Source organism: Limanda limanda, chromosome 12 (assembly GCF_963576545.1).
Source record: "Limanda limanda chromosome 12, fLimLim1.1, whole genome shotgun sequence".
NCBI classification, from domain to species: Eukaryota; Metazoa; Chordata; class Actinopteri; order Pleuronectiformes; family Pleuronectidae; genus Limanda; species Limanda limanda.
In genome coordinates, this window is record NC_083647.1 from 24115620 (window position 1) to 24187708 (window position 72089).

Consider the following 72089-nt stretch of genomic DNA (forward strand, 5'->3'; position numbering starts at 1 on the left):
GAAGCCGAGCTCCTCCTCAGACGCCGGGTGGGGGGGTCATGTTTTGCTCAAGGGTGGCGAAATGTCAATAAACTCTCTGCACTCACTTTGCTGAGCAACACCGGTTCAACTGTGTGATTTCAAAAGGGCCGATGCAGCTGCTTTACTGCCGAGGTTCGAGTGAGACTCATCCTGTGAACACAGTTTCATCTTGTCTTACTGTAGGTGGCGCTGATGAGAGCTTCCCATGATGCTTAAGTCGTTATGCGGCCTGTTCGGCAGTAACCACTGGAAAAAGGGCATCAGGGTTTCGGGTTTTTCTCGTCCGTCTGTCATATTCTCCGGAAAATCGTGAGGGAATTTGTACATCTGGACTTGGAATCAAACATTAATTGATTTGATTTTCGTAGTTTAAGGTCAAAGGTCAATATCTTACGATGAGCTTGAGGGTGTTTCTTCACATTCGGTAAATATGAATCAGAATCAGAATCAGAAAGGATTTATTGCCAAGTAGGTTTACACCTACCTGGAATTTTCTTTGGCAAATAGGTGCATACATTGAACATAAAGCATAAAAACACAATAAGTACTTCACATAAGAAAGACACTGTAAGACACAAAATAACTGTATATAAAACAAAACAAAAATATAGACAAGATATAAAAAGTTAAATAAAAAGTAAGATGCAAAACAGGAGAGAAATGTGGATGTGCAATATGCAATATACTGTTATCTGTGTTAATGTAACACAGAATTGAGGCGTGGGTGCAGGATAAGAGTTGGGTCAGGTGGGGGTCCCGGGCCTTGTTGATAAAAGCATTCACTTGGACTCAAAGATGAACTGGTTAGATTTTGGAGGTCAAATTGACAGTGGCCAATGAAGAGGAGGCAGACTGGGTCTAGTAGAAGATGATGGGGATATAAGGACCTGTGTGTTTGGAGCTTGACATCTCGGCCTCTGAACCCTCGACTACATGACAGAGCAGTTTGTGATTATATCACACAGACTGTAAATAAAGATGGACGACATGTTTCCACTTCCTCCCACTACCCAGTAATGGAGCCAAAATATCCCGAATACGAACGTTGCCATTTTGCACCAAAGAAGTCGTTTCAATCGCAAATCGGAACAATTGAAACTTGAACATCAGTGTGATAAGAACTATCTCTTCAGTCGCCATTTTGAGGTTATTAGTTTTGTTGGATTTATCACCTTTTGTTTGTCAGAGGTATAAAAACTGTTCAACTCACAAACAAAATGAATCAATTTAGTCCTTTAAGTCCTTTTGGTGCAGAATAGAACACAAAACACATTTTGGATGCTTGGAAAAATCATCTGCTCCTTGAAGGAAAAACATACTGTTAAGACGGAAGGAAGTGAGGAGACGTTGACGTGTCATTTACTTCCTGCCCTCGTGCACCAAGTCAAATACAGCTTCATACTAAGTCTGTGTGAAGTAAAGCTGCTCCACGGACTCCGTGACCGATCCATTTGAGAGGCGGTAAATATATACATCCCCCCCCCTGTGGCGAGCGGTGAGAGGCTGCGCTGACGAGTGCTCGACAGCAGTGATGCTCGTTTGGCTTGTGTGCACGAGCCTGTGTGTGTTCCTGTGTGAGCCTGTGTGTATTCCTGTGTGTTGTTCATGCAATGTGTGTGCACTGCTCTAAAGCCTCATTCATAGAGTAATGTCCTGTGGGCCAGGCAGGAGTCCAGGGAGCTGCCTGAGTGGAAACTGCCAGGCTGTGGTAATAAGTGTCTTCCTTGTCGGAATAATGCTCCCGACTAAAAGTGAGTGGAATGGTTCTGACTTGCCAGCATGGTGGGCTGGGCCCCCCCGCCCGCCACAGTGTGAGAGGCTGCAGCAGCACAGTGAGAGAGGTTTGTCTGTGTGTGTGTGTGTGTGTGTGAAAGAAGCCTCACACACACAGAGAGCCGGCACAATCCTGCTCGTAGAGTTACCCCCGGAGAAATTAGCACATAATGCTCTCGAATTATAATTCATAATGTTCTTGACAACAAAGACTTGTTAACACTGGGGTTGGTTGTTCTAAGAAAGGAATATCCCCAGGGAGAGAGTCGACTGGTATTAAAGAGTTTACAAGCAGGCTAATAGCTCGGAAACAGTGGGATTGATTAGGATAAAAAGTATAAGTACACATTCTACTGTCTGGGTGCTGAGCACAGAAAGGGGGAGGGGCTCTGAATACGTGGATGTAACTCACCTGTTTGTAGTTTCCTTTGTAAGAAAACAATCAAATAAAAATCACACACTTCAGAGACACAGGAGCGAGAAGTATTCAGGAGAGAATTCTTCTTCTCACTTTCATAATCAAACCATAAAGTATTTTTAGAGCACTTTCATGTTTCTGTTCTAACTTCACACACCTGAGAACCTGTTGCTTTTCAGTGACAATCACTGTTTTGAATCAACAATTGGTCACTTGTGTAATTTGTTGGATATTGGGGTTGAAGTGGATGAATCCGAACATGACTCCCCTTTGTTCTCAAAAAAGACGAATGCAGGATGTAAAGATTATTGATTTAAAAGCTCACCTGGTGGAGCCGCCTCTTAACGAGATTCTGCTCCAACCCTAACCCCCCCCTTTCACCTGTAACTCTCTGTCCTGTCGAGTAAAGTCCAAAAGTGCCTTGCTTGGGGAAGGGGACACAATTCATGACCATCTGTTTCAGAAATGTGTAATCTTGAAGAAAATTGTGCTTTCCCAGTTTTATGGATTTCCCTCCGATGTCCAATCAGAAGACACAAGAAGACCGGCCTGTGAAAGCACTCGAGAGTTCAGGACGTTTATCCTCTGTCTCATCAGTCCTGTCCTCCCCTCTTGTCCTCTTTGTTTCCCCTCCCCACAAAAAAAATAAAAATCAATCAAAAAAATGACGTCAACTTCACAAACAATCGTTCTCGTTCACAGACACAAACAATTCTGTCGCCTCACATTCACCTCCCACCCCCCCGAGGGTGAAAAGTGTGTAACCGGGTTTGAATCTATGTATCAAGGTAATAATCATAAATCAGGACAGTGGGGGGGGCAGTGGTCCTGCCTCAGCACTCTGCCCCTCTGGATCTCCGGGTTACCATTACTCAGGGATGTGGTCAGACTTTAAGAAAAAAGGGGAAGATATAAAAATAAATATAAAACCCAGGCCTGATCCAAAATGATATTCAATCTCTCAGCTTTGTGATGTGTTTTTTCAGTTCTGTCCCTGCAGACAGGATAATACTCTGTTTTCACATTCAATTATGCAGCAGCCGAAACTGTTGTCGGGAGCAGGAGGAGGAACGACGCCGCTGTGCATCAGGCTCAAGAGGACAGCACTGTTATCTCTGCTGGTAATGACAACACCAGGCCCCGATGATACCGTTTCTTTCAGCATTTATTTTACTCCACCGTGTCCCTGCCGTGGCCTGTTGCATCACATATATTTGAATTATGGTGTTTTCCTGCTGCCAAAGCCTGACGCTCTTCCCTCAAATCCAATTAAATTTGTTATTTACTGTTTTCTGGAGGAGTGGGGATCCTTGAAGGCACGGAGCTTCGCCTCTGCATCCTGTGCACGGAGGAGGCTGGCGCTTAAGAGGCAACACTTACCTGTGGTTTGGATCAATTTATTAATGAGGGTCACGTTGTTTCGCAACCTGATAACGCACAGGAGTCCAATAATTCATGAATAATAAATAGAAAATGCAGTAATCCTTAAATTTTGGTCCTTGTTAATTCTGTTAAATCAGTGTGGAGCCAGAAATATCATTAAACATTCCGGGTAGTTAAAGCTTAAGAGGGAGATTCATTGTCTGACCTTAAACACATTAAATAATACATCATACTGTTCCAAAAGTGTGTCCTCCTACTGTCCACCTGTTTGATATTTACCATTTGAATTTGAGGAGGTTAAGATTCAGTCTGTGACACTGAGATCATGTCCGGACAGCGTTCACACCACAGGATCATTTGGCCCAAGATCAGCTTCAAACCACCCAGATTATCCTTCAGTGCACAGCAGGCACTAGATACTGTTTCAATTCCCATGGAGCAAATTTCATCAGTGTAACTGAGCCAATAAACATGCGGCATGCTTGTACCAAGATCTAATAATGCAGCCAGGATTATTAGATTTTAGAAACCAAACACGCTGTCAGAGACTTGTCCCACAGCCGTTCTGTAGAAAGCTGCTCATGTTCAGGCTGGAGCAGGTTTCTCTGGAAGGAACAATCTGCCTTCAATGTCCCTTCCCTGCCACTCAGGAACAGCCCAGTTACACCACCATGCTTTACTGTAGGGATGTTATCAGCCAGAAGATGAGAGATCCCCGTTGTTTACCAGTCTGGTGTTTGGAGTTCTGCTCCACTGGTTAAATGTTTGTCTCATGAGACCAGAGAATGTTTTTCCTCTTACTATCAGTTCGTTTTTTGTGGTTTTCATTGAGCGATCTCTCCCGTAAAGACCTGACTGATGACGGGCTGCTGAGGTGTTTGTGTTTCCATCAGGTTCTCCCTTCTCTGCTGAGGGTTCCTGAAGTTTTGTTGGAGTGATCTTTGGCTTCTTGTTTAGCCTCCTGACCAGGAACCATCTCTACACTCAACACTCAAAGCTTTAGAAATGCTTTTATTCCCTCTCCCTGATCCATTCCTCATCACAATCTTACCCATCTTACAATCTCGTTCTTCACAGCTCTGGAGTGTGAAATGTGGGACCTTCTCCACAGAGCTTTGTCTTTTCTAAGCTCCATGTCCATTCAAATCAGATTTGATAAGGTCGTCTCTTTCTTTGCAGATGAATTACAAAGATCCTTGAAGCAAAGAGGATGCACCTTACCGCACTTTAAAAAGCAAGAGATTCCAGTTTTTTTATTTTTGAAGATTTCTAAGAATCATTATTCACTCATCATTGGTAAACATGGCAACTTTATCCTTTTAAAATTGAGCCTGCTATACAGAAAGTAAAGTGTGGGTATGTGAATCCCATTCAGAGCTCCTGAACAGTGGCAAGGACTCGCTTCACATCACCTGAATCATCTGGATGGAACAAACACTAATAGCTAACCTGTCAGTTTGACGTCGGTCCTGTTGGCTGCTTTGGGAAAACATTTCCCTTTTTTTTTTTGGCTGGTGTCACCAAAAAAAACCTATTATATGGTTCAATGTGTAATACTTCTGCAATGGTCAAAGGCAAGGGTTTAATTAACTTGTCAAAATCTGGATCCCTGAAGCCGCTGCATGAAGAGGTGAAGATGTTGAATATATTATGTACTTTTTGTGAAATCCATCAGGGGTTTTCTGCCGGCGTCGCTAAACCGAAACATTTTCCCATCTTTCCCGGTTGCACCAGCCGCCACAAATCACAGCGGGTGAATTATATATCTTTTCCTTTGTTCGATCTGTTTTTGTCTTTGTTCAGGTCCGATTCTGTTCAGTTACATTTGGTTAAAGTTTAAAAACTTAAGTTCTGTTCAGTCGACCCCTTATGGACCACAACTCTGTATTTTGTTCACTTTTTTTTTTATGCTCACAAAGAAAACTTAAAACAGTTTCACTGTAAAGGAACAAAAACTAAATCTACTGTAAGTCACGAGCAGCAGGAGACTCACCGTTTGTGCCATGTCTTCAGCTCTTCGTCTATTAGCTTCTGTCACATCCTGTGTGTGAACACTGGAATACTACAGATCTGAACGTCCCCCAACTTCACAATCATTACCCAGAAGTTAGACAGAAAGGCCTCACTCAGAGCAGCGTCCCGGCGTCCTTTAGCTCTACAAGAGGTTTGGAGAAATTCCCCCCCACTACGATCAATGCAGCTGTACTTTGTATGAAAGCAGCTGTAATACAGGACGTCCTGCTCCCAGGCCAAGAGACACTTGAACCATCACAGCTACAAGTGTAACCCTCATCTCATCACTGACATCAGACCCACTTTCAAAAAAACATTGTGAATCTGCAAAAACACCTTTATTTCCAAATCTAACATTCCTTTATTTTCTTGCAAAGTTCAGATACGCGTTTCAAAAGCAACGTTACACAACCTGGTGAAATAGAAAACACATCCATCGTTGGGAAGATAGTTTTCATTAATTCTACTTCGGTTATTATATTAAACATATAATGAAGAATTGATTATAATGCAACAAATTAGTGAAATGAAAAATGGAAACATGTGATAAATGTCTTTGCTAAATATATTTTTAAAATGAAAAAAATCATTTACACTGAAGAAATTTATCTTAAATTCTTTTATTGCCAATAAATTGTGTGATCAAATGATTATTTGATCCGTTTAAAAAGTGAAAAATTACATGAAAGATAAAGAAACATCCCTAACATTACATCACATCACATTTCAATTAGCTGACGATTTTATCCAAAGTCACAATAAGTGCATCAAACATGAGAGAACAAACCCAGAGCAACAAGAATCAAGTACAATTTGCTTCAAGAAAGTCAAACTACAAAATGCTATATGTAAGTGCTTTATGTAAGTATTATATAAGTGCTACTAGATATATAGAGGTGCAACTAAACAGATATAGAAGTATATATTTTGTATCTTTTATCCAAGGTGAAGTCTAAAGAGATGTGTCTTCAGTCTAATCATCCAGATGATTTAATGTCTTATTGTCTTATCTGATTCAAGTCAAGTCTTTTAACTGTGTTGAACAAGAAACTTTTACTCTCCAGATTGCACAAGTGAAATCGTTTATTTAAAAGTTTAAATTATAATCACTGTCAGCTACATGTCAACATTCATTGTTGCCAGTGTTTGTTCTTGTTTTCTTCTTGTTGTCTTCCTCTTCCTCTTAACTGCTGGAACGACTACTAGACAGAGCTTTACATAAAGCATATCCCCCACCTACAACTGCGCCTGCGGCTCCTGCAGCGACAACAGGGGCTCCAGCGATTGCGGCGCCTGCGCCGACTGCGACGCCTGCAGTGCTTGCGACGCCTGTAGCGACCACAGCTGCTTTAACCTGCGAGAGACAAGATGAGACAAACCGTTATTTTTTAAACAATCAACAAACTGAAGACAAAACATTTTGATAATTTTTCATTCAAATAGAATCTTGACGAGTGGAATGTCACTCAGTAAAGCTCTGCCACAGTCCCCTTATTAAACCACACTTAAAGGTTCAATGTGTAGAATCTATAGACATCTAGTGGTGAAGTGTCATGTTGCAGCTGAACACCCCTCACCTCAACCCCCCTTCCAAACATGAGAGAGAAGAAGATAAGATAACCTGTGGCAGCTTCAGTCGTCATAGAAACTCAAAAGCTACTTGTCAAGTTTGGGCAACTGTAAAAAGCATGGCTGCCTCCATAGAGAGGACCTGCTCCTGATGTAAATATAAAGTGTTTTAATATAAAGTATGTAAATATAAAGTATGTAAATATAAACAACACATTCTAGGGTAAAGAAAACAACAATTCGTACAATTTAGATGAAACACAGTAGTGGAAACATCACTAGGATTATTGTATATTAAATTTCTGCCAGTAGATCCTTTCACCTAAATCTTACACACTGGACCTTTAATGGCTGTGAGATGGTTGGTTTAACATTCTGGATTATTATGTATACGACACAGTGAAGGTGACAGATGAACCCAGTGATTAAAGAGTTTGTTCATCGTCCTGCAGTGTTTGAAATATCACAATGGACTCACATCTGCATGTATTCAGCTGCAGTAGATTGTGTTAAATAAATAAATAGATAGATAAATAGGTAAAGGGCTCAATAAAATGAGTTTTAACTACTTCTGTTATGCTGTGAATAGAGTTGAAATGTTTCAGAAGCTTGTTGACTCTATTATAAATCATGTACTTCCTCATTGTGTTCACATGGCATCTGAGTTTATTATAAACACGATTGTTCATAATGTAAAGATGTGGTTTCCCTGTGGGCTGCAATAACTGAACTAAACAAACTAAACTTTACCTGAATAAACCTCTTTATAAAACAGATTTACCAAACAATAACATTCAATTACTATTAATACTATTTAAAGATATATTTTCAACATTATTAATCAGTATTTCCTCTGCAATAGACTTTCAGAATATTTATATTCCTACTGCGGGTCATTTTAACCGTTTCCACAGATTTCACGCTATATATATGCGCTTTATTTTGCTTTATTTATACTCATATTATTTAAATTAGAGTTTACAATAAAACAGTATAATATCAAGCCTCATTTACATTTTATGTGATAAGGGTTTGATAAAGACACCATAGGAATATATGTCAACTGATGTGTTAGTATCAGAAATGTTTCATATCCCCAATATCAGTATCTCCACTACATGCACTTCAAATAACTATTAGGAATCCTGTCTCTTTGATTCTTTTGAGTCATATCAGAGTTGTAGAGAGAGCTTCTCAGTTAGCGGAGCGTTCAAGACCATGACTCACTTTGTGGAGAAAACAGAAAGGAAGACTCGTCTACTGTCAATCGCCTTTTAAAAAACACAACATCTACCCACTAACTTTGCTGTGGACGAGTTAACGAGCTTAACGAACCCAACAGTTAGATACACACCTGCCCAGACGCTGCCACTCCGTATCGCATCTGGGTAGCAAAGTGCTCACAGTTGTTAGTGACAACGTTGTACTGCTTGGGGCCCACCATCGCACAGGCCTTGTCCACTATGATGAAAGGATCATGAGCCGTGCGCCTGTCATCCAGCAGATTGTTGACCTCGTAACGGTCATTGCCGACCACTTCGGTGAGCTTCTCACGTTTCACTTTTCCATGGCTGCCGCTGCTGCTGCTCCTCAGACTCTTGAACCAGCCAGACGACTGAACAGCTGTGTGTTTTATAGAAAAGACAAACAGGAAGAACAGGGAGGCAAAGAAAGAGGAAATGAGGAAGATGCCATCATGAAATACACATCATGTCCAAGTTATTTTCTAACATGAATATAGTTATCACTTCACTCACCCTCGTTAACTAAATGAACCACTTCATTCTCTCCGATGTAGACGGCCCAGTGCTGATAGGTTCTATTATCCTTACGGAAGATCTCGATCAGGTCTCCTGGTTTTCCATTAAACTAAAAAGAAACATGAAAATCTAAATAATAAATTGTACATGTAGTCAATGTGAATGTGCAGTGATCAAAGTGCTCTTCATCGTGGCTTCCAGGTGCTGTATTCACCAAGTGGTTTGAATAAAGTGCATGTGAAAAAAGGTTGTTTTTCGTTTGATGGGAGAAAAGTAATGAACCTTTTGATTTCATTAGTTTTGTTGGAACTCTGTCATCATTTAGATTTTACTCTCACAAAATCAACATCCTTGTTGTTGAAGCATTAAATCAGCAGAGGTGAAGACAACAAGGAGTTCTGTTGAAGTTGTGAAGAAGTTGAGGCAGCATTAAATCAGAAAGTCCAAACTCTGCAAACGAACCAAACCACGGTTCAGTTTGACCCTGAACGCCTCTTTTGGTCGGAGGAACCTTTCAAACGTGATATTAAAATTCGGGCAAAACTGAAAAGTCAAAGGGTCGTGAACAAACAAGGAAGTTGTGAAAGCTTCTTTAGAAACTAACCTGTTGTGGTTATTGCTTAGATAATTTCAAACATGTCTGTAAATGGATATTTTTACCTACAGTATTTTGATTTATTTCCATTACAAAGACCGATCTTCATGTTAATGTATTTTACTTGTTGCATCACTTTGTGCCACACAAGGACTTTAACTGTCAATAACTCACTTTAGTTAATAGTTAACATTTATGTATTTATTATGTCTACCTTTTGACCTTATTTTTATTACATTTCTCTCTCTCTCTTTCTTTCACTTTCTCTCTTCATCTCTCTCTCTCTCTCTCTCTCTCTGCTCCTTTTGTTTCTGAAATGCTCTGATCAGTCATTATATATTTTCCCCTTTGTTGGATCTGTTTTTTGTCTTTGTTCAGGTTCGATTCTGTTCACTTACATTTGGTCAAAGTTTATAAAACTTAGTTCTGTTCAGTCGACCCTTATGGACCAGAACTCTGTATCTTGTTCACTTTTAGTTAAATAAAACCTTTTATTGTTAAAAACCATTCGGAATATTTAGATTCCTCTAGAGGTTAATTTCAATCTTTTCCACACATTTCACTCTCTATATATTTACAAGAATTTTATCTATTTATCATCATATTAATTTAAAGGCGAGTTTACAATTAAACAGTATAATATCAAGCCTCATTTACATTAAATGTAATAAGTGTTTGAAAACAACACCATAGGAATATATATCAGCTGATGTATTAGTATCAGAAATGTTTTATATCCCCAATATCAGTATCTCCACTACATGCACTTCAGATAACTATTAGGAATCCCGTCTCTTTGATTCTTTTGAGTCATATCAGAGTTGTAGAGAGAGCTTCTCAGTTAGCGGAGCGTTCAAGACCATGACTCACTTTGTGGAGAAAACAGAAAGGAAGACTCGTCTACTGTCAATCGCCTTTTAACAAACACAACATCTACACACTAATTCGGCTGTGGAAGAGTTAACGAGGTTAACAAACACAACAGTTAGATACACACCTGACGAGACTCTGCCTTCCCGTATCGCATCTCGATGGCAAAGTGCTCACAGTTGTAAGTTTTATTGTCGTACTCTAGCTCGCGGCCCACCATCGCACAGGCCTCCTTCTCTATGACGGAAGGATCACGAGCTTTGAACGTTTTATCCAGCAGATTGTTGACCTGGTAACGGTCATTGCCGACCACATTCTTGAACGTCTCACGCTTCACCTTTCCGGGGCTGCTGCTCAGACTCGCCGACGAGCCAGATGACTGAACACCTGTGTGTTTTTCTAGAAAAGACAAACAGGAAGAACAGGGAGGCAAAGAAAGAGGAAAGGAGAACGGTGCCATCATGAAATACACGTCATGTCCATGTGATATTCTGACATGAATATAATTATCACTTCACTCACCCTCTGTAGTGAAATAAACCACTTCATTCTCTCCGATGTAGACGGCCCACTGATTATAGGGCCCACGGTTGATCTCGATCAAGTCTCCTGGTTTTCCATTAAACTAAAAAGAAACATGAAAATACAAATATAAATAAAAAAGTGGACATGTAGTCAATGTAAATGTGCAGTGATCAAAGTGCTCTTCATCGTGGCTTCCTGTTGTATTTGTTTGTGTGCACGAGCACGAGGGTCATACGACGACACAGCCCTGCCACAGGTTGATGTACGAAAGAAACTCGACTAATGTATCAGGACTTGGAGGAAAGTTTACTTGAATCGTTTTCACACCTAAAAGTCTGAAACCAACATTGTTTCCATTTGATCTGTTTAGATTTGGTGTCACATTGTAATTCATGGAGAGCACTAAACATTTGTCAGAGATACGTACGTCCTGTGGTCATCAGCTTCGTGGACTGAGACCAACCTTCACTTGACATTGATTAGATTGTAGACAACATGTGTGTCTGACATCCACGTGTTCAGGTGCTGTATTCACCAAGTGGTTTGAATAAAGTGCATGTGAAAAAAGGTTGTGTTTCGTTTGATGGAAGAAAACTAATGAACCCATTGATTTCATTAGTTTGTTGGAAATCTATCATCATTTTGATTTTACTCTCACAAAATGAACGTCTTTGTCGTTCAAGTATTAAATCATCAGAGGTGAAGACAACAAGAAGTTCTGTTGAAGTTGTGAAGAAGTTGAGGCAGCATTAAATCAGAAAGTCCAAACTCTGCAGTTCTAGTTTTCACTCTGCAAACGAACCAAGCCACGGTTAAGTTTGACCCTGAACGCCTCTTTTGGTCGAAGGAACCTTTCACACCTGATATTTAAATTCAGACAAAACTGAAAAGTCAAAGGGTCGTGAACAAACAAGAAATGTGTGAAAGTGTCTTTAGAAACTAACCTGTTGTGGTTATTGCTCAGATAATTTCAAACATGTCTGTAAATGGATATTTTTACCTCCGGTATTTTGATTTATTTCCATTACAAAGACCGATCTTCATGTTTATGTATTTTACTTGTTGCATCACTTTGTGTCACACAAAGACTTTAACTGTCAATAACTCACTTTAGTTAATAGTTAACATTTATGTATTTATTATGTTGACCTTTTTACCTCATTTATATTACATTTCTCTCTCTTTCACTTTCTCTCTCTCTGTCTCTTTGCTCCTTTTATTCCTTAAATGCTCTGATCAGTCATTATATATTTTCCCCTTTGTTAGATCTGTATGTTTTTGTTCAGGTCCGATTCTGTTCAGTTACATTTGGTCAAAGTTTATAAAACTTAAGTTCTGTTCAGTCAACCCCTTATGAAACAGAACTCTGTATTTTTTTCACCTTTATCTAAATAAATCTGTTTATTGTTGAAACGCTGCTGTGATCACACACTCATCCCATTTATTCTGGTTTCTGTTATAAACTCTTCAATAGAATTATATTTTAAAGTTGCATTCAAACGATAATGTTGTATTTCTCCAGTCTAAAACACTTTTCACTGTAAAGGAACAAAAACTAAATCTACTGTAACTAATGAGCAGCAGGACACTCACCGTTTGTGCCATGTCTTCACCTCTTCGTCTATCAGCTTCTGTCACAGTTTGTGTATATGCAGTGGAATACTTCATATAAAGAACCTTTATAACCTTTATAAACTTTTTAACCTGCCTGCACGGCCCTAATTTCACAATCATTTACTAGCAGAAGGCTGAGTGTCGTTTCTCATGAATTGTACAGCAAGTGCGTTCAGGTTTCAACATTTATGAAGCTGTGAGAAAACATTTGTACAAAGTAAGTGTGGCAATTTTGTCAACCTCTACACTGTCAAGAACTCTATATCCTTCAACTAAGATGACTATCTACATGGTGATTTTGGTTATAGTTATTAATTTAATTGTTAATCAGAGTTCCAAATTTGTAGTTACTACTTTTATATGACTTAATCAATAAATTGGCTATCTTTCACTTGCTTTGAGGGTTCTTTTGAAGTTGTGAAGAAGTTGAGGCAGCATTAAATCAGAAAGTCCAAACTCTGCAGTTCTAGTTTTCACTTTGCAAACAAACCAAACCACGGTTCAGTTTGACCCTGAACGCCTCTTTTGGTCGGAGGAACCTTTCACACCTGATATTTAAATTCGGACAAAACTGAAAAGTCAAAGGGTCGTGAACAAACAAGGAAGGTGTGAAAGTGTCTTTAGAATCTAACCTGATGTGGTTATTGCTCAGATAATTTCAAACATGTCTGTAAATGGATATTTTTACCTCCAGTATTTTGATTTATTTCCATTACAAAGACCGATCTTCATGTTTATGTATTTTACTTGTTGCTTCACTTTGTGTCACACAAGGACTTTAACTGTCAATAACTCACTTTAGTTAATAGTTAACATTTATGTATTTATTATGTCTACCTTTTTACCTCATTTATATTACATTTCTCTCTCTTTCACTTTCTCTCTCTCTGTCTCTTTGTCTTTGTCTGCTCCTTTTATTTCTGAAATGCTCTGATCAGTCATTATATATTTTCCCCTTTGTTAGATCTGTTTTTGTCTTTGTTCAGGTTCGATTCTGTTCAGTTACATTTGGTTAAAGTTTATAAAACTTTCTGTTCAGTCGACCCCTTATGGACCAGAACTCTGTATTTTTTTCACCTTTATCTAAATAAATCAGTTTATTGTTGAAACGCTGCTGTGATCACACACTTCATCCCGTTTATTCTGGTTTCTGTTATAAACTCTTCAATAGAATTATACTTTAAAACTGCATTCAAATGATAATGTTGTATTTCTCCCGACTAAAACACTTTTCACTGTAAAGGAACAAAAACTAAATCTACTGTAACTAATGAGCAGCAGGAGACTCACCGTTTGTGCCATGTCTTCACCTCTTCTTCTATCAGCTTCTGTCACAGTTTGTGTATATGCAGTGGAATACTGCATATAAAGAACCTTTATAACCTTTATAAACTTTTGAACCTGACTGCACGGCCCTAATTTCACAATCATTTACTAGCAGAAGGCTGAGTGTCGTTTCTCATGAATTGTACAGCAAGTGCGTTCAGGTTTCAACATTTATGAAGCTGTGAGAAAACATCTGTACAAAGTAAGTGTGGCAGATCTATTTCGACCTCCCTCAGACCGTCACCACGGTCTTAACACGAATGATGTCCTCATCTCCCTATCCTCGAGACCAAATATCAACAATGTCACATGAGTGACCTTAAGGGGGCTGGGCTCACCGCCCATAAAGCTCCCCGGTGAGCGCGGCCGCCTCCTCTTTTCTTCACTCGCCTCATCCGAGACCGACAGGTAAGTAAGATATTTTGGGACACCACTTTTATCAATCCGACACTTTTGTGCAGGCGCCTTGTGTCCCTGAGGATTGTTTGTGGTTTTCCCCTTCTCTAAAAGTGAGGCAGAGGGCTACACTGCATGTGTTAAGCTCTGCTCTTTGTTTCAGGCAGCTTAATTAGCTGCACCTGGCACTAACTACTCATGTTCACAGCTTTGGGTAAGTGTTGTTTATCTCGTGCTGTTTGTGTCCATACAGAGTTTGTTCTCTTACAGGAGTGAGTAGAAAAGTTGTGAAGCTTAATCAATAAATAATCTATCCCTTAAAACTGATTTGGATCGGGGGTGCCCCCCCCCCTCCTCACCCGGTAACTCGCTGTCCGCAGGGAGTGGGGTTTTCTCCAACTCCCCCTCGTGCGTTCGCGCACAGTGAGTGGAGGTGAGTTAAAGCCAACCTTTTCACGTTTATTTGCCTTTCGAAAATGAATAAATAAACCGTGTTTGAGGCCAGGTAGTTTCCCCTTTTCACCTCTGTGCGCAGCAGGTGGGATTGTTTGCCTGTGTTCCCTGTATAAAATACAGTTGGTTATTGGTTATCACCCTTTGTAGGTGCTATTTTGTTTCCCTTAAAGCCCTGTTCGCAGTGGCTGGGATGTTGTTCTCTCTCCACCCCCCCACCCCCCTTGTTTTCTGCCATTGCAGGCATACAGTGGGCATTTTCAGGTGAATTAGTTATTTCACCCCTTCCTTCGTTTTATGTGATATTGGCCAGCTGTGATTAGCCTGTTTATAAGATCCCCTTTACCAGCTATCCGTAGCTGCTGGGCGCTATTGTTTATATATTTATTCTTAAATCACAAAAGTAACACAGAAATGTCCTCACATTTGTGCCATTATTGCCGGGGTATCATGGATCCCCGAGATGGCCACCGTGAATGCCCGACTTGTTTGGGCATGGCACATTTGATGGATGATATTGAGAACCCCTGTGTGGCAGCAGTGGAACTGCCTGTGGAGGAGCGTGTTAAAAGAGCCAGATGGGTGGAGCAGTCTGTTCGTGCTGGGGCCGTGCAGCCTCTACCAGCCAAACTAAATGAAAGGGGACACACCTCAAGGAAAGCCCCCCGAAAACGTGGGCATGAGCACACCCCTGTTCGCAGGCGGGACTCAAGCGAGACACAGGCTCCAAAACCTTCACAGAACCCAGCTGGTCAGTATGATGACACTCAGCTGCAAATCCTAGCGGCCATACGTAGTCTGTCAGACAGGTTGGGTAGAGTTGAGGCCCAGTACCCGGCCACAACAGCTAGGGCATCGAGGCATGGGCACTCCTCCCCGGACAGGTTACCCTCCTATCAGGAGGAGAATGTGGTTCACCCTGACATTCTCTCTCTCTATGCTCAAAATTCCCTTTTTGAAAGTGATGGGCAGTCTGAGGGTGCTGCTGGGCTAAAACAGCCTAAATCCACACAATGTGAGGGGGCGTCCAACCTCAGCAACATGGGTGAAAGTGAGCCTTCACCCATGGACGTCATCTCAAGGGTTTCAAGTGCGGCAAAAATTGTGGGGCTCAATGTTCCAACTGAGGCTCCTGCTCCAATGGATGGGATTTGGGCCGGCATCACTCAGACCCAGCAATCAGTTACTGTACCTGTGGCTGGTGACTATTTGCACATGCTCAGGAAAGCATGGAACATCCCAAGTGGGGCACCTCAGTTCAATGCAGGTTGCCGGAGACTGACTAAGAATCAGTATGCTCCTGAAACAGGTATGGGGGATATGCCTCCAGTTGAGCGGGAGATGGCAGCCTTAACATCTCTGGGTCCAGAGCGGGTAACCACCAATCCACGCTGTCCCCTGAAAGAGTGTGATAAGTCAGACCGACTGGTGTCTCGGACTTATAATGCAGCCACACGAGCAGCCCGCTCGGGCAATGCACTCGCCATTTTATTGGCAGCTCTTAGGAGAACAGCCAACCCAGAGGACCAGGACACCATGAGCCTGATAGACTCTGCCCTGGTCACTCATTCCCAGTTAACAAGGGACATTGGTGCAGCTATGTCATCTGCCATGGTAGCTCGGAGGCAGATCTGGTTGGCACAGACAACTCTTCCCGAGAATATCAGGAAAGAACTGACCAATATGCCAGTCGTGCCGGCACATGTTTTTCATCCTGACTCCCAGGGTGTGTTAGATAAGGCTGAACAGTCTCGGCGTACCAGAGAGTCAGTACAGCGCACTTTCAGAGGGGCTGCGTCTACCAGGTATAAACCCAGGGGCTCCCAGCCTCCCCACCGATCATCATCCTGGGCCCGTAAGGAGCCATGGGTGAATGACAGGCGACAGGCTACAGGATTCACAGCCTCTGGTGACTCCAAACAGCCTTCACAAAGTCGACGTGGGTTCTATCCCCGTTTTTCGACTAGAGGTGCTCCCCAGAGGAGGCGCCCCCCCAGAGGTCAAGGACCTCGGGGCGGTACAGCCTAGGGGTGGGGGGACACCCGCCGAACTTCATTCTCGGCTATGCCTGGACAGCTGGGAAGAAACTGTGTCAGACCCATGGGTGCTTGCTACAGTATCAAAGGGGTACAGAATTCAGTTTCGGCGGCGGCCCCCCCCTTACTCCAGGATCCGCATGACGATTGTCACGGACCCAGTCCAGGCTCAAATCCTGGCACAGGAAATTTTAACCCTTCTGCAGAAGGATGCAATTATGAAAGTAGATCCAGACGAACAGCTCACTGGCTTCTACTCCACGTATTTCCTCGTGCCGAAAAAAGATGGCGGAATACGTCCCATCTTGGACCTAAGGCGATTAAACGCCTTCATAAAGGTACTTCCTTTCAAGATGCTGACCACGGGTCAGATCTTAGAATCTATCGAAAGAGGAGAGTGGTTCACCTCGATAGACCTGGAAGACGCGTACTTCCATGTGCCCATCTGTCCAAACCACAGACCTTTTCTTCAGTTTGCATTCCAGGGGCAAGCCTATCAGTTCAAGGTCCTGCCATTTGGCCTTTCCCTCTCACCAAGGGTGTTCACCAGAGTGGTTGGGGCGGCCTTGTCTCCTCTCCAGTTGTCAGGAGTAAAAATCCTTCCCTACCTGGACGACTGGCTGATTTGTGCTCCATCTCTTGGCCAAGTTGTAGAGGATACCCAGAGGGTGTTGTCGCATGTATGGTCCTTGGGTTTCAAGGTAAATGTGACGAAAAGCAACCTCGAGCCAAGGCAGCAGGTGATTTTTCTGGGACTTTGCTTGAATTCCCTTACAATGTCTGCATCCCTCACATCTCAGAGGGTGGGGAAGATTCTAGTCTTCCGGAAACGATTCCGTCTCGGCAGGCAGCTACAATTTATCAGCTTTCAGAGGATGCTGGGGATGATTTCAGCCGCAGCAGCTGTTGTTCCTCTGGGCCTCCTCAGGGCCAGGCCAATTCAGAGGTGGCTGAATGCCTTCAAGCTCAACCCGAAGCTGGACAGACACGTGAAACTTCGTGTGACACGCACATGTCTCCAAGCCTTACGCCCATGGGCAGACCGGGTGCTCTTGCTCCAAGGAGTCCCCCTTGGGAACATTCCCTCGAGGAGGACAGTGGTGACGACAGATGCTTCCCTCACAGGTTGGGGAGCAGTCTGGGAAGGCAGAATGGTGCGTGGCCCGTGGATACCCCCTTGGGGTGGCGAACACATCAATGTTCTGGAGTTGAGAGCGGTTCACCTTGCTCTGAAGGCTCTCCTTTCCTCCATCCAGGGCAGGCATGTCTTGATAAGGACAGACAGCACTTCAACTGTGTATCATATAAATCACCAGGGAGGCACAAGGTCCCTGCGTTGCCTCCAGGTGGCACAGAAACTTCTGTTTTGGGCTTTTCAGCATCTGGCTTCACTCAAAGCAATCTTTATCCCAGGGATTGTAAATCGAGCAGCAGACCTCTTGTCCAGGACTGGTCCTCTCCCAGGAGAATGGAGACTTCATCCAGAGGTTGTATCCCTCCTATGGAGTCGGTTTGGCACGGCTCAGGCCGATCTATTCGCATCAGCAGAGACAACCCACTGCAGGATGTGGTTCTCTCTGGAAAACCAGGGAGGTCCCCTAGGCCTAGATGCACTATCTCAAGAATGGCCGGAAGGGTTGTTGTACGCTTTTCCTCCATTCCCTCTGATTCCCCAGGTACTCAACCGGGTTGCCTCGGGCCACTACGAGGTGCTGTTAATAGCCCCCAGGTGGCCAGGGAGGCATTGGTTCCCAACGCTCCTTCGCCTGGTTCACGGTCAACCATGGGCCCTGCCAGTCAGGGCAGACCTCCTCTCACAGGCAGAAGCTCAGATATGGCACCCCAGATCAGACATCCTGCAGCTTTGGGCTTGGCCCCTTCTCAGTACCTCTCTCAAAGGTTAGATGAGGCTGTCCTGAGGACCATAGACAATGCCCGGGCTCCCTCCACTCGGGCTAACTATGGCCATAAATGGAGCGTGTTTTCTACATGGTGTCGCAACAGACAGGAAAATCCAGCCACTTGTCCTATTGAGCTGATTCTCCGTTTCCTTCAGTCACTTTTGGACTCTAACAGGGCACCTAGCACCATTAAGGTATACACTGCCGCAATCTCTTTCTTCCATGAGACAGTGGGAGATGTTACAGTTGGTAGACACCCTCTAGTGTCTCAGTTCATTAAAGGAGCACACCGCCTGCGACCAAGCAGGGCTCCCAGGGCTCCATCGTGGCAACTCCCCTTGGTATTACGGTCCCTGATGCAGTCTCCCTTTGAACCCATAGGGCAATCCAGCCTTAAGTCTCTATCTTACAAAACAGTTTTCCTCCTGGCTATATGCTCTGCCAAAAGGGTGAGTGAATTGCATGCTCTGTCAATAAGTGACGATTGTCTAAGATGGAGGGCAGGTGACTCAGGTGTGTCTCTGTGGCCAAACCCCTCGTTTTTGCCTAAGGTCATAAACCATCAGACGGTAAATCAGGCGATCGAGATCAGCACTTTTCAACCTGATCCGGCTCTACTACAGGAGGAAGCCGGCCTGCCTATGTTGTGCCCAGTAAGGGCACTGAAGGCTTATATTGCACGCACAAAGTCTCTGAGGGGCTCATACTCTCAGTTATTTGTCTGTTTTGGGGGTAAGAAAGTCGGCCACCCTGTGTCTAAACAGTGTTTGTCCCATTGGATCGTTAATACTATCGCTGAGGCCTATTCTGGACAGAACATACCAGTCCCAGATTCCTTGGTAGCTCATTCCACCAGGGGTATGGCCACTTCCTGGGCTGCTTTAAAGGGGGTCCCTCTTTCAGAAATATGTGCAGCAGCAACATGGAGTGCTCCCTGCACATTCTCTAGATTCTACAGGGTCAATGTGGCTTCCCCCACACCAATGGCTTCCGCAGTGCTGCTCTCAGCTGCTGGGCGAGGATGTGAGGCGGTAGAGTCTTCCGTTCTTCGCGACCCTGATGATACTAGTCATCCGTGTTAAGACCGTGGTGACGGTCTGAGGGAGGTCGAAATAGATCGTAAGTTATGACCATAACTATGGATCTATGAGACCGACCGATGACCGTCACCCTCTTTTGTCACTCAGAACGGGCTGAGGCGTTCAGACAAGGAGGAGGCGGCCGCGCTCACCGGGGAGCTTTATGGGCGGTGAGCCCAGCCCCCTTAAGGTCACTCACGTGACATTGTTGATATTTGGTCTCGAGGATAGGGAGATGAGGACATCATTCGTGTTAAGACCGTGGTGACGGTCATCGGTCGGTCTCATAGATCCATAGTTATGGTCATAACTTACGTTTTGTCAACCTCTACACTGTCAAGAACTCTATATCCTTCAACTAAGATGACTATCTACATGGTGATTTTGGTTATAGTTATTAATTTAATTGTTAATCAGAGTTCCAAATTTGTAGTTACTACTTTTATATGACTTAATCAATAAATTGGCTATCTTTCACTTGCTTTGAGGGTTCTGTTGAAGTTATGAAGAAGTTGAGGCAGCATTAAATCAGAAAGTCCAAACTCTGCAGTTCTAGTTTTCACTTTGCAAACAAACCAAACCACGGTTCAGTTTGACCCTGAACGCCTCTTTTGGTTGGAGGAACCTTTCACACTTGATATTTAAATTCGGACAAAACTGAAAAGTCAAAGGGTCGTGAACAAACAAGGAAGGTGTGAAAGCGTCTTTAGAAACTAACCTGTTGTGGTTATTGCTCAGATAATTTCAAACATGTCTGAAAATTGATATTTTTACCTCCAGTATTTTGATTTATTTCCATTACAAAGACCGATCTTCATGTTTATGTATTTTACTTGTTGCATCACTTTGTGTCACACAAAGACTTTAACTGTCAATAACTCACTTTAGTTAATAGTTAACATTTATGTATTTATTACGTTTACCTTTTTACCTCATTTATATTACATTTCTCTCTTTCACTTTCTCTCTCTCTGTCTCTTTGTCTTTGTTTGCTCCTTTTATTCCTTAAGTACTCTGATCAGTCATTATATATTTTCTCCTTTGTTAGATCTGTTTTTGTCTTTGTTCAGGTTTGATTCTGTTCAGTTACATTTGGTTAAAGTTTATAAAACTTTCTGTTCAGTCGACCCCTTATGGACCAGAACTCTGTATTTTTTTCACCTTTATCTAAATAAATCTGTTTATTGTTGAAACGCTGCTGTGATCACACACTTCATCCCATTTATTCTGGTTTCTGTTATAAACTCTTCAATAGAATTATATTTTAAAGTTGCATTCAAACGATAATGTTGTATTTCTCCAGTCTAAAACACTTTTCAGTGTAAAGGAACAAAAACTAAATCTACAGTAACTAATGAGCAGCAGGAGACTCACCGTTTGTGCCATGTCTTCACCTCTAAGTCTATCAGCTTCTGTCACAGTTTGTGTATATGCAGTGGAATACTGCATATAAAGAACCTTTATAACCTTTATAAACTTTTTAACCTGACTGCACGGCCCTAATTTCACAATCATTTACTAGCAGAAGGCTGAGTGTCGTTTCTCATGAATTGTACAGCAAGTGCGTTCAGGTTTCAACATTTATGAAGCTGTGAGAAAACATCTGTACGAAGTAAGTGTGGCAGTTTTGTCAACCTCTACACTGTCAAGAACTCTATATCCTTCAACTAAGATGACTATCTACATGGTGATTTTGGTTATAGTTATTAATGTAATTGTTAATCCGAGTTCCAAATTTGTAGTTACTACTTTTATATGACTTAATCAATAAATTGGCTATCTTTCACTTGCTTTGAGGGTTCTGATGAAGTTATGAAGAAGTTGAGGCAGCATTAAATCAGAAAGTCCAAACTCTGCAGTTCTAGTTTTCACTCTGCAAACGAACCAAACCACGGTTCAGTTTGACCCTGAACGCCTCTTTTGGTCGGAGGAACCTTTCACATCTGATATTTAAATTCAGACAAAACTGAAAAGTCAAAGGGTCGTGAACAAACAAGGAAGGTGTGAAAGCGTCTTTAGAAACTAACCTGTTGTGGTTATTGCTCAGATCATTTCAAACATGTCTGAAAATTGATATTTTTACCTCCAGTATTTTGATTTATTTCCATTACAAAGATCGATCTTCATGTTAATGTATTTTACTTGTTGCTTCACTTTGTGTCACACAAGGACTTTAACTGTCAATAACTCACTTTAGTTAATAGTTAACATTTATGTATTTATTACGTCTACCTTTTTACCTAATTTATATTACATTTCTCTCTCTTTCACTTTCTCTCTCTCTGTCTATTTGTCTTTGTTTGCTCCTTTTATTCCTTAAATACTCTGATCAGTCATTATATATTTCTTCCCCTTTGTTTGATCTGTTTTTGTCTTTGTTCAGGTTTGATTCTGTTCAGTTACATTTGGTTAAAGTTTATAAAACTTTCTGTTCAGGCGACCCCTTATGGACCAGAACTCTGTATTTTTTTCACCTTTATCTAAATAAATCTGTTTATTGTTGAAACGCTGCTGTGATCACACACTTCATCCCATTTATTCTGGTTTCTGTTATAAACTCTTCAATAGAATTATATTTTAAAGTTGCATTCAAATGATAATGTTGTATTTCTCCAGACTAAAACACTTTTCACTGTAAAGGAACAAAAACTAAATCTACTGTAACAAATGAGCAGCAGGAGACTCACCGTTTGTGCCATGTCTTCACCTCTAAGTCTATCAGCTTCTGTCACAGTTTGTGTATATGCAGTGGAATACTGCATATAAAGAACCTTTATAACCTTTATAAACTTTTTAACCTGACTGCACGGCCCTAATTTCACAATCATTTACTAGCAGAAGGCTGAGTGTCGTTTCTCATGAATTGTCAAATCATGACTTAATCAATAAATTGGCTATCTTTCACTTCCTTTGAGGGTGGAGCCCCGAGGTAACTTTAATCAATAAAAGTTATAATTTAACATTATAATTTTTTTATTAATATTCAATATTTTTTTTATGATAACAACATTTATTGAATGCTGGAAGGCACACCATTTAACGGTATCATGTTTAATGTATCAATTACCCACATAATTACTACTACTACTATTACTAACCCGTGTGAGCCACAGTGTGCTTCCTGTTAATTTATAGAACCTCTACCTGTCACTCCTGACAGTTGCTCTTGCCGAAAGAGGCAAGAGCAACAAGAGTGACTTAGCTCAGCCGCAGCGGCTCGTCACTACTGACTGTGGGGGGGGGGGGGGGGGGGGTGTTTGCTGCTGCTGCTCTAATGCAGTACCTGCTATTTCCAACACTTCCTGCGTGATCTGTTGCAACTGAGTCAATATTTATGAGTTCTTGCTCCTGCGGTCTCTTCCCTAATGGCACACGGCTGCTGAGGTGTCTGTGCAGGGTCGTGAAGGAGGAACGCCCGAGGCTGACGAGGAGGAGGAGAGGGCTGAGAGGCGTAGAGGAGGAGGACGAAGAGGAGGAGGAAGAGGAGCAGGAGCCTCATCACATATTCACCTGGCCTCTGTATCTGGTGATGGTGCAATCGTCCGCCCTGAGAGCGCAGCAGGAACCTGTGAGGGGGTTCAGCTGGTTGAGGTTTCACAATATTTCGATGAACTTGAAAAGTTTGTCCAGTTTGCAGATTTCATCAGCCACTATGTGAAAGTGTCTTCAGGTGATGAGAGTCAGAGACACACAGCTGTCGCTCCTATTGTTTCATGTTGTTTTTATAGCGTCAAGTAATTCAAACCAAACCTACCAGGGAAGAATCAACTTGAACATAGATCAGTGGGATAAGAACTAGATAAGAACTTTAGGGAAAATGTATCTGATGTGTACTTCTACTTATTATAATAATAAAAAACAAATAAACATTGAATCAGTTCAGTGCCTTTAACATTCATGTCCCATCTGCTAACATGGAGATGCAGGTGTGTTTGTGATGTATGCAGCGAGCCACCAGGGGGCGTTCCGGATGATTTGGTTTCACTTTTGAGAATCGGTCATGTCGTCCATGGTTTGTACGCACACATACTGAGTGTGTGTGTGTGTGTGTGTGTCTGCTACTGCCAGAACTGTGTATTGTCACGGTGACATTCAGTGGCCTGTGTCTGGATCAACAAAAAATTCTGCTGCTGGGCGTCTTGTGACACGCCTCGCTCCACCCCCCCCCCCCCTTCCCTGCCAGAGCACAGAGCAAATGTCAGCTTCATTATGCAGCCACAGGCCGAGCACTACTCTTCTGCTGACCCCGGGTTTTTCTGTGCGACAATTAGCATGTTCACAAACTTTTCGCTTCGCACAACTTTATATTTCGAGGTTTGTACAGAGCAGTAAAGTAAACTAAACTAAAGGAGGCAAGTGTGCATCTGACAAAGTGTCGACTCAGCTGCTTTTCAATCCTGTACATATATATATATATTTATCTTTCATTACTTGTCTGTTGTTTGAGTGAGATGTTTGTGGAAGTGGCCCCAGCTATGGTGCACAAAAACGAAATCCTTTATTTCTGTTGGTTGTCTTTTTCTTTTTGCTGAAATATGTGGTTCCATCTCCTCAATTCACTTATTTCATTGTTTAAATGTTTAACCCACGCACTGGCACTTATCATACATTGTTATATAATATTCATTAATTCAGTTTATTCGGATTCCGCTCACTAACTTTTGCCATTCCCTTCCATCCCTGTGTGTGTGTGATTGTGTTTAGTATTTCATTAGCAGTAACGTGCACTGGCCTCATTTTCTGCTCGTCCTTGGCTTCTTTGTGTGTATTCATGTTTTGAAGGAGCACAAGCACCACATGTACTATTGTGCGTGTACAGTGTTGTGTACTCTCACACAGCACTAAGGCATATACATAACCTGCAGTAATCTGCTTTTACCCTTTGTACACTGGTGCAGGCCAGAGGGTCAGAATCATTAGTCATTTGTGAAACACATTATGATGGGAGCATTAAAACTGCAGCACAAACCAAATTTCATAAAAGCAGCATAAAATAGGTTATTGATTCAATATTAATTAACAATACAATACTTATTAAATAGGAAAGTGGGTTATTTGTGTAGAAGCCTCCCTGTGCGTTCAGCTGCAGGTTCTTGAGCTCGTTACTCAAACTGTGACGTCAGCACGATGCTTCTCTCCTCCTGGACAACAGGTGTCACCGCTCAGAAAAATACAAACCACACTGTCGGAAATAAAGGTGAAGAAGAGGAGACACAAGCAGAACCATGTTGGCAACTTTGTGTTTCTTTGCTTCAACAAACCAGTTTCCAATAGTTTCCTGCAGAATTCCTCGTCCTTACCAGTCTCTGCAGTGACGTGTTCTCAGACTCAAGCTCGGTCCAACTCTTACGACCTGGCTCTCGATGGTTAGAATTGATGAAAAGGAAAATTGAGTATTTCAGTCTAAAATATATCATGAAAGACACGTTATGAATTCCTGCCTCTTTGCACAAGGTGTCCTGAAAAGAAAATACATTCTCAAAAAGAGAGTGATGTATTTTCTCAGTCGCTGTTGTCAGATCATTTCAGTGACAGAGAAACGAACTGACACACGGTCATGATGTTATTGGCAAAGCATAATTTTGACAATAAACTCTTGAAACTTGAATTTGTCACAGTTGAAATTGCAACCTTACTTGAAGCTAAACGCCGCTTTTTATGCTTTCATGTGCTGGTTTTCAAAACAAATACAAAATCTCACACACAAGAGTTAACTGACAAAAACAATCACATCCACAAACTCCCGTCCCCTCCAGAAGTCGTGGAACAGAAAGGCCAGTCCCTCTGTTGAGTTGTGCTCTGAAGACATTAGGCTTTACGATCAAAAGATGAAGATGTGAGATGATGTAAATACCAGGAAATAAAAAAAGCTGAAATTCTGAACTCTTGTCTCGTATTTCGTCTTTTGAAGTCAGACCCAAATGTCTCCGACGTCCAACAAACACAAAGGAACGGGCCTTTCTGTCTCTTCAGCTCTGGAGGGACAGTGAGATGTGAGCAAATCAAATCTAGAAAACAATTCAATAATCACAGTAAAATGGTTTCTCAGATCATGATCCACGACACTGTCAGAATTAAACTCACCTCCTGTTAATTCCGAGTGCAATTACAGATTTTCTGTCTCAAGCAACATTTTGACATCCGTAATTCACTTGTCAGAAAAGCCTCAACCACTGCATCACTCTCATCCTGTTGAACAGCCTCCGTTTCCCCTGTAGAAATGGTCTCGGAGTCAGATGCCGTCTTGAAAGTGACGCACCGAGGCACACCAGTCACACACCAGTCACACACCAGTCACACACCAGTCACACACCAGTCACACACCAGTCACACAACAGTCACGTGACTTCAATATAGCTCGAGCAGGCAGTTTTTTGCTCTGACAATTTATCCAATTGAAGAAAAAGGACATTAAAGCCCATTAGAGCACATTGAATAAGCAGAAATCTCCTCTGCTCTTCCAGTAGCCGCCCGCCGGCCTCCAGCGCTCCACCAGTGACGTGGGCCGCTGGTGTCTTTGACGCTCGCACTTATCTCGGGGCAGAAAAGTAATTAGGTTGGCCCACCTGAGTGGTAATTATGTGGGGGTGTTCAATTTATAATCGCGTAATTAAATGGCTGCAGAAATTACATTCAAAGGATCGTGCACAGCCTGTTAGCTCGCATAAGCAAATAATGGGCTAATAGCTGCTGTGCTGGGGCCACTTTAGCTTGTGGCATTCATATATTATTTTGAAGCAGCCTTGAAGGGCCCTGCTGTCCAGGTTCAGCCGCGGCAGCTGCACATTTCCCCCTGAAGACCAAAACCAAGTCGTTATCTTTTTTAAATATTGTAATATTAGTATATTTGGAATATCTCTTGTGCTCCTCTCGTTTCCTTCTGCTGCTCTGTAGATGTATGTGAGTTCATGACGCACGATTCCCGATGCAGGAGAAAAACCCTGATGTGTCCTTTTGGGAAAATGTTGAAACCAGACTTTTGTTCCGTGACGTCCACCCCAACCATCGTTTGATCTTTCTCCTTTAAGATGATCAAAAAAGAATTTCAGAGAAATAGCAAAGCGTTTTGTGAATTCAAATGACTGCACGGGTCGGCTGGAACATGCTTCAAGGGAGAGATGAGTGAAAAGGGTTAAAACCTCCAACAGTGTTTAGCTTTTAAACTCATTGTACAGTTGTTTGCAGTTTGTTTAACGTTAAGAAGAAAGAGGGAAATCGTGGCCTTGACATGTTTCTGAATATCTGCAGGCGTATAAATAACTGATTAATGTGTACATTTACTTTATTGATCCCGACGGAGCAGTAGTGAGACGGTGGCCTATATACAGTCGCTCTGCTTCTGTTTTTTGTTAACGATGTTATAAGTATGAGAAGTTACAGCAGCAGGGGAGAGCAGTGTTCTCCGTCCTCATCGAACCGTGTGAGACTCCACACGTCCCAGCTGTGTCTGGGAGAAATTGACATTCAGTGATGTGAAAGCCGTGTACACACCTCGTCACACAACAGCACAACATGTGTGCAGCTGAAGGTTGAGAGGCTGCAGAGTGCAGAGTTACATCTTGATTCCCCGAGCCCTCGGGCCAAACACGAAAATACACAGCGCTCGTTTTTTTAACAACTTAAATCTCTGATCACTCTGCTCTGGGTCGTGTTGAGTTGGTAATTTGTTCTCACAAGACTTTCTGAATGAATGAAGCTTAAAGCGACTAATCTCAAGAGTTTTTCTAGATCAGGGTTTGTTTGCTCTGGTCTGAATCGCAGGACGTAACCGGCTCCCGGAGAAATGTCCGAGCAAACCTACAGGCAGCGCTTTGCTCATTGGTTCAAGGCGTTGGAGACAAAGGTGAGAAAGTAAACAAAGGCATCGTACGTTCATGAACCAGGTCTATGGTTATTTTAATCATCTACATCCCATAATATAAAGGATACCTGGCCGAGGGAGTCGGTCAGCTGTTAGGCTCGGAAGTACAGCAGAAGTACCTGAGAATCAGAAAGTTCTTTATTGTCATAATGCTCAGAAACAACTACATTTTAAGGGGCTTCTCTCTACACTCACATAGATAGAAGTACAAAGATATGAATATAATATGGAAGAATGCAAATACAAATGGTGAAAATAGTAATGGTTGCACAAAAACAGCAGCAGCAGCAAAACATTGACAGGAACATAAATACTTGCAGAGAATAAATAACACCAGATATTTACAAATAGTGTTAAAAGCTTCAGGAACGCCGTCTACTCTTTCAGTCCCTGTGTGTGAGTGTGTGTGTGTGTGTGTGTGTGTGTGAGTGTGTGTGTGTTTGTCTGTTTTAGTCCTAACTAAAGACTAAGATACATCACATGACAACAGCTTTTAATTCTCAAACGATAAACAGCTGTTAAACCCCAGTGTGTGTTTTTTTGTGCCAGCTTCTCTGAACGTTTTAACCACTCGGTACACAAACGCTGTTCGGCACAGCACTTGACATTTGATTGGTACTTGACAAATTGCTAAATGTGTTCAGAGTAAATGCAAAGAGAATTTTCGAGGCGCTGTGATTTCACACACACACACACACACACACACACACACACACACACACACACACACTCACTTGGTGCAGACGTGGAAGGAATACGCATTTTGGATTTGGTTCAGGGAGCAAATATCCTGATAGAGAAAGAGATGAGAGTTAAAGTTCTCTGGAGATTATCCCGCAGATCTTTGACTTGACATGATGAACTTTCAGATAATAAGGGACAGAGGAGAGAGGATGAAGCTGTATCCATCATAGCATCAGGATACACCCGGTGTCCACACTACTCCAGCGTTAAGCAGAAAAGGTCTCTGGTTCGTCTCTGGTTCGACTCCACGGAGAAACAACAAAAAGACGAACCTGGATTGATCTGTCCAAAAATCCAAGAGGATTCTTCCTACCCTGTCTAGTGCCCCTGAGCAAGGCACCTTACTCCCCCAACATCTGCTCCCCGGGCGCCGTACATGGCTGCTCACTGCTCTGTGTATCCTGCACCAGATGGGTTAAAAGCAGAGGTTCAATTTCCCTACAATTGCATGAGTGTGCTTGTGCATGTCTGTGCATGTGTTTGGGACAAATAAATGTATCTTTATCTTAATCTTAATCTTAGGATCCAAAACAGAGAGGTGTAAAGGCTGCATTTTTAGTGGAGAAGAGCAGAAAGTGAGATGTTTCGACTCTCATGGAAGAGTCGGCCTCAGCCTCGGCTCCCAGTGTAGAACCAACATGGATAATCAGTCCCAAGTGTCGCTGACAGCTGGTGTGCAGTAAAACTCTGCATTTCACAACGTTACAACTGTTTAAATGTGAAGGAGACGAGCTGTTATACGAGCAACAATTCTGCCACTAACACTGGCACGCACTTGACTTGTCACGTTTTAAGTCGTGTTGGTGTGGACGGGGATTAAAACTGATGCAGAGCTGAAATCCCTCGTGTGGACAGAGATGGTTTCAGTTTGAAAACGCCACTTTCAAACCAAAACGCATTAGATGGAGCCTGAAGGAAGAAAACGAAAGAAAATGCTCATTTCACAAACAATAAAGGTACAAAAGACAGAAGGAGAAATTAAGAAACAAGAGAAGTTTAAGAGGAAGAGTGAAGCAGCTGAGTATTTAAAATAACCATGCTTTCCCTAAATACAATGTATTGCAGCTTGTGCTTTATTTCTGTTTGTCCGCACATTTGTTTTTTCTAGCTCAGCTCCTCTTCTTTTTCACTAAATCATGTTTTTGCAGTTTAGGAAATTCCTTCTTATTTTTCTTTTTAGATTTGTTTTATCACCGAGTTATAAAACAAATCGCTGCATCGATGATTCTTTCACGTTGATGCTTTCAAATTTTTCTTCTTGAAGACAAACAGCAAAACATCTGAGAGAGATCAAACTCCAAGTGCTCACACTCGTGAAAACCTCTTCACCGCTGCAGCTCGTCGGCTGAAACTTTCCCTCACGGAGGAAATGTGTGGACTTTCTTTCACCAGTGGAATGAAGGAACGCCGAGGTATTCTGAGTGTCTTCCATTAGTCTGAGGAAAACACTCGAGAGACATAATGTACCAGTTGAACAGCTCCCCGCGGAATGTGCGAGACGCTGAGTGTGGAGCAGTGTGAGTGTTCTGGAGAGTTGGAGGAATGAGAGGGAGGCAGGAAGGAAGAAGGAGGGCGAGAGAGGGCGAGTGTGGTGGAGAGTTAGAGAGCCGGAGGGAGGGAGGGAGGGAGATCAAGGGGGGAGAGGACGGAGGAGAGAGAAGTGGTACATGAGAAAACATCTCAGAGAGCTTCTCCATGCGGGTGAGTTGGTTTCGGAGCTCCACTGGGACGGGAGCGTCTCGGAGGTTTGATTCCCGACCCAGCGGCTGAAGGCTCACGATGACGGGCGCTGGAGACGGAGGAGGTTTGCACAGATGAAGCTTTATGAAAATATTCTGCCTCAAATCATATTCACATGTATTGGTGCATTATGAATTGCAGCACCGCCTTTAATAGTCTAATGCAATAGAACCAGCGATATTAATCATGTAGCTCTCAATTGTAAAGCATCAGCATATCGTCCAACCCGTCTCTTATTGTGTCCTCACAGTGGACTTTGAAATAGATTCTTCAGATTCTTCAGATTTTCGTGCCACCTGCTTAAAATTCCTCTACCTGTGGACACAGAAAAGTATCAGCGAATTCAAAACATCATCATTAGTGGAGTCTGGAAATGCATTTTGTTTTAAAATAACTTTTTTTATTCCATATAATGAGAATCTTGTCCATTTCGTAAGCAACTGGCTGTAGATGGTTTATCTCCGAGCAGCTAGTTTCTCAGTCTCCATGCATTTTTTTTATCTGCAACCAGACGATAACAGTGAAGTCGTGTGGGGGGTGCACTGACATTTGGTCTCAGATCCATGAAGTTGTGCTTGATTCAGTCTGAACAGGCAAAGTGCAGAAATCTCCTCGGCAACACAACGACTACAGTGATTTGTAAAGTGGGACAGAGGCTGTTACATAACAGAACTCATCAAATAATTACTATCTTTAGTGGAGAGTTACATTTGGTTACCCAACTCGCTGCTCTTTCATCAGATAAACAGAACGTTTCATAACTCACGCTCCGATGGAACTGGAAGTTTGACCTTTTTTCTTTTTGGCCCTGATGAAACAAAAGAGCTGCACAGAATGTGGAACAGCAGCCCACCTGCACAGAACATTAAGAATGCGAAGAAGGAACCGAGAAGAGCTCAAGGCCCGACAGGCGCCCTTAAGATTCCATCACGCTGCACCTCACTTCACACACTGAGAGAAATCAGTCTCCTGAATGGGCCTGATCCAGGAATTATCCCCCTGGAGTCTGTGGAACCGTGGAAAATATCAAAAACATTCAAGACAGTGAAAGGAAATTTGATGGGTTCTTCCCTGACACTTACAAATAAACCAACCAACAAACGAATCCACAGTTGGGGGTGGGGGGGTGACCTCTAACCTTAGATCAACACCCATTTCCTGTGCATCAGCCGGGTGATTGTGGCCAATAAAGTTAGAATCCAAGAGCAGAACTTTGTTTAGGCTGCAAAGCAAATAACAAAAAGAAATGTATGGATAATTTACGTTCATATATAAATGGTGCAACCTCAAATAACCTGTAAACATAGTTGGATGATATGCCGGCTCCCAAAGGTGAAGTCAGATCGCCCCCTGGTGGATGGCTGCAGTGTCGGTCGAAACAATCTGCGTCTAAAAGAGACAATTTAAATACACGTAAAATAAATGATGTAGTTCTCATCCCACTGATGTTTGTCCAGCATTTTTTCTGGTAATTTTGGTTTTGATTTTAAGTCATTTGGGTGCAGAGTCATGATTGGCTGCTGAGATGGACACGTGATTGGTTGAAGCGGGAGTCCCGTTGAAACCGCAGCTCCACTACATCACCAGTGTAAAATACCAGCCCCTGCAGACTGGGAGGCGGTGGAGTGGCGTGGCGTTGGCCATCGGAGCGCATCCTGTTGTTTGAATGGAAACTCTCTGAATTGGATCCTTCGCCCCGGTGCCGGCGCTGTGCTCCGCGGCCTCTTCCCTCGCCCATCTGATCTTTGAGGACCCGTGGGAAGAGAGTTAATGGCCGTGCTGTGGAGGCAGCTCTGCACTGGCGGCCGCTCCCGGGGTGCTCAGTCACGAAGGTCATTACTGTAATGGAAAAGGTTTGTTAGGCTCCACTTGCCGGTGTGCACTACACGCCTGGCAGAAGGGCCGGGGCACAACAGGACCGGGGCCGGGGCCGGGACAGATGGGGACGGGGGGGGGGGGGGGACAGGTGAACTTTCAGACGCTCGGTGCCTGAGGGCAACTTCAGCTGCTTCGCTCTTTCTCTTCATCTTCAGCTCTGTCTGCTCCTCGTCTTCCTCTGTCTTTCTTCTGCTTCTTCACTGCACATCGGGTCGGCCGGTGTATTTCTCTTCTGTTTGGATGTGGACAATTATTTCCTACGATTTAATTCGCTGAATTTATTAACAAACAAATCGACACAGTGGTTTTTAAAATGAGTCCCGTCGTTCCAGAGCTGGAATCATTCTGCTTGGTTTGCGTGAATCTAAACGGGAAAAAACGACAGTAACACATGTCTGTTTAAAAATACGTGTTCACCTGCAAAGCAACAACCCAAACCGTATTTAGCAGGAGTTAATTTGACAGTCAGGAGTCTCCTCGTCGTGCTCAGGCATCTGTACCCGGCGACTCGCTGAATCCTAATGAGCACCCTCCCACCAGCAGCAGCAGCAGCAGCAGAAGAAACAATGGCTTCCTCACTATTCATTTGTACCTACAACAGCAGCTCTGCTTCGCTCCTCCGACCACTTACAGACGCATGAATATTCCTCGTGGCAGATTAGCGTCTCTAACCAGGATTCCATCTGAGATGTGCGACGGTGATTCATCCACACACACCCACCTTGAGGAAGATGAAGAGGATTCCACGTGGAAACACTCGGGGATGAAAAGAAATCAGCTCCTCCCGATAACGAGCGCGTATTCACGGGTGCAAAAGGAGTCACAATTGTTTTATACATTGAACTGAAGCGTAGGTGCTTTATGTGTTTGGTGATCATTATGCCAGGGCTGGTTGGGGGGGAGGGGGGGGTGTTATCCTCATGAATATCGCTGTGAACGGAGGCCATCGCTCAGTGGGAAGTGGTAAAACATTAATAAGTGCTCAAAAATGTACACACACACTGTTACGAGCCGCAGCTGCAGTAGAGTTGTTAAGAGGAGATGAGACTTTATTAATCCCGAAGGAAACTCTGGTGCCAGCTTCCTCCAGGACGACAGAGCGATGTACGCAGAGGAGAATACAGTAAAAATAGAAAAACACAGTCCACAATACAAGTGAAAAGAAAAATAAGTAAAAAGTATAAGTGTATTGTAAAATAAATATGAAATTTATAAGACATATATGATCAATGTCCGCCCCACAGTGAATTGACTTGAATTAACTGATTCAACCCCAAATAGCCCAAGCAGAAAAGAAATTGCGCCACCTATGGATTTGAATGTGAACGCCTTCAAACTTAAGCAGGAAGTCATCAACTCAAAATCAGTTAAACTTTGCCGTCCAATGAAGTAATAGAAGTTCACATAGGCACAAACCTTTATTAAAACTTCATATATAACTTTAAATTAACAACATATACTCACAAAGTCTTCACAAAGTATTCTAACTCCTTTCCTTTTTTTTACATTTTGTAATGTTGAACTAAAAATAAGTATTTCCATGATTCTGTTATTGGATTACAGAACGATGTACGCAGAGGAGATTACAGTAAAAATAGAAAAAACAAAGTCCACAATACAAGTGAACAGAAAAATAAAGTAAAAGTATAAGTGTATTATAAAATACAAATACAAATAAAAATAATAATAATAACAATAATAATAATAAAAATCCTTACAGATTCAATAGGGCCTCTCACCATTCGGTGCTCGAGCCCTAATTAAGTGAGTTATTTTATTAGAAACAATACATGTTTATATTATTTACAACACAGGCTGTAAATGTAGATACCATTTAAAATCTGATGTCAAAATCAGTACAACTTTGCCGTCCAATGAAGTAATAGAAGTTCACAAATGCACAAACCTTTATTAAAACTTCATATATAACATTAAATTAAAAACATATACTCACAATGTATTCTGACCCCTTCACCCTTTTTTACATTTTGTAATGCTGAATTAAAAATAAGTATTTCCATGATTCTGTTATTGGATTACAATCAATACGCCTTACTGTTAAATGGATAATCAGTGTTCTCCGTCCTCATCGAACCGTGTGAGACTCCACACGTCCCAGCTGTGTCTGGGAGAAAATTGACATTCAGTGATGTGAAAGCCGTGTACACACCTCGTCACACAACAGCACAACATGTGTGCAGCTGAAGGTTGAGAGGCTGCAGAGTGCAGAGTTACATCTTGATTCCCCGAGCCCTCGGGCCAAACACGAAAATACACAGCGCTCGTTTTTTAAAAACTTAAATCTCTGATCACTCTGCTGTGGGTCTTGTTGTGTTGTATCTAGAGTCTAGAATTTGATCTCACAAGACTTTCTGAATGAATGAAGCTTAAAGCGACTAATCTCAAGAGTTTTTCTAGATCAGGGTTTGTTTGCTCTGGTCTGAATCGCAGGACGTAACCGGCTCCCGGAGAAATGTCCTAGCAAACCTACAGGCAGCGCTTTGCTCATTGGTTCAAGGCGTTTGAGACAAAGGTGAGAAAGTCAACAAAGGCATCGTACGTTCATGAACCAGGTCTATGGTTATTTTAATCATCTACATCCCATCATTTAAAGGATACCTGGCAGAGGGAGTCCGTCAGCTGTTAGGCTCGGATGTACCTGAGAATCAGAAAGTTCTTTATTGTCATAATGCTCAGAAACAACTACATTTTAAGAGGCTTCTCTCTACAGTCACATAGATACAAAAGATACAAAGATATAAATAAAATATTGAAAAATTGCAAATACAAATGGTGAAAATAGTGATGGTTGCATAAAAACAGTAGCAGCAGCAAAACATTGACAGGAACATAAAGACTTATATGCAGAGAATAAATAACACCAGATATTTACAAATAGTGTTAAAAGCTTCAGGAACGCCGTCTACTCTTTCAGTCCCTGTGTGTGTGTGTGTGTGTGTGTGTGTGTCTGTTTTAGTCCTAACTAAAGACTAAGATACATCACATGACAACAGCTTTTAATTCTCAAACGATAAACAGCTGTTAAACCCCAGAGTGTGTTTTTTTTTTTGTGCCAGCTTCTCTGAACATTTTAACCACTCGGTACACAAACGCTGTTCGGCACAGCACTTGACATTTGATTGGTACTTGACAAATTGCTAAATGTGTTCAGACTAAATGCAAAGAGAATTTTCGAGGCGCTGTGATTTCACACACACACACACACACACACACACACACACACACACACACACACACACACACACACACACACACTCACTTGGTGCAGACGTGGAAGGAATACACATTTTGGATTTGGTTCAGGGAGCAAATATCCTGATAGAGAAAGAGATGAGAGTTAAAGTTCTCTGGAGATTATCCCGCAGATCTTTGACTTGACATGATGAACTTTCAGATGATAAGAGACAGAGGAGAGAGGATGAAGCTGCATCCATCATAGCATCAGGATACACCCGGCGTCCACACTACTCCAGCGTTTAGCAGAAAAGGTCTCTGGTTCGTCTCTGGTTCGACTCCACGGAGAAACAACAAAAAGACGAACCTGGATTGATCTGTCCAAAAATCCAAGAGGATTCTCCCTACCCTGTCTAGTGCCCCTGAGCAAGGCACCTTACTCCCCCAACATCTGCTCCCCGGGCGCCGTACATGGCTGCTCACTGCTCTGTGTGTCCTGCACCAGATGGGTTAAAAGCCGAGGTTAAATTTCCCTACAATTGCATGAGTGTGCTTGTGCATGTCTGTGCATGTGTTTGGGACAAATAAATGTATCTTAATCTTAATCTTAATCTTAGGATCCAAAACAGAGAGGTGTAAAGGTTGCGTTTTTAGTGGAGAAGAGCAGAAAGTGAGATGTTTGGACTCTCATGGAAGAGTCGGCCTCAGCCTCGGCTCCCAGTGTAGAACCAACATGGATAATCAGTCCCAAGTGTCGCTGACAGCTGGTGTGCAGTAAAACTCTGCATTTCACAATGTTACAACTGTTTAAATGTGAAGGAGACGAGCTGTTATTCGAGCAACAATTCTGCCACTAACACTGGCACGCATTTGACTTGTCACGTTTTCAGTCGTGTTGGTGTGGACGGGGATTAAAACTGATGCAGAGCCGAAACCCCTCGTGTGGACAGAGATGGTTTCAGTTTGAAAACGCCACTTTCCAACCAAAACGCATTAGATGGAGCCTGAAGGAAGAAAACGAAAGAAAATGCTCATTTCACAAACAATAAAGGAACAAAAGACAGAAGGAGAAATTAAGAAACGAGAGAAGTTAAAGAGGAAGAGTGAAGCAGCTGAGTATTTAAAATAACCATGCTTTCCCTAAATACAATGTATTGCAGCTTGTGCTTTATTTCTGTTTGTCCGCACATTTGTATTTTCTAGCTCAGCTCCTCTTCTTTTTCACTAAATCATGTTTTTGCAGTTTAGGAAATTCCTTCTTATTTTTCTTTTTAGATTTGTTTTATCACCGAGTGATAAAACAAATCGCTGCATCGATGATTCCTTCACGTTGATGCTTTCAAATTTTTCTTCTTGAAGACAAACAGCAAAACATCTGAGAGAGAGATTAAACTCCAAGTGCTCACACTCGTGAAAACCTCTTCACCGCCGCAGCTCGTCGTCTGAAACTTTCCCTCACGGAGGAAATGTGTGGACTTTCTTTCACCAGTGGAATGAAGGAACGCCGAGGTATTCTGAGTGTCTTCCATTAGTCTGAGGAAAACACTCGAGAGACATAATGTACCAGTTGAACAGCTCCCCGCGGAATGTGCGAGACGCTGAGTGTGGAGCAGTGTGAGTGTTCTGGAGAGTTGGAGGAATGAGAGGGAGGCAGGAAGGAAGAAGGAGGGCGAGAGAGGGCGAGTGTGGTGGAGAGCAAGAGAGCCAGAGGGAGGGAGGCAGGGAGATCAAGGGGGGAGAGGACGGAGGAGAGAGAAGTGGTACATGAGAAAACATCTCAGAGAGCTTCTCCATGTGGGTGAGTTGGTTTCGGAGCTCCACTGGGACGGGAGCGTCTCGGAGGTTTGATTCCCGACCCAGCGGCTGAAGGCTCACGATGACGGAGGAGGTTTGCACAGACGAAGCTTTATGAAAATATTTAGCTTCAAATCATATTCACATGTATTGGTGCATTATGAATTGCAGCACCACCTTTAATAGTCTAATGCAATAGAACCAGCGATATTAATCATGTAGCTCTCAATTGTAAAGCATCAGCATATCGTCCAACCCGTCTCTTATTGTGTCCTCACAGTGGACTTTGAAATAGATTCTTCAGATTCTTCAGATTTTCGTGCCACCTGCTTAAAATTCCTCTACCTGTGGACACAGAAAAGTATCAGCGAATTCAAAACATCATCATTAGTGGAGTCCGGAAATGCATTTTGAGTTAAAATAACTTTTTTTATTCCATATAATGAGATTCTTGTCCATTTCGTAAGCAACTGGCTGTAGATGGTTTATCTCCGAGCAGCTAGTTTCTCAGTCTCAATGCATTTTTTTTATCTGCAACCAGACGATAACAGTGAAGTCGTGTGGGGGGTGCACTGACATTTGGTCTCAGATCCATGAAGTTGTGCTTGATTCAGTCTGAACAGGCAAAGTGCAGAAATCTCCTCGGCAATGCAACGACTACAGTGATTTGTAAAGTGGGACAGAGGCTGTTACATAACAGCGGCTCATCAAATAATTACTATCTTTAGTGGAGAGTTACATGTGGTTACCCAACTCGCTGCTCTTTCATCAGATAAACAGAACGTTTCATAACTCACGCTCCGGTGGAACTGGAAGTTTGACCTTTTTTCCTTTTTGGCCCTGATGAAACAAAAGAGCTGCACAGAATGTGGAACAGCAGCCCACCTGCACAGAACATTAAGAATGCGAGGAAGGAACCGAGAAGAGCTCAAGGCCCGACAGGCGCCTTTAGGATTCCATCACGCTGCACCTCACTTCACACACTGAGAGAAATCAGTCCCCTGAATGGGCCTGATCCATTAATTATCCCCTGGAGTCTGTGGAACCGTGGAAAATATCAAAAACATTAAAGACAGTGAAAGGAAATTTGATGGGTTCTTCGCTGACACTTACAGATAAACCAGCAAACAAACAAATGCACAGGGGGAGGGGGGTGGGGGGAGATGACCACTAACCTTAGATCAACACCCATTTCCTGTGCATCAGCCGGATGATTGTGGCCATTAAAGATAGAATCCAAGAGCAGAACTTTGTTTAGGCTGCAAAGCAAATAACAAAAAGAAATGTATGGATAATTTACGTTCATATATAAATGGTGTAACCTCGAATAACCTGTAAACACAGTTGGATGATATGCCGGCTCCCAAAGGTGAAGTCAGATCGCCCCCTGGTGGCTGGCTGCAGTGTCGGTCGAAACAATCTGCGTCTAAAAGAGAAAATTTAAATACACGTAAAATAAATGATTTAGTTCTCGTCCCACTGATGTTTGTCCAGCATTTTTCTGGTAAGTTTGGTTTTGATTATGACTCATTTGGTTGCAGTGTCCTGATTGGCTGCTGAGATGGACACGTGATTGGTTGAAGCAGGAATCCCGTTGAAACCGCAGCTCCACTACATCACCAGTGTAAAATACCAGCCCCTGTGTGCAGGACCTTTCTGCAGACTGGGAGGCGGTGGCGTGGCGTTGGCCATCGGAGCGCATCCTGTTGTTTGAATGGAAACTCTCTGAATTGGATCCTTCGCCCCGGTGCCGGCGCTGTGCTCGGCGGCCTCTTCCCTCGCCCATCTGATCTCTGAGGACCCGTGGGAAGAGAGTTAATGGCCGTGCTGTGGAGGCAGCTCTGCACTGGCGGCCGCTCCCGGGGTGCTCAGTCACGAAGGTCATTACTGTAATGGAAAAGGTTTGTTAGGCTCCACTTGCCGGTGTGCACTACACGCCTGGCAGAAGGGCCGGGGCACAACAGGACCGGGGCCGGGGCCGGGACAGATGGGGACGGGGGGGGGGGGGACAGGTGAACTTTCAGACGCTCGGTGCCTGAGGGCAACTTCAGCTGCTTCGCTCTTTCTCTTCATCTTCAGCTCTGTCTCTGCTCCTCGTCTTCCTCTGTCTTTCTTCTGCTTCTTCACTCCACATCGGGTCGGCCGCTGTATTTCTCTTCTGTTTGGATGTGGACAATTATTTCCTACGATTTAATTCGCTGAATTTATTGACAAACAAATCGACACAGTGGTTTCTAAATCGAGTCCCGTCGTTCCAGAGCTGAAATCAATCTGCTTGGTTTCCGTGAATCTAGACGGGAAAGTAATGACAGTAACGCACGTCTGTTTAAAAAGACGTGTTCACCTGCAAAGCAACAACCCAAACCGTATTTAGCAGGAGTTAATTTGACAGTCAGGAGTCTTCTCGTCGTGCTCAGGCATCTGTGCCCGGCGACTCGCTGAATCCTAATGAGCACCCTCCCACCAGCAGCAGCAGCAGAAGAAACAATGGCTTCCTCACTATTCATTTGTACCTACAACAGCAACCCTAACCCACTTACAGACGCATGAATATTCCTCGTGGCAGATTAACGTCTCTAATCAGGATTCCATCTGAGATGTGCGACGGTGATTCATCCACACACTCCCACCTTGAGGAAGATGAAGAGGATTCGACGCGGAAACACTCGGGGATGAAAAGAAATCAGCTCCTCCCGATAACGAGCGCGTATTCACGTGTGCAAAAGGAGTCACAATTGTTTTATACATTGAACTGAAGCGTGGGTGCTTTATGTGTTTGGTGGTGATCATTATGCCAGGGCTGGTTGGGGAGGGGGGGGGGGGGGTGTTATCCTCATGAATATCGCTGTGAACGGAGGCCATCGCTCAGTGGGAAGTGGTAAAACATTAATAAGTGCTCAAAAATGTACACACACACTGTTACGAGCCGCAGCTGCAGTAGAGTTGTTAAGAGGAGATGAGACTTTATTAATCCCGAAGGAAACTCTGGTGCCAGCTTCCTCCAGGACGACAGAGCGATGTACGCAGAAGAGAATACAGTTAAAATAGAAAAAACATAGTCCACAATACAAGTAAGGAGAAAAAAAAAGTAAAAGTATAAGTGCATTGTAAAATAAATTTATGAGACATATATGATCAATGTCCGCCCAGCAATGAATTGACTTGAATTAACCAATTAAATCCCAGATAGTCCAAGCAGGAAAGAAATTGCGCCACCTATGGATTTAAATCTCAACGCCTTCAAACTAAAGCAGGAATTCATCAACTCAATATCATTGTTACCATTTAAAATCTGATGTCAAAATCAGTTAAACTTTGCCGTCCAATGAAGTAATAGAAGTTCACACATGCGCAAACCTTTATTAAAACTTCATATATAACATTACATGAACAACATATACTCACAAAGTCTTCACAAAGTATTCTAACTCCTTCCCTTTTTTTACATTTTGTAATGTTGAATTAAAAATAAGTATTTCCATGATTCTGTTATTGGATTACAGAGCGATGTTTGCAGAAGAGATTACAGTAAAAATAGAAAAAACACAGTCCACAATACAAGTGAACAGAAAAATAAAGTAAAAGTATAATGTATTATAAAATAAAAATACAATTAAGTGAGTTCTTTTATTTGAAACAATACATTTTTATATTATTTACAACACAGACTGTAAATGTAGATACCATTTAAAATCTGATGTCAAAATCAGTTAAACTTTGCCGTCCAATGAAGTAATAGAAGTTCACACATGCACAAACCTTTATTAAAACTTCAAACATAACATTAAATTAAAAACAAATACTCACAAAGTATTTTCTGACCCCTTTCTTTTTTTCGTTTTATAATACTGAATTAAAAATAAGTATTTCCATGATTCTGTTATTGGATTACAATCAATACGCCTTACTGTTAAATGGATATTACATCAATCAAAGTCAGATTATTATGAAATTTTGCTCGGGTGTCTCCCAGTTCCCTTTAATCGTCTTTGAGATGTTTCTACACCTCGAGTCGAATCCACCCGGGGTCGACTCCATTGATCGGACATCATTTGAAAAGCCACACATCTTCTCTTCAAAGGTTTCACAGCTGACAATGTGTCAGAGGAAAAACCAAGACGCGAGGTTGAAGCGACTTCCTGCGGAGCTCAGAGACGGGTTTGTGTTGAGACGCAGATCTGGGGAAAGCTACGAATGATATCTGAACACACAGATTCCCTTGAACACACACACGCTTCCTCTACTGAAGGAAGACGTGTCGAACAACCAGGGGCCGAATTCATGAAGCTCTCTGGAACAAAGATTCACTCCTCGTGTCTGCATTTTTTTTTTTATAGTTGTGTCGTTTTCAAAGTATTCGCCCTCACAGGGAAGACGAGATCCTGGCAAAGAGAAGTTATTATCAAAGCATCTCATCCCTCAAGGAATTTAAAAAACTGTATAATAGATTGGAGCATAGAGGAAAATGGTATTATTTAGTAAAACCAAGATTCTCAGACGTGTTCACAACAGCAGGGGAAAGTCTTTCAGGTGGATCGTGGTGGAGCAGCAGGAAGCAGCACATGATGTAACAAGAGTTTTTGTTCATAGCACATCTTCACCGGCATCAACACTTATCATCAAAACCTCGAATCTTGTCGTCTTTCCAAGTTTATCCACAGATATTTGCATTCTTTTTATTTTTTCTGCTTTGCTTCCGTCATTGTTTTTAGAAAAGTGAATCGTTCTCCTTCACGGCTTCTCCGGAAAGTTTCAGGAAAATGTCTGGAGTGTCCTCAGTGCAGGTCTGGAAGCGGGTAAAGAACTTTTCCAGCAGTTGTACAGATGCGGCACCGGCCTGTGCACGACGAGTCTATGTTGTGTGTTCCACCCCGTTAGACGGCAACACACACGACTTCCACGGCTTCCAGCAGGAGCGAGGCGTTAATCTGCCGCACTGTTCTCCCACGCCCGCCTCCTGGCTTCAATGTATGGAATTAAGAACAGGTTGGCTGAAAAGTGCTGTCACATGCAAATGGTAGAGGATTCCTCTGTAGAGAGTGGGAATTTAAACAATACTTTCTGATTGCACTGAATATAACCTTACAATAAAACTTGTAAGGTTATATATGAATATAAATATATATTATATATATATAATATAACCTTACAATAAAACTTGTAAGGTTATATTCAGTGCAAACAGAAAGTATTGTTTAAATTATATTTACATATTTGATGCACAGAGACTTGTTTGGTGCTTTACCAGAAACACAAATCGCATTGGAAATGTGAAGTGACAAATCTGTTGTGAGGAATGTGTGCTGTGCTCTGTTCCATGTTTGTGACTTTTATTTTACTTATATATATATATGTATTTAATTTTCTGTCTTAATTTAGTTTAAACTAAATGAGTATTTTCATTGTAATTTGTTGTCCTTGAATTTATGTTGTAATCATATCTTAGCAATTTTTGTGATATTTCTATTATTTATTGTCATTTTATGCTGAAAAAAACACACAAAACTACTTGAGTACAAAGTAACTTCAAGGAGGAGCTAAAGTTGTTGATGGAGATCTGTGCATGTTTGTCCCCGTGGTCATCACGCCTGATTGGCCCTCGCTGGTTCACTGCTCCGTGCATGGAGACGCTCCTCAGATCTTTTCTTTTTCCCCCGGTAGACGACAGGAAACAACATGAAGAAGAGACATGGACAGAGAGAGAGACATGTGGACGCACTGTGTTGTAGATGCGTCTCTTCCTCCTGCAAGCACACACAACTTGGCATACAACAGGTTCATAAACAACAGGAGAAAGAGAAATCTTATCTGCATGCGTCAGGAGGCGACAGATGGAAATCCACACACACACCGACCCACGCAGCCAACGTGTGCAACAGGCGGTCGAGTCAACACCGGCAAAAATCTGCTATTATCATTTATTAGTGATAATAAAATGCTTGGGCAACTTAATTCAATTGAAATAAGTAAAAACGAAGGTTCCAATTCCACTAACTCCCGGTGCAGGGAACATCTGAAAGGCCACAAAGTCGCCCGCTCTCTCATGTTTACATATGTTTACACAGGTTTTTAAAATTAATGTTGTTTTTTATTATCTAGTTAGACTCAAACTGCTAAACAAGACCGTATGAGCACTGTTAATAAGAACATCTTCAGGCTAAATGCCACATTACTACAGAAGGTTTTTGCAGAGCTGTGTGCTCTTACTAATTCATTTATATATGAGGAACTGATTACACTGTATAGTGAATTAATTAGCTCGATATGCTGCTGCACTTCTCAGGGATTCAAACGATAGAAACGAGTGGAGTTCAGGTTCATATTTCCTGCTTCACATTTTGAAAGATGATGCTTTGAAATAGATTCTTCATATTTCCGTGCCACCTGCTTAAAATTCCTCTACCTGTGGACACAGAAAAGTATCAGCGTCTTCAGAACATCATCATTAGTGAAGTCTGGAAATGCATTTTAAGTTAAAATAACTTTTTTATTCCATATAATGAGATTCTTGTCCATTTCGTAAGCAACTGGCTGTAGATGGTTTATCTCCGAGCAGCTAGTTCCTCAGTCTCCATGCATTTTTTTTATCTTTAGCAACCAGACGATAACAGTGAAAGTGAAAAAACACAGTCATAAAGTGAAGTTAAAGCAATAGTAAATGAGAAAAGATGAGTTTTCTAATAAAAACCAAGCAAACACAGATACCTGAAAGGTGAGTGTGTGTGTGTGTTTGTGTGTGTGTGTGTGTGTGTGTGTGTGTGTGTGTGTGTGTGTGTGTGTGTGAGATGATTTCCAGACTCTTCTGTGCAGTTAGAAGAGGGTTTGATGGACAAGTTGCATGTAAATCTATGCAGTGTTGACTATTCACCGGGTTAATGATGCAACAAAACAAACAATTACGGCAACAAGATGACTTAAAGTCCTCCTGAAAAAATAGACGAGTTCCGGAGTCAGCACCCGGCTCCACTTTGAAGCTCTGACACGCTGTGACCGATATCTCTCATGTAGATGTATGAAAGGTTTATCCCCTTGCCTGAATTAATTTCCAATTATATAAACAAAAATATTATTTGTGTTTTAGGCTGTCATATGTATGCTAAATTAAGTGGAGATTGTTAATTTCAATATAGCATATTCAATAGATATAAATCTAGGTATGATATAAATTAGTGACACTAGGCATAATGGGGCATAACCTTAATTTAACACATTTTCCAGTCTCTGGTATGTAGATTATTATATTGACGCTGCTTTTGCTTGAAATTGAATAACAACATATGTTTCTGTACAATCATTGCTGTTCCATCATCACAGTATTTCAAATACAGCTTAATACCTCAAAATAACTTTGCTGCACAGTCCCAAGGGGCTAGTATGTATTTCCCACTCCGACCACTAGATGGCGGCAGAGTGCGTCCAATACCTTCCTTGGTATGTGTAGAATTTGCACCATCAGGCACCTCGGCGGCATTAAGACCGGAATGGGGTTTGAGCCGAATTCGCGACATTCATCTACAAGGGGTTACAAAACCTGGCCGCCGGTTGATGGCGACCAGCCATCTCCTCGCCTCCTCGTCTCCTCGCCTCCTTGTGTCCTCGTCTCCTCGCCTCCTCGCCTCCTCGTCTCCTCGTCGCAGTTGAAGGTGAAAGGTAACGTCTCCGTGGGGAGGAGGGTGAGGGAGAAGGTTATTAGATTAGTGTGAGAGGAGTGTTTCACCGATGGCTCCCGCAGGGCAAAGTGATGGAGCTCTGAAGACAGATTGTGGGCAATTACAGTCCATTTGTTCCAGGCCGGCGTCCCCCCCCCCCCCCCCCCCCTCCCGTTAGAGAGACCCTGGTAATGGAACTGGCTCGCCGGCTTTGGTGTGGCTCCTCTTTGACTTGCCTCCTCCTCTTCCTCCTCCTCTTCCCTCGTCTCCTTCCATCTCTATATCTATCTCCCACCTCAAAGTTCACTAAATACACTCGATCCCTCATTCTCGGATTCCTCTCCTCACCTCTTCCTCTTTTATCTTTTCATCTCCCCCACTTTCCTCCTTCGTCCTTTTTCTGTCTCCTCTTCTCCTGCTTTCTGTCCGGCCGAGGCAATTACATGCTTCTCACGCCCCCCCCCCTGTTCTCCTCCTGAGGACCCGGTGGAGTCCGTCACATGCAGCACACACATCGCATGGAGCTCAATTAGATGAGGCCTGTGATACCATGATGCGGGGGGGGGCACACATGCAGTGCAAAGGGACACCGACAATAATGTTAATGACGTATCACTCCACAGATGTGACTTCAGTGAACGGCTTCATGCCCATGCGACCTCTGTCTTTTCCCAATTTCCTACAAACACCCTCTCCTCCTCTTCTTTATCTTTCTGTCTGGATAAAGCAATTATATGCTTTGCAGCTTTTGCTAAAGCTCTTTCCTTTTCAGGTTGAACCCGTTTCCCTCACTGCTCGTCTCGCTTGGTGCCTCCTGGTGTCGGACCCCCCCGGGAGTCGGCCTCTGGGGGGGGGTCCAGTCTGAGGTTCGATGGGAGCTATAAACAGAAGTGATCAGTGGAGACAATCACTAAGAAATGAGTACTCAGTGTTATTGGAGTAAACGGACGCTCTATTTGTCTCAGATTTTTCTTTTCCTTCCTTCATCTTTCATTCTATGGAGGACCATATATAAGTATAAATAAATAAATAAATAAATAAATGTATAAATAAATACAGAAATAAATAAATAAAAAGGAAATACAGAAATTAATACAGAAATACAGAAATAAATACGTTAATAACAACAGAAATAAATAAATAAATGTCTTAAATATATTTCCACATTTATTTATTCCCTAATTTCTGTGTTCTTATGCTAATGAGAAAGGCGGGCCTAACCGCAGTCTGGAGCAGAATTGGTCACAGGAGTGTGATGATCCAGTCCTACTACTTCTGCCTTTCAATGCTGACTGGTGTTGACCAATCCTGCTCGAGAGTTTGGGACCTCCTACCTCATTTACATAAGGATACTTACATGTTGAATTAAATAAATGTTTAAATAATTAAAAGTTTGAATAAATATTTATACTTAAGTCATGTATGGTCCTCCATATCATTCAGCTCCCTACTCGACACCTCCTCCCTCCTCATCCCCCCCGAGGTTCCCACCGGAGGGCCTCACTGTTTCTAGGGCAGGCTCCTTCACGATATCGAGTGGAATGTAATTAGGTGAAGATGGCGGCAAAAACAAATGCTCACTGAACCTCATGAAATGCAAAGCAAAGGTGCAACACCTGATTGATATGCTACTAAAAACGGTGCATGAATTCGGAGCAAACTTCCTTCCCGTTCACTTATTAGTCCATCTGTCTTTGGCTGTTTCTCTGGCTCTGGGCTGGAGAGGTTTTCAAGGGAGCGCACATGTCTTCCAGCCAAGCTGCTTCATCCAGCTCTTCCTGCAGGATCCAAATGGAAAATTCAATTCCTCCTGGGTGGTCTGCTCCAGGGTCTGTTCCTGGTTGGATTTGCCAGCGACACATCCACTGGGAAGCATCCTGATCAGATACCAGTGGTTCTACTGATCAGTAAATTGAGAGCTTCCTCTGCAGTTCCCTCTTTACGGAGCCTCCCAGATATCTCTACCAAACTCGAGGCGTATCAATGCAACAGACCATCGAGGTGATACACTGTGTGATCCAACCACGTCGGTTCTAAAGGGGAAGATATGCAGAGACAGAAGCTTTCTTTGTCCCTCTGGACAATGAACAGAACGGACAGGAGTAAAGCACCGACTGTCTGATATGTTCGTCCTCGAAATCCTTCAAGGTGTTTCTCTGCTCTTCACACAAACAGTGATGGAACTGACTGAAGAAGAAACATGTTTGAGTCCTGAATCCTCAGCTTCTTACCTCGACACACATGGACGATCACTGACGTTATCATGATGGATTGATCTTCACTTGTCCTGTAATTGTTGGAGCTGATGTCTCAATTCCAAATCGGAGAGGATGTTCCGGACGGCTGCTCGACCATCTGTTCAAATCCTACCGGAGAAACAAGGGAGTTTAAAAAAAAAAAATTTTTGTATCTTGCAAAACAATGGTTCGCTTATTTTTCAGTTACCTCTTTTATTCTTCGTTTTCTTGAGAGATCACAGACCACATTTAAATTCATTAGATCTGTACTTTTGCTCCAATCTGCACCGAAACACACCCACTCAAAAATCATCAGTCCATTTAATATGTCTGATGACTTTTCTCATCAAGATCCATGAATTATTCTCTGAGAAATCAACGAAAATGTCAAAAAACTCTCAAAGTTATAGAGGTTTCCTGGGTCTCCCCCCTTGACCAAAATGTGACGGGTTCTTTCTTGACCTCTGCTGCCTCCTTCCAAGTTTCCTGCGTAACCTGCATTAGCAGATCCAAACATATCCTCCTCAGCAGATGTGGGAACATACTTGACAGAGGTAATTATGTGGAGAAGGGATAATTAGCTTAATTAGATCCAAGTTATCCAGAGTAATTATTGAAACGATTGTGATTCAAGAGTCGTCATCATCCAAGTCAATATTAATGCATCAATTCCTTCTTTTTATTTGCAACATCAACACAACATTGGAATGGAAGCTTTAACAGACCAGATGTGTATATTTCTCATACAGTTTCCTTCATATAACAGCGGCCATCCCTCCTGGTCTTTATTATTCCTCCTGCTCCACATTCCTCCTCACCCCTCCGGGCACGTTTCAAAGGACTCGCGCAGGGTTCCTTGCTCAGACTCGTTCGATATCGAGTGGAACCTCATTAGATGAACGAAGTGACATAAACAAATGCAGTCGAGCCCACGTGCGGCGCAGAGGGCCGGCGCCAGATCCCTAAGAAACATACTCCTCTATAAATATGGACATTAAGTAGGTGTTCATGTGTCCGATGCTCTATTCCCAGCTTGTCTTTTGATTCACACGTCCGCACTCGCACTCTTTCTCTTCTTTTATCTCTCTGTCTGACCTGCAGCAATTACCTCCCGCTCCAGCTCTTTGTTAGATCCCTCTCTTCTCTGCAGCCACTCCACGATTCCCTCCTTCCTCCCTCTCGGGCGCCTCCCCAGCAGCCTCTCATTCTCCAGCTCTCGGCCATCTTTGAAGGACCCTAACATCTGCGTCTCCTGGGTGTTGGACTGAGTGTGGAGCACAATTACATGAACTTTCCAACGGCTCAGGAGATGTCACAGATCGAGCCTGTTCTCCAGGTTTTCGCAGGACAGGCTCTGTCGGAGCAGAGGTAATTAGCTCCAGATTTTATCTTGGGTTTCTTCCATGGGGGGGGGGGGTCGTGGCAGACGCATGGGGATAATGTGATTTTTCCTAACGTGGTGATGAATTGGAGGACCACGGGGGGAAATGTAACCTGTCAGAGATGAGCTGTTGTGGGTTGAGAGCCACTCCCACTACACACACATGTTCCCAGACACTATTATATATTACAGACCCTCATCCATCACATCTGATGCAGTTCGGAGAGAGTCGCTCGGTGGCGTTGGGATCCATCACAGTCCTTAATGCATAAATCTTCTCCTTGTTATTTTTCCCCCATCTCACATTTTCTCATTTCAAAACTGATGGGCTGGAGCCAGTAAGGCTGTTGGGCCGATCCAATTGAACTGGAGCGACTCTTTACGCCTTTCGCTGTGGTCGTTGATTGGTTTTCTTGTTTTTTTATATCCATGATAAAACATTTTCTGTATAAAGCATCAGAAAAAGGTCAACAAGACAACGAGTCCACTGTTCTAATAGCAGCTCAGAGCTTTGAGCTAAACGCTAAAGTAACATTCCTAACATGCTGATTAGAACTAGCTAATTGAACGCAAACTGCCAATAAGGCCAATGAGAAAGACATTAGCTCTGCAGCTATTTGGCATAGACGCTTTATATTAAAAAAATTAATGACATGATAGCCCCCCCAAAGACAAGCCGAAACATCTCAACTGCCCCCTAGTGGCTTGCTGCAGTAAATGTCATAAACCCCACCTCCTCCATTTCAGTTGATGGGATCAGAGCCAAACTAAAAATGATGGCAGTAGATGAAGTTCCACCTTGTAGGGATCCGGGGTTCAAGAGTCTTTTGGTGCCTGAGGATAAATCAAGGCCTCACCAATGTCAGCAAACCCTAATCCTCTCGGCTTTTCACATCATGACAGCAAGAAAACATCAAATCTTTCATTTTTTAAATAACCGTCAGCCTAGAAAAGTTTAACCACAATCCAAACATATGATATCCATGGGGTCAAATATAATAAAAATACACTTGAAGATGTTTTCTACTTCTGTTTCACACTCACGACTCTGTTTGAGGAAGGTTATTCGGAGTCATATGTATATTGAATACATTTTCTCTCTGATCTATTTGGAATAAAGTTCCTTTTCCATTTCCATTTTCCTCTGTGTTTTGAAGCATCCGACTCGTTTCCTGTAACAGTGAACGAAGAACAGGAACCAGTCATCGGCTGCTAATTCTCCTCATGATGGACTTGTTTGTTTACTGTAATTATACTGACACCTCAAATTATTCATGTAGCGATTTATTGATGTTAAATTGCCACATGCAGCAGCTGCAATTACGCAGACATTCAGCGTTCATGGCTTTTTATTCTCTGCTTCTTCTCTGCATCAAACAGAAAAACACCGTCAGACTTTGTCTTTCCTTGCTTGACGTCTTCTTTCTGTTTTACACTGAAAACACCTGGAAACATGGAATTTGTTGCACTCTTTGTTTTGCACGTTTTTGACAACAAGCATCTATTTGTCCTCTTTCCCTCTCTAGTTTCAGGGTGTGTCCTGATCTGGACGGGAACCTCCACCAGCACCAGCACCAGTGGAGTAATGGGTCTGGAACAGGGGTCCAGGTGCAGCTCGGCTGGAGACTCCTCCTTCTCCCGGAAAGCTGGTGATTACAGGACAATTAGAGTAAACACTAACAGCCGAGCTGTATCCCAAACACAACGTTTATCAGTCGGCCGCCCGCTTCTCTCTGGGCAGCAGCAGACATTTATCTCCATCTCGACAGAGAGACAACCCCTCTGGGCGGCTTCCTGCGTGAAAATAGCTTCACTGTAAACACGTCCATCCCCATTTAATCTGGTATCGAGTTGTGCTGTTTCGTATTGTTTGAAAAGTCCTGGAAATTGTAAACACGGCTAATTGAGGCAGGAGCAGTTCACTTGTTTCCAGGGCAAATGTTTTCTAATGGATGTGTCTGGGATCAGTAAGTTCTCGGAAAAGCTTTCTCTAATGTGAAGCTGCTCTCAGACATGTGCTGAGCTCCGGAGTCAGAGCCTCAGGAGTCTCTGGAGACTTTCTCCTCCCGGCCCCTCGAGGACAATGATCCCAGATTGTCTGCGGGAGTCGATGTGAGAACACAGCAGGAGGTCAACGCCGGATTCACAGTGAGCGAGTGGGGGGGGGGAACAAATGTCTCATGGGGAAACAATGATGTCACTGTTACGTGTGGCCAGGAGGTGGGGCTCTGTGTGAGAATGTGTGTGTGTGTTTGTGCCTCTCTCCACCTTTCTCTCTCTCTCCACGCAGCCAGTCCTCAGGTGAGACTCATCACCTCGTCAGCTGGAGCTGACTTAAGGAGGCTGTGAATTTCTTTCTCGCTCTCTATTCTTCCATGCAGGTGAACGGGTGAGGAGACCGAGGCTCCGGTTTCCCCCATGCCAGAAGTCCTTTTGAGCTTTTGTTATGTTGGTAGTTGGTTCGGGGGTTCCCGGTAGTCCTGTTTTCGGATAACCTTTTTCTTTCATTTAGGTAGTGGGTTATTTAGGCAGACTTAGTTCGGGGGTGAACACTGACTTCGACGGCCGATGGCTGGCTCAGTGTTCCCCTCTCTTTTGTTTGTTTTGGCCGGGAACCTCCAACCCTTTTGGTTCGTTGCCTTTCTAAATATTTGTTTGTTTCAACCAATAAACATTTGTTATTATTTAGTGGCAACAGTTGTTTCTGATTCGTTTATTTGATGTGTTCCGGGCCTCACGAGCCATTTCTTATAGGTCCGTAACAGTCACACACGTAGAAGACGGAGATGTCGAGGGAGATTCTTTAAAGATTCTCTGTGTGAAAAAGGATTTTAGAGTTACTGACAATATTCAAAAACAATTCATTTGCTGCTATTTTCCTCAAATGCAAATCAAGGAAATCCACAATTAAATCAGAGAGCGACTTGAGGGCAAACACTAAATTCAATCTTAATAGAATTTATGAACGGGAAATGGATTGATAAGAGAAATTAGCACTGATATTAATCACCTGTAAATTCCCTTTTTCACAAGAACAACTATTTAGTTTTTAGCTGTTTTGAGACATGAAACTAAAAGAAAATGTGTTTTTGTTTTGTATACGTCACATTGGAATCTATATTCTTACATTTTATTAATAAACCCACACTACTCCATACTGAAAATACACTATAGAGTAAACAGTACATCATTATACACAGAATACATTTTACATTCTGTGAGCCGCACAATGTGGCTGCATCTGCAAAGATCGTCTGAATACCAACTTGACATTCTTACACCACTCGTCGAGGTCTATTATATAATATAATATAATATAATATAATATTATGTAATTGGCCCTGCAGACCGACACAAGATTATCTCTTCTCCTTGAGTTATGAGTTTAAATATTTATATAAACATGTTCAAGGTTTTTCTACCTCATTAACCGTTGATTTCCAGCAGATGCCAGAGAAAGCTGCCACATCAGGTTGTTGTTGAAGTGAGGAGACGAAGAACCACAACATCAGAAATTATGAATTGATCCAAAATGAGTTTTTATGAATTTCTTTCCAGGAAACATCTCGTCACCTTTTAGAAACAGATTTTTAAAGCTCAGTGATTGGACGTTTCCTCTGCTCACGTTGTTGTTCCCCCTCTGATATATTTGAAAGAAAAATCATTTTCACATAACATTGTCTATGGAAGAATATACGAGGATGTGATAACTGCAACATTAATCATTCATCTCATGAGTCTTGTATATGTGAGTTCTCCTCCTGCCTCATCACACAAAACCAACAGTAAAAACAAATCCATGTAAGACATAACTTAATGTGCAGCAACTTGCTAACAAAGGTATTTATTGCTGTGTTTTCTTTGCTAATGTAAATCCAGGCTGTGCAAATGAAGCATAAATATTATATAAAGAGTATGTGTAAAGAAAATATATAAATATATATATATATTTACCACTGTGAGTCGACATAAGGCTGCAATCTTCTCACAGGGGAATGTTCTTCCACCCGACGGTATTCTGCAGCTCTGCAAACCACCAATCAAGTAAACTGCACACAACACACACACACACACACACACACACACACACACACACTCCCTTTCTGAGATATCTGGAGGCCAACAAATAAGAGCGATTTACTCTGCGATTAATGTGTTGTTAGTGTTTGGAGTGTTGTGCTGCCTCTTGCTCCCACAAGGTTCCACAGCCGAGCTCTTACTGCAGATCTCACTCACACGTGTTTACTATCAGTGTTGCGTTGAGATTCTTAGCACGTTGTTTGAGTGTTATTCAGCTTTCCTGCCTCCGGCCACTCACGTCTTTAAACTGTACTAATTTAGGTTAATGATGCCCATTCACCCTGTACATTTCTGTGTGTGTGTGTGTGTGTGTGTGTGTGTGTGTGTGTGTGTGTGTGTGTGTGTGTGTGTGTGTGTGTGTGTGTGTGTGTGTGTGTGTGTGTGTGTGTGTGTGTGTGTGTGTGTGTGTGTGTGTGTGTGTGTGTGTGTGTGTACTGTACGTGCCTGAATATGCTGCATAGCCGTGAGGAAAGACAACTTCAAACACAAGGACGATGCACACATCCATCTGTTCTCCTTCCGCCTCCTCCATCGTCTGTCACGTCGTGCCCCCCCCCCTCCCCCCTGCACTGCACGCCGCCGTGAACTCTGGGAAACAAGTATCCCGCAGCTGTGTATATACAGTACAGGTCCTGTGGCAGTGCAGCCCAGCTCTCTGCTTCCTCACAATATGTCTCCCCCGGCTCCAGAGCATGACAGTTTGGGATTTACTTCAGTTTCTAATTCCATCGGAGCAGGTCCAGTGTTTCAGGAACTCCAGCCTCGTTGGATGAAATCGTGATGAAGTCGTCAGTGATCAGAGTTAATGAGTCGATGAAATTGAACATGAAGAGATGCAGCTGTCTTGTTCGAGACTCATAATCACAACAGGCCTTTCCTGCGTCTTGGTGCAGTGAAAGGTTTGACAAACACACAACTTATAATGCAACACTTTCATGGGGCTTATCTTAACTGATCTACCTGCTGTCGTCATAACAACAGCAGCCGATCATAGTTTACTTACAGGGACACACAACAAAGTCGGCTTCATGCTAACGCGCCACACTAGCCGTCCATTCAATGCTAAAGGGAAGCACATATCGTTCATAACCTTCAGGTGAACAGGTGGACCAGCTGCCTCTTCCTCCTCTTCAGGCCGATGTTGCAGTTTAAGGTCATGTGATTGGCTGGTGTTTGTGCAGCTGCCTGAAAGGTTGAGCTTTCCTCCGCTGCACAAAACAAATCACATATTCAGCTCAGCAACGCAACACGTCAACGCATTGTGCGAGGTCACCATAACGACTTCCTGTGGTTTGGCTCATCTCGTGTCTGTGCTGGCGTGCAGGTGTTCTCCAGGATCCTGTGGCATCACTTAGAGATCATCTACAAAAGTCTGTGGAGGCAAAACCTGGTGCAATCATCTGGAGGAAGTTCCCCCGTCCAGAGCGAACTGGGAGCTCAGGTTCAGCAGGGAATCATTCACTGGGATGGTGGGTCTCGAACAGAACCCAACTCCAAGCTTTCCCGTCTGTTAGTGTGAGCTCATCCCCAAGGAAAGTGCTGCATCTCCTGTTGCCCTGTGTATGTTTCGTACTGTTGCTTTAAGTAACTGAGGGAATGTGTAAAATTCAGATACCACGGTTTTGTTTATAACCCATTTTATGCTAATTAGACTTTCTAACCTGCAGCATGTATGTGTGTGTGTGTGTTAAAGCTGCATTTCGTGTATTCTGCCGATCTGCTGAAACAAATATTCCTCAATTTTAACCAGCGCAGCTACATTATGCTCCACGTGCGCTGAGGACGAAGGAATAAGAATAAATGAATGAGAGAAGAATCCACAAGGGGAACAAACCCCAGGACTGCTGGTGTCAGGATTCACAGCACATTGGAAATAATAAGCAGCCGTGTTGGGACGCGGCAGCGGCAGCAGTGGCAGCGGCAGCGGCAGCGGCAGCAGCACATTGTGCACTTTCTTCCTCCCGTCCCTGTGGCTCCTGCTCATTTCTCCGCTGGGCCTTGACCTCTTCCCTCTTCCTCTTCCTTGAACGACCCCTGACCTTGGCCTGCTCTCTCTCACCGGACACACCTGCTCCTTATCTCGCCGCCGCCTCCTATAAAACCTCTCCAGAGACGATACGACTCCACGTAGATCTCCGTTACATCCGTGTCTTCTTCCTCTGCACTGCTTGTTTGTAACATCAATGATTCTACAACTGAATCTTCTTTGTTACGGGCCTCTGCACATCAGCAGCCGCTAACCGCCTGGCAGATAGACTTAAAAACGTACAAAAGGCCTCTGTGTTTGTCTTTCAATACCTCATTTTCTTCTGGGCATCCACTCCGACTGTTACATTTGCATTTGGTGCAAGCGCGGCACCGTAATCTGGATTGCTCTTTCCTTTTGATAACAGTCAACTGACCAGGCAGGGGAAAGACATAATGGGGTGTTTGGAAATTGACACAAACATTAAAGCGCAATCAAAGCCGCGATCTAAAGCGCTCTATTCAAGCCATTCATGTGCTGATTTTAAATTGCAACCAGCGCCACGCTGGGCCAAGTGTCTATAATCACAGTGACAATATACAATATTCTGGCCTGTAGGCAACAGCTCCCTCTCCAATTATGTTTCTCTTGGCCCGAGATTGAATCTATTACTGTGTAATTGCCTCTATATCTCCAACTATCACCCGCAGCAGTTCCATGGATTATTCACACATATGGTGAGTAAATGTTTGGTGGAAATCGAAGCTATTTTTAGGCTGTTGTTGATGTGGAAGGGAGCGGTGTCCTGATGCCACCCGCAATTACCCCACAAACTTATTGGAGGGACCATCTTATCCCGAATCATTAGTCACGGTGACTGAGGCCGTTTCTCCATCTGAGAATTCATCGAAGTGGATCGAGAGAAGAAAGTGATTGAGGAAAGTGTGTGTGAGAATAAAGCCTCAATAAAGACTTGTGACAAGTCCTTTCCAACCCAGGTGTGTGCAGGTCGCTGCATTAAGTCAGGTGGCATCAGTCACGCTGCCACAAACTGAACATTACTTTGATTTGATTCCACTGGGACGTCCGTGGTTCAGCCTCTTAGACCGAACCAGACTTTGAGAATGAAATATTTGTTCCTTGATGTTGTGATCGGACCTCGCTGCTCTGCCGAGTGGAGTCAGGACCCGTATATCACCTGTCAGGTTCCGTATATCACCTGGGCACGGTGACTTTTTCCTCTCCTCATAGTGGAGCCACTTCCTTTCGATCAATACAAGTCTCCAACCTGTTAGAGAGAACGTCAGAGAGTTCCACATTTCTCTGATCAGAACTTTCATCAAAAGCCGACATGACTTCATCAACTGTGGGAAAAACCGACAGAAGATTTAATTTACTATTTATACTTTTTCCAGAACAGGAAATATCTCATTTCGTCCAGTTTTTTAATATGTCAAAGATCTTTCAATAATTGTGTTGATCCCCTAACACGACAGCTCTTTTTTTTTACCTCAACCAGGACTTTTCGAGAGTGTCTCAGGTGCAGATGCCATTTTGGCTCATCTCTATTAACATCTACGAATGCAGAATAATTGAAAAAGTTAATATCAAATAGATTTCAGTCTATGTGTTCCACCTCCTTTCTCACTGTTTAACAAAAGCCTTCTCAAACATGATCTGTTAAACTAGAACCCAGAAGCTTCTGGCCCCAAAACCCTGTCCCTCACCTACAGATTCAGTATATTTACAAGTAGGATCTATTTATGGAGATTCCACGACACTTGATAAATACTTTTTGGGAGAAAGAAAACATTGAATTATTTAATATTGTGAGTAATTTAATTTGTCATTTGCACCAATGTCCCAGGGAATCACTCATGGATCTGGATGAGTAAATATATAGAGGACTGTTTTCTATGTGTGTGTGTGTGAACTGTGGTGCAGCTTGATTGAATTTCAAGAGGCTGTTGGGCCTCTGTGTTCCTCTTTAATTTATTGTGTTAACACTGTTGTGTAAATCGAATGGTGTTGGAGTTGTGTGCGTAACAAAGCTCTGGTGTCACAGGACTACACTGGACAAGAAACAACATGTCCGCTCGATATCTGCAGAGCTCTGTTTGATCTGCACCGTTTCTCTGTGGGCCGCCTCACACTCGAAGGTGTGTGTTGATGTGTGTGTGTGTGTGTGTGTGATTGTGTGTGTAAGAGGTGTTACCTCCAGATGCTGCCACCTGCAACGTTCAGGTTAAATCATAAATATTGACAAACAGGCACTTTTACCTTTTCTCCTCTACCAGACCCAAAGAGAACATGTGCGATCCAGGAAGCTGATGTTTTCCTCCGGATCCCTGTGGCACATTCACTCACATCACTTCACCTTTTTAGTGAAAACGTGGAAAGAACAGAACAAAAGTGTGATTTTCTCCAAATGCCTTTTCACATCCTCACACAGGAGAGTGCTGAAATATAAAATATGCAGAATATACACTAGCTGCAGCCGGAGAAGAACTCAAATCATCCAGCGACTCGAGGTCAGAGCACTTTGACTAAACGATGGCTGGTTCATTCAGATCAGAGTCTGGCGTCACGGCGGCGGCAGGTGATTGTTTTCTCTCTGAATGTCTGAGAGGAGGCAGGATGAGCACAAACACATGTGGCCTTGTAATGATGGTGCAGTCATTTTTCCTCTAACAGCCGCACAGAGATAGAAGAAAGAGTAAAAGCTGTTGAATGCACGGTGTGGGAACAAGTCCTGAGAGGTTCGTTCACGCTACTTTCTCACTGGTAATATCACAGGCAAGAGATATGATCGAACAGAGAGAAGTGACCACTCACTGCAGAGGAGAACAAACAGGTCGCACAGTGACACTAGTTACTGTGATGTGAGAAAACAGCAACATGTCAACACAGGTAAACTGGAACTGACACCAAGTGGATCACATCACTGAAGCTCTCTGGAGATCTTTACTGTACAGCCTGTCAACCACCTGAGTCCAGAATCCTGCTGCTGGTTTGTAAAGCTCTGAACTGATCTGATCTCCTGCAACATTATGAACCATCCAGAACCACACGGGTCTGTTTTCTGTCCCCAGATTCAAAACTAAACCTGGAGAAGCAGCGTTCAGTGTCTTTGCTCCTCGTGTGGAAACAAGCTCCCAGAGAACTGCAGATCAGAGACTTTCCTGTTTGCCTTATCTTGGATATAATTAATACTAATTAACTTTTACTCTGTATTTGTTAATCGCTGTGATGTAAACCATTTAAATTTTCCTTGTTGTTGAAATGTGCTGAACAAATAAACTTGCCTTGCTTCTTATAATCCAACTTACAAATGAGGCAAATCTGAAACCTTTTCAACATTGGTGGATTTTATGAAAACACCCTCTGACGTAGATGATCGTGTTGGAAAGACAGAGCTAAAGTATTTGAATCTAAATGTGTGATCAGTATGTTTTACTACAGAAATAACTAAATACCACGTTTTGCGCTGACTTCTGTTAATCTAAATCGACTATAAACAGCTGCAGGAATTCAATGTTGTCATTTGCAAAACAGGGATGTTGAATTCTTAAAAAAAGCTTCATGTGCATCATCCTAACGCCTGTGGTTTTGCTTCCAAATCTCTGAAGCTAATGTTGTGTGTGGAAACGGAGCCGGCTGCTGCTGGATGCGTGAGCGTGGGCGTTCCACTGATGTTTTGACACTTGATGGATTTATTCAGCTTCCTCGGCGCTGCCTTGCCCAGCAACGTGGAGCACAGCCGTCTTGATGTGGCTTCCTGGCAGAGGCCGCTGCCGGGACAAATGCAGCGCTGCTTTCTGATAAGAACCCTGCTGCCACTTTTTCAAAACCTCAGAACTTCCAGGGAGTTTCAGTGTTTGCCTAGAAAGTGCAGTTTATTTGTGTTTTCATAGGAAAAGAATGTTTCCTGACCTGTTCTATATAAATGTATAAAAACGCTTTGACATGAGAGTCTTCTTGAGAATCTCTAAGCACGACCCTGACTGACGGAGTTGAGTTCGTGATAAGTTTACATCGTTACACTCTCACTGCTCTCCTGAGTTTCTTTATCGGCAAAGCATTGGTGTGGACACTTTCTCCATTAGGGGGCGTTTACAGTCAGGGTTTCCTTCGTTGTCTTCACTTCTCTTCATTTAGACGGAAGGGACTTTGACACAGATTCTTCTGGGACTCATTCATGCTTCCTGATGAGTTAGACATGTGAGCAATTTCTTGTGGATCGTAATACAAACTGGTGAAACTCTAGTGCATTTAAACAGGGTTTCATTTGAGGAGGGGAGGATTCAGCTTCCCTCAGTGAGGAGCAGAGCAGGAGTTTGTTACCCAGACAGATGCTGTGCCCCTTGAATCTAAGACAAAAGATTTAACTCACTGCCACCCTGAACTTTTCTAGTCATCGGCGAGAGGAGCTAAACGTGTCCATCACGTACGCTTGTCCCGGGCGCCATCCACACCAAATGGAATATATCCAGTAGATGACAATGGATATCTCTGGGTTATGTACTGAATCTGTGAAGAGGCAGCAATTCCTGTATGTCCCGACATCGTGGAGTTTATATTTATTGTTCAAATTTATTTTGCGTCTAAATTTGTCTTTAATTGAGAGGATCTGAACCCCTGGAAGAAACTCCTCCCTCTGAAAATCTGTGTATTTTGAGTACAGGACAAAAAAATGTCCGTCACACAGTTGTTGTAAACAAACCTGCTTGGTGAAAATTTGATTTGGAAGAGAAAATTATTATGTTGGAAACTTCCGTTGAACTTCCGACATCAAACTACTGCTTTGGGCGAGTGAAACCGACAGAACCAAAAATCAGATTCACAAAAATCAAAGCCAGTTCCGATGAAACTCTTTTTGTTTTCGCACCTCCAGCAAATTGATGCAGCAGCGGCAGAGGAAGACTCTCACCTCCAGTCACCATTTTGAGTCGAGCGTGCTGATGAAATTGTTTAGTTTCCCAGCTCCAGCTGAGGAAACCCTGACGGCAACACTCTGGGTTATTTACTGTGACTCAAAGAAAAACTTTGCAACCGCCGTCACCGTGTCATCGTGGAAAATTGCACGAATTATCCACGGAGCATTTGTGGAGAAGCTGTTTTTTTCGTGACACATACAAAGATCTGGACGTGTTTGAAATCTGTGAAATATCTCATGAATCTCTTCCACACGTGAAAAGCTTTACGAGTTGTTGGGTTTTGATGCTGATGATGTTCTGACATCAGTTTGGTGAACAGGCTGATTTCTGGCCTGGTTTCCGCTGTGATGAATTAGCTGCTCGCCCGATGCTGCAATTACAGGGTTTTTCTTCTTCTACAACAATAGCTTTTCTCAAAGGTTCTTGTTTACTCTTATAAATGTCTGCATTTGCCTCGGCGGCGTCGAGGAGCGGAAGCGACCCGTAGCTGTTTGTGCCTAATGAGGTGTCTAATGTATCTGAGAACAGTCGGGCTCTGTTCTCCACTCAGCTCAGTGTTTTCATTCATCTTTGTCTGCGACACAATGGAAAAACGTTACCAAACTGTAACCTGTTGAGCGTCTGGATGTGTCGAAGCTGCAATCACAGATTAAATTGACCGAGAAATGTTAACTGGTGAATTCTCGTTTGAGTTTCAACGCAAAATCTGGGGGAAGAATGTCACTGTTTTAATCTGTATCGGAAGAAATGTTTCATATTAACTTCCTGTTTTATAATATATGACCGTGTTGTATTATTCTCCAGGTACAGTAGGTAGTAACACCCACAGGAGAACAGACACATTCATACAGAGAAGCTCAAAGGGAGGAAGCGTGTGGACGATCAGAGCATCACCTAACGGTTAAAGCTCTTTAAGAGATTAAGACAATAAACACTGAATAAGACACTGTAAGTAAACAGCATGTTCTGATTATCATAACCTGAATTAAGTCAAACCCAGAATAGGCAATAATCAGATCAGGATTAGGAGATAAAAATCTTCTTTTATTCGGGAAATCCACCGGGTTCCGGAAGCAAAAAGTGAATATTTAAATACACATTCAGTGAAAGTAAGATATGCGATGAAAACACGTTGAACTATTGAAAGAAATAGAAATCCAGAATGTAAGCAAATTAAATGGAACAATCTTTGAGCAACACATGTAAATATCATGATCAGATTCATATTTTAATCACAATAAGGTTGAATAGAGTCGGTGTTGAGGCTGGAGGATTTAACAACAGACGTTTGTTGACAGAAACTTTCAGTCCTGCTAACATGTGGCAACGCTCCAGATGTGCTGGTGTCCGTCCGACCTCTGAACCTTTCAAAATATCTAACAACCATTGGACGGCTTCTGGTGACGTGTCAGGACGAGTGTCCTCTGTCCCCGGAGGATGAGGATGATTCAATTCGGTGACCACATGATTTTTTCCTGTGGCTCGACTCTCAGGTTGACATTTATGGTTCGGAGTGAGATGTCTGGACAGCTGTCAGACGGATCACTGGGAAATCTGCTGCCGATATTTTTAAGGTCATCAGAGGTTGCTGATGACTGCTAGAGCAGATTCTCTCTCCTCTGTCCTTATCCTTCTAGACCTCTCTGCTGCATTTGACACAGTGAACCACCAGATCCTGATCTCATCCCTTCAGGACCTGGGTATCTCAGGCTCTGCCCTCTCCCTGCTCTCTTCCTACCTCAACGAACGCACTTATCGGGTAACTTGGAGAGGATCTGTTTCTGAACCTTGTCCTCTCACTACTGGGGTCCCTCAAGGTTCGGTCCTGGGTCCTCTCCTCTTTTCTTTGTACACCAACACTCTCGGCTCTGTCATTCACTCACATGGCTTTTCCTACCATAGCTATGCAGATGACACCCAACTAATCCTGTCTTTTCCCCGATCAGAAACACAGGTAGCAGCTCGAATCTCTGCCTGTCTGACTGACATCTCTCAGTGGATGACCGCTCACCACCTGAAGATTAATCTTGACAAGACTGAAATACTTTTCCTTCCAGGGACAAACTCTCCCACCCATGACCTGACTATTAACTTTGACAACTCCGTGCTGACCCCCACTCAGACTGCTAGGAACCTGGGTGTGACACTCGACTGCCAACTCTCCCTTTCTGCCAACATTACTGCAACAACGCGGTCCTGTAGATTCATGCTCTACAACATCCGGAGAATACGCCCCCTTCTCACTCAGAAGGCGGTGCAGGTTCTGGTCCAGGCCCTGGTCATCTCACGCCTCGACTACTGTAACTCCCTCCTGGCAGGTCTACCTGCTACTGCCATCCGACCTTTGCAGCTCATCCAGAATGCAGCAGCTCGACTGGTTTTTAACCAACCTAAATTCACTCGCACTACTCCGCTCCTCCGCTCCCTACACTGGCTACCAGTGGCTGCCCGCATCCGGTTCAAAACACTAGTACTCGCATACCATGCTGTAAACAGATCAGGTCCAGTTTACATCCAGGACATGGTCAAACACTACACACCAGCACGTTCACTCCGCTCTGCTTCAGCTAAACGACTCGTTCCTCCTTCACTGCGAGCTAAACACTCATCAAAATCACGACTGTTTGCTGTCCTAGCTCCTAAATGGTGGAATGAGCTCCCACTCGACATCCGGACATCTGAAAGTTTACACATCTTTCGCCGAAAACTAAAAACACACCTCTTCCGACTGTACCTTGAATAAAAAAAAAAAAAAAAAAAAAAATAAAAAAAAAACACTAACCACTTTTGAAAACTAACACTTTGGTAGCACTAAAATGGCACTTACTTATAGCACTCTGTAGTTTTGCTTTATTTCGAAGAAATTTTACTGTCTTGATTCTTGTTGTTCTTGGTTTGTACCCTCAGGGTTGAATGCACTTATTGTAAGTCGCTTTGGATAAAAGCGTCAGCTAAATGAAATGTAATGTAATAAATGTAATGTAATGTAAAGACTCTGATGATCGTTTGACTTTTTATCTAGCGCCATCATCAGGTCAAAACTTCACCCTTTGAGGATTTGTTGCTTCAACTGCTGCCTTCATAAGAAACAGGCAGATTCACATCTCCAGCATCTGGGATGTCCATGATATCTGCATCACTTCAGGTACTGAAGAAAAAACAAAAACCATCAGAAGTCCTGACATCTCTCTGAGTTTAGACGGTTTATCCACAGGGTTAATTTCTGGGTAAATCTTGATTTAAAGGGGTTGAAATAACTTGTGGAAAATAAATTCAGACCTCAACAAGGGATTTTAATCCACAGCAGATGCGCAACATCATATATCTTTATCGGTCCACTGGAAGATCATGAAATAATAAATAAAAGTTAGAGCATTCATTCAACAGCTTTTTTGCAGCAGAAGCCTTCTGTTCATGATAATTGCATTACATTTGCTTTGTAAAAAAAGAGGTAAACAGTTATAATAAATAAATAGCTTAATGTAGGTATAGATTTGGCAATTCACCTTAAAAAATCTCCAATGTAGCCACTGACAAACCGTTTCTATTACAGAGTTCAAAAGGTTAAAAAAACTTTGTGGCTGGTGGTTTGAGTATTTTTTACAGAAACTCTTGTGTCCATGCTCCTTCCTCGTGTTTTGAATAAACACCACCTCTTCTAAAACTGCTGGCTCGCTAATCGTCCACTGTCTCCCTGTGTGTTTCTCCCAGAGGACATAATGCAGTAAATTAGACACTGGTTTTCGTCAGCTTGTCATTCTAAATAACAGCTTAACTACTGTAAGTCAGCGGTTTTGTGGACGCAGCATCGGGGTTTTTTCTGCTGCTCTGGTTATAGCTGTCAAAAATCGGGCCGTTTCCGTAGATAAGCATTGATGTGAACTTCTATTAGTCGGACTTCATGTTGCCGCAGGAGAAGGGGAAGCTTTAGTTTTCGGGGGGAAAACGCAACACTTTCCTCTGCAGGTGATTCTTCCTGCAGAATATAACGAGGAAACGGAATTACTGTACAACTGAGTGTATCTTCTGAAAGCAGAAGGAGTGACGCTCGCTGAGGGATTTCCTGATGAGCAGTGAATTAGCTGGTGTCACGTCATTGACAGCAGAATATTACAGATGTCCTGTGAACCCTCAGTCTGCTTCAAACCGCTCCGGGACAGAAGAAAACCGTCGTCAATTTGCCGGCGAAAATCGGGCTCATTACAGTGTCACAGCCATCAAATCCACAGAATAGTTAATATCCTCTTCATTGTGCAGTTGTTTAAATCCCTTAAGGATCCACTGGCATGTCGAATGTGGTTTTAACAGCCACTGGGACAGCGCCTGCGTTTCCAGATACGTCTTGATTTGATGTTTTTCCGAGCCAGAGGTTATCTACTTCTATTGCTTTTAATCCGCAGGGAGGAGGGCGACGCCCGTGGAGGCTGCGGTGGGAGAAACAAAAGGTGCAGCGATAAACTTCTGCATGTTTGAAGACAGTTGGTACTGTTGCCACTATATACAAAATAAACATTAGAAAAAGGTTTTCTAATGTTTATTTTGTTTTCTGTATATAGCATTATTGTGACATTAGAGTAAAGACTTTTATTTTGAAGCCTCGGCTGAGCTGCTTGTGAGAGGCGGAGCTACCTGGGAGAGGGAGAGAGCCAGAGAAGGAAGCAGAGGTGGTGACACACAGGGAAGCAAGCTGAGGTGGTCCCACACATGTTTAAGAGTTCTTAGAAGTTAAGAAGATTCCTTTCAGTGCATGCAGCCAACAAGGTATTTTTGTCTGTTTGTCATTTACTTTAAGTTTGATTGTAATCATTGATACTGTGTTGTTAACTGTCTAACGTTGTATGTTATGTGTTTGTTACCGTGTATTACCCAGTTTTCACGGTTTGATGTGAAGAACAAGTCTTCATTAAAGACCCGTAAAGAAAACATTTGCTGTCTGACTGTGCTTGGGAGGGAGTCACAACAGTAGAAGTTCAGTGGGAGTTCATGAAGCGTTCAGACAGCTTGAAAAGCAACAATATTATATATTATATTATATCTTAACAAAATATACTGTTACACACAAATACTACATCATGCATTTTCTGTGTTGATTTTCTGTATAGCTCAACTCGTAAAGAATTCAACCGAAGCAGAATCTTGCTCTTTGAAAAAACTTTATTGATAAATCCTTAAAATCTTTGGGGCGGTTAAATATTTCTGATTGCGACTGTACATACATCCTTCTCTCACGGCTGTAAAAAGTTAGCCTACTGTATACAAATGAACTTGGTATTAACATGAAAATGGCTTCAGTGTAACAAGTTACCAACATGCTAGGTAATGATAAACACACGTTCAACAACAACAAAAAGTCATAGGTTTACTTTTCTGGCAGACAATGTTCCCAACGAGCTGCATCCAGGCTCCAGCTGAGCTCGGCTCACCTCGCCTGGTATTCAACTTCCTTTAAGTTCCCTGTTAAAGACTAACTTCTGTAAAAAAAGAGTGTAAAAATCTCCCTAATACCTGACCTTAACTTCCCATGGAAAGTTTCCAGAAAGTTTCCGGAAATGTTCCGATCATGATTGTAACACTAATCATGATCGATAAAGGCTCTAAAACATCACACAACCTGATTTCTACATTGATTTAGAAAACAACAGCAACATTAGTTCTTTCAAACACATTCATGTCAGTCTAATTGTAGATTTCTTTCTTAACAAAGTGAGAACTAAATGTGCTAAAGGAAGGTCAGTGTTTGTTTGAAAGCTGATCTCTGTGCGGGGCAGAAACGTCACCACGACGAACTTTGATCGACAAACATGGAGACAAAAGAAGTTAGAGATTTACACACAGAATCTAAATCACTGCTTTTAATGACTCAAGTCTATTTGAGTTTACAGAACTCTATGGATCCACAAATATAAACCATAACTCCAGCATAGAGCGGCTGAGTGAATGTGGTCTGGACTCTGTGGAGGAGAGTCATGGTGTCAGAGACGCTGTAGAAGGACAGAACACCTGCACTGTGATCCAGGTACACTCCGACTCTGGAGGACAGAGGACCTGACACTGGAGTCTTGATGCTGTTGTAATTAAAGCTATAACTGTTTATACCACAATAAAATGACCAAGATTTATCATTTAATCCAAATCTACATTCATGTGAGCCTCCTGCTCTTCTGATATTCTTGTATGTGACTGCTACATCAACTCCCCATATCCCCACCTCCATCTCCACCTCCCAGTAACAACGTCCAGTCAGACTCTCTCTACTCAGGACCTGACGCCAACCAGTGAATCTGTCTGGGTGATTAGAATAAGACTGATCTTCTCTCATATGTGTTACTTTTCTGTTTCCCTCAGATAATAACAGACGTCTGTTTGCTGTGTTTGGATCCAGTGTGATTTCCTGTGAATATTTTAAGAAGTCAGCTCTGGTCTGTGGCTCTGGTTGTCGCAGTAAAACATCCACTTGAGACACAATCTGTAAAGTCTCTGTCTCTGTCTCACTCAGAATGTCATGTAGTCGACCTCTGACCTGAGACACAGCTGCTCTCACGTCCTCAAAGTTCCTCAGAGGATGGATCCTGATGCTGGATGAGTGTGTAGATTCACTGAGTGGTGACAGTGAGGGGTAGTTGTGTAGAAACTGGTTGTGATCCTCTGTGTCTGAGAGCTGCTTCAGTTCATGGTCTTTCCTCTTCAGCTCAGTGATCTCCTGCTCCAGTCTCTCCTGAAGCTCTCTGACTCGACTCACTTCAGTTTCCTGCTGGGATCTGATCTGCTGCTTCACATCAGAGCTTCTTTTCTCCAGCAGACGGATCAGCTCAGTGAAGATCTCCTCACTGTCCTCCACTGCTTTATCAGCAGAGCCATTGACTGCCTCCTCCTCCTGTTGAAGCAGCTTCACGTCTTTCTCTGTGTCCTGGACTCTCTGCTGGATTGTTTGTCTCCTCAGCCCGAGCTCTCTCTGCCTCTCAGTCCTTTCTGCTGCAGCTGACACTATGTTGTGGTCTTTATGTTCATCCATAGAGCAGAGATAACAGATACACTGCTGATCAGTGCGGCAGAACATCTTCATCACCTCGTCGTGACGAGAGCAGATGTTCTCCTGGAGCTTCTCTGAGGGCTCCACCAGCTTGTGCTTCTTAAATGCAGCTGACTGAAGATGAGGCTGGAGGTGTTTCTCACAATAAGAGGCCAAACAATTCAAACATGACTTGAGAGCTTTCCATTTTCTCCCAGTGCAGACATCACAGGCCACATCTCCAGGTCCAGGATAGCAGTGATCAGCAGGAGCATCTTGGAGTCCAGTCTTCTTCAGCTCCTCCACTAAATCAGCTAACATGGTGTTTTTCCCCAGGACAGGCCTCGGTGTGAAGGTCTCTCTACACTGAGGACAGCTGTAGCTTCCTTTCTCCTCCTCTTTGTCCCAGTGGGTGTTAATACAGCTCTTACAGAAGCTGTGTCCACAGACAGTAGTCACCGGATCCTTCAGTAGATCCACACAGATCGAACAGGAGAGTATTTCTCTGTCCAGTTGATTTTCTTGCTGCGCCATTTCAGCTGCTGCCAGAGACTGTAGAACAGTTTCACTTCCTCTGAACAGATACAGATCTCTGCTCCTCCCCCTCTCATTCACTCCCTGCAGTGACTCATCTCCCACAGTTCCCAGCTTGTTGTTCACTGGTTCGTACACTGACACACCTGTGAAGGGAGGAGACACAGACATGTCCTGACTGGGAGGAGCTGGTTGTGTTTGAGGAAGAAGTTGTTGGTGTTTCAGGTTTTACTGCATTCCCCAGCGGCCTGTTCTCACCTGGTGTTAAGAGGAGATTCAGTGAGAGGCATGGTGTGTTATCCTTCATTCACAACACACAAGAACAATTACAGTCAAATCAAATAGATGCATTTAATAATAATAAATCACATCTTTAATTATAAAGCACATCTCAAAAACTAACAAAGAAAAACTTGTAAAAGCAACAAATTCAAATTCACTCATAGAAGAATGAAAAACTAACAAAGTAGGATAAAGGTTAAGTAAAGGTTAAGGTCGTCTTTACTGTCCCCGAAGGACAAGTTGGTTTGTAAACAGTAGTCACACACAACCCATTCACATAGACCTCAGACAAACGGCGGATCGAACCCAAGCAGAGCGAGGACGGCAGCAGCAGTGTTACGCTCCAGCGATGAAGAGCAGCTGCAGTGGAATCACTACGTCCTCTTTATCAATGTACAGGACATTTCTCCCTGTGTTCACCGGGGTTTTCCATGTGAGACGTCCTGACACACAGACCTGAGACCTGCAGCTGTACGACCAGTCCCCCAAGTCAGGTCGCTTTGTCTTTCTAAGAAGCCGCATTTGAAAAATCTGAACTTCCTATCACCCTTTCATACCCTCAAGTTACCACGCCCCTCCCTCTGCACTTTATACTTACATAATTGCTCTTGAATTATATGTGATTTAGCTCGACTCGGTGTAAGCGTTTCTCAGAGCCATTGTTTCCCGTGCAAAGCGAAGGGAACTTTAAACGCTTGCCTTCGTTTGCGACGAGCGAGGGACCCTGAAGTGCTCGCTGCCTCTGTTTGGATGTCAGCGTCCCCAGTGAGTGGCGGTTTTAAAGAGTACAGTTGCAATCTGAAGATCCCCACAGGCTCTACAAAGCCTTTTGACCTTGCGGAGCGGAAGAATGAGGCAGAAGTCTTGGTGAATGTGTTCATTACTTCCCTCTGAAGACACTCGCCTGGCATGCAGAGATTTATTTGTGCAGAGGGCTCTTCCTTCCTTTGACGCACCTCGGCATCATCATCGTCTCTATTTGTGCTCGTTCGACCCTCGCTGACCCAACTTAGAATGAAACAAATACACAGCAGCGACTTGTCACAGGTGAAGGTGAAAGTAATGAGAGTTAATAAGACGAGTTTAGCTCCGGTTTTTCGTTGTCAATATTTTCTCTTGGAGACGCTCAGCCGTGGTATCAGGGGGATGAAAGTGCAAACAGCGGCGATGTTGTTCCCCGGTCGCTCTAAACCTCGCGGCACTTTATCCGCCTGCAGATTTGCATAATATATGAAGTGCCCGGAGGAAGTGCCTCCTCGTTATAAGACGTGTCATTACACTTTATTAGGTTCACAATCTGGGCCTTTGAGAGCCCTGCCTGATAAGGTAGTTGACAGGAAGCAGACTGATGGGACGCACAACTGCACTGTCATGGGTTTGAACAACTGCGGCTCGTACGGGACCTTTGAGGATCGGATCGGCACGAGAAGCATCACATCTGTCTCAGGACAGTGAGGAGAGTCTGTAGTGTCCATCAACCAAGAGTAAAACTATCCAGAAACCTCAGAGAGCCACATGTGAGGGATCCCTCTCTCAGGACGGACACAGGTCAACGTAGTTTCGAATCCCTTTCACTTTCCAGGTGTATTTTTTTGATTATTTTTTAGGAATTGACGTCTCCTTTTACAGATTTTCCGTAGTTCATCTGCGTTTTCATCCCAACGCTGTTGTTACATCACCGTTTCGCTGTTTACTGCTCAGCTGGCAGGAGCCTGCGGTGCTTTTGTTATAAGTGTTTCCTGGCTGATTGTCATGCATACAAGTGCAACCTCCCTGTTGTGTTTTGACTGATCGTTCCAGGTGAAAATGCCAAAACACATCTTCATTTGGCTCGGTGCGTCGGGGGGGGGGGGCACGGTGTTGCGACTCCCCCACATCGCTGCTATTTACACGAGCTAACAAGGCTGGGGCAGGATTTAGACTCCTGAATGTCACGCTGGTTTTAAAGAAGCAGAATTTAATAAGCTCCCCTGTCAGGTCGGGCTGCAGCAGTGCAATAATGTGCATGAATATGTATAAGCATCTCTTCCTCACATTTAAAGGATTAGCAGCTGAGTCTGTTACCTGTTTTAGAATTGCCGGAGGAGGAGTATTTTCGGCTCTACCGTGGGAGAATTATTTATCATCATTATTATCGTGTGCTGGGGGCCATACCGCACCGAGCTAATGTCGACATTAAGGCAAAACTGGCTGAAAACAGCGGGCGCCTCTATGGCCCACCATAATTACTTGATTTTCATTTACATATTATGATAATTTGCGAGTCATATGCCGCTTTGCTCATTCACTATTTTTGAATTAATAGCCTCTGACTGTCTGGGTGGTCCGGGTCGGAGGTGTGTGTGTTTGACCCACTTCCAGGAGTCTGTGTCACTGAGGATCCAGCTGAGTCAGGTCTGGCCTCCTCTCAGCCGCCCCTCACTCTCCCCTTTGTGCGCCCTCATCATCCCTGGGCCGATGTATTCCCATTTACTGTGGCTGACAGTGGGAATGAACTGAGCTGCAAATAGCACTGGATCGTTTAACCAGGGCACATGAACCTGAGGGAGGAGAACGGTGGGCGTTGTACTACTGGGTGGGTTGCAGGTTCAAATCCTAGGGCAAGTAGAGAGCACACATAAAAAATGTTATAAATGCAACACATGCACCTAGAATGTCACTCAGAGGGTGAAGAGCTCCTTCACGGCTCAAATTAAAGCTGTACCAAATTTCACAGGCATAAATACCAGTTTATTTATTTTATTTTTTCATTCAGATCCATTAATTATTCTCTGAGGAATCCTGTCTCACAAATAATGGATTATTTCCTGACACATACGGAATCCATCCAGTAGTTTCTTTGTTCTCCTGCTAACTAACAGACCCACAAACGAGAATCTTTCCCCCAAACCAGCCCCAGGATCGATGGGCTCCATTTGGATAAACAGATACATGACAGATCCTTGTGCATCTAACCAAACCCTTTATTAAATTCAGATATTTTTCAGGCGGGAAACAAGTACTCGCTTGGATTTTGAACAATGTCTTCAATTTATCCCAGTGTCTGTTTGAAAGTTTTCCTCAGAATCTTTCACACTTCAGATCTCATGAGGTGATCCGGTCGGGGGTGAACTCTTTTATGCCTGGGGGCGAAGCTGAATAAACAAATAAAAGATACACTATCAACAGCACTTCTGATATATGGTCACATTTTAATAAACAGAATTATCTACAAACAGAATTAACAGAGTCCATGTGATCTCAGTGTTTTCCACCTGGAATGTGACAGCCCGCCACATGTGCCGCGACTGTTTGGGAAATAAATAAAATCTTCTTTTTTACACTTATAATAGATTTCTAATTTAGTATTTTGTGTCGTTGTACAGCTGAACATCCATCAGCAGCACCAGGAGTGATCCTGCTGTGTAAATTATTCATAAAGTTTTAACATCCTGGCATTTGTCTTATAAATTACTTTAATTTACTAATGACTTCAAAAATTGCAGTAAGTTATATATTTCTCTCTTTGACTCGTCTAATAGCTTAATCATGTTATTTCACATGCACCTATAATATAATATGATAATTGCAGTTAGGGTGAGTATCATGAATCATTATCCACAGAGCGAACTCCAGCCCGGTGGAGGTGTTGGGCATGGCCCCTATTAAATAAACTGATAAATTAAATTAAGCACAGAAACAGTTGTTTCAAGCCTCAGATTTTTCCGACATGTTCAACCAAAGTATGTCAGAGTTCATATTTCAAGATTCTCCAGCTCGTGTTGCCTCAGTTGGTTGTTTGCGTTGTGCATTGAATTCCTCGAATCACGTCTTATATAACATAACACCCCTGGCCGACTGCTACACCTGCAGAAAGTCTAAGTGTTCTTTAAATCCATAGCTGCGAAAAAAACAGGCAACTTTTGTTATCGAGCCACACTGCTGAAATGCCTTTGAGCAAGCACGTCTCCCAGCGCCTGCAGGTGAACCAGTGGATAAGATCTCAGGAACCTTCACCGCAGCTCGATCAACTCTCTTCTCACTAATGTGAATATTTTCCAAAAAAACTACTTTTTCAGAGTGCAGATTTTTTAAAGCTCAGGTTTCTGTGTATCATTGCAGCAGGTTCACATCATTCACAAGAGTCTGCCTCATCCAACGTCTGATCAGTGTTCTTCTTTGGCATCTGACGGGCCGTTGATGAAGACTTTATCGCCACCTACTGGCCCTGCATGCTTGTTTGAACGTTTTTTAGTTTTTGTATTCTCCTCTGGACGGAGATATTAAGTCAATCGAAGGGCATGTGGACTAAATAATTTAATTAAAACATAATTTCTCTCTCAAACATGCGAGAGAATCTGTGGTAGCTTCAGTCGTCATAGAAACTCAAAAGGTTTAGTTTGTCCAGTCTGGGCTACTGTAAAAAACATGTCCGCCTCTGTAGAGAGGAGCCGCTCCTGATGTAAATATAAAGTATTTAAATCTAAAGGGTCCATTCTAGGTCAAAGGAAACAACAATTTAGATGAAACACACCAGTGAAAACATCACTAGGATTATTTAATATTCAATTTCAAATCTTACACACTGGACCTTTAAGAAAGAATTTACCTTTTAAACTCAGGTTTTACTATTTTAGCTCCTCAGCTTTGTGTTTTTATGCCTTGAGGTTGAATCTGTGTAACTTGCATTTGGCCGACACGTTCTCTCCCGTCACAACCTGACTTCATGTTTGGAGATGTCCTGATGTTGACTGCCGTACCTGTTGAGAAAGCAGATTTTTATTCCACCCCTGAGATTTCACATTAGACCCGAGTTGATATTTGACTCAACTGTCATGTCGCATTAAAGCTAACGGCAGACGAGGCGAAACCTCGCGGAGCCGGAGCTGTGACAGAGGCACTTTGCATATCAGGAAAAAAAATGAAAAAGAAGAAACGAGCAGGGGGGTGGGGGGAGATTAAATGAGGAAGTCAGATTTTATGCATACAGCTCAGCTACTGTATCCTCGCTCACAGAAGTGTCAGCCTGAGTTCAAACAGATCTCTTTGCTCGCCGGGCCGGGCCGAAGTCACCGGTTCACTGACGGTCAA

General features: G+C 43.0%; 2 protein-coding genes across 2 annotated transcripts; both read right to left on the reverse strand.

The window, feature by feature from the left end:
- Positions 1 to 10517: 10517 nt before the first annotated feature.
- Positions 10518 to 31914, reverse strand: LOC133015053 (phospholipase A and acyltransferase 4-like). The gene is made up of 3 exons (XM_061082188.1): positions 31675 to 31914; positions 10925 to 11027; positions 10518 to 10789 (listed from the first exon to the last, which is right to left on the reverse strand). The coding sequence occupies exons 1-3, from the start codon at positions 31912 to 31914 to the stop codon at positions 10518 to 10520; spliced, it is 615 nt and encodes a 204-aa protein (XP_060938171.1).
- Positions 31915 to 65060: 33146 nt separating this feature from the next.
- Positions 65061 to 66737, reverse strand: LOC133015966 (tripartite motif-containing protein 16-like). The gene has a single exon (XM_061083268.1). The coding sequence runs from the start codon at positions 66735 to 66737 to the stop codon at positions 65061 to 65063; it is 1677 nt and encodes a 558-aa protein (XP_060939251.1).
- Positions 66738 to 72089: the final 5352 nt, after the last annotated feature.

Bases quoted from the DNA above. Each gene is read 5' to 3' on its own strand.
- LOC133015966 (XM_061083268.1), bottom strand. From the start codon at position 66,737: ATGGCGCAGCAAGAAAATCAACTGGACAGAGAAATACTCTCCTGTTCG.
- LOC133015053 (XM_061082188.1), bottom strand. From the start codon at position 31,914: ATGACCTTCGTGACTGAGCACCCCGGGAGCGGCCGCCAGTGCAGAGCT. The intron at 11,028-31,674 runs GTATTTTACACT...GTTTCTTTTTAG, and splicing joins CTCCCAGTCTGCAGGGGCTG to TTTAATGGAAAACCAGGAGA. The intron at 10,790-10,924 runs GTGAGTGAAGTG...AAAAACACACAG, and splicing joins GGTTTATTTCACTACAGAGG to GTGTTCAGTCATCTGGCTCG.